The sequence below is a fragment of the Salmo salar genome, unplaced genomic scaffold, assembly GCF_905237065.1.
Source record: "Salmo salar unplaced genomic scaffold, Ssal_v3.1, whole genome shotgun sequence".
In the NCBI taxonomy this organism is placed as follows: Eukaryota; Metazoa; Chordata; class Actinopteri; order Salmoniformes; family Salmonidae; genus Salmo; species Salmo salar.
In genome coordinates this window covers 273,553-345,641 of record NW_025547587.1, presented here as the reverse complement: position 1 = coordinate 345,641, position 72,089 = coordinate 273,553, and the positions used below count along the sequence as shown (strand labels likewise).

The 72,089-nt window shown below is 44.9% G+C and overlaps 3 protein-coding genes across 6 annotated transcripts in view; 1 reads left to right on the top strand and 2 right to left on the bottom strand.

The window, feature by feature from the left end:
• The window catches only part of LOC106578202 (GRB2-associated-binding protein 1), a 60,766-nt gene extending 42,375 nt beyond the window's left edge, over positions 1 to 18,391 (top strand). The window contains 8 exon segments of the mRNA XM_045711370.1: positions 2,281 to 2,474; positions 2,476 to 2,714; positions 3,961 to 4,028; positions 4,271 to 4,391; positions 11,288 to 11,381; positions 13,013 to 13,151; positions 13,750 to 13,860; positions 18,116 to 18,391. Of these exon segments, the coding sequence (XP_045567326.1) occupies positions 2,281 to 2,474; positions 2,476 to 2,714; positions 3,961 to 4,028; positions 4,271 to 4,391; positions 11,288 to 11,381; positions 13,013 to 13,151; positions 13,750 to 13,860; positions 18,116 to 18,298 (1,149 nt within the window). The 3' untranslated portion in view covers positions 18,299 to 18,391.
• Positions 18,392 to 39,400: 21,009 nt separating this feature from the next.
• On the bottom strand, positions 39,401 to 51,127 carry LOC106578200 (uncharacterized). Its single transcript, XM_014156841.2, has 7 exons — positions 49,658 to 51,127; positions 48,782 to 49,141; positions 44,337 to 44,366; positions 43,864 to 43,943; positions 42,076 to 42,166; positions 39,900 to 40,016; positions 39,401 to 39,786 (listed from the first exon to the last, which is right to left on the bottom strand). The coding sequence occupies exons 1-7, from the start codon at positions 49,689 to 49,691 to the stop codon at positions 39,629 to 39,631; spliced, it is 870 nt and encodes a 289-aa protein (XP_014012316.1). The 5' UTR covers positions 49,692 to 51,127; the 3' UTR covers positions 39,401 to 39,628.
• A 3,170-nt stretch (positions 51,128 to 54,297) lies between these two features.
• On the bottom strand, positions 54,298 to 70,562 carry anapc10 (anaphase promoting complex subunit 10). Of its 4 annotated transcripts, none has more exons than XM_014156836.2 (6): positions 70,394 to 70,562; positions 65,819 to 65,934; positions 63,293 to 63,383; positions 62,244 to 62,364; positions 55,132 to 55,202; positions 54,298 to 55,038 (listed from the first exon to the last, which is right to left on the bottom strand). In XM_014156836.2, the coding sequence occupies exons 2-6, from the start codon at positions 65,931 to 65,933 to the stop codon at positions 54,879 to 54,881; spliced, it is 558 nt and encodes a 185-aa protein (XP_014012311.1). In that variant the 5' UTR covers position 65,934; positions 70,394 to 70,562; the 3' UTR covers positions 54,298 to 54,878. The 4 variants fall into 4 exon arrangements, with proteins under 4 accessions (XP_014012311.1, XP_014012313.1, XP_014012315.1 ...); XM_014156838.2 differs by having other exon boundaries at positions 65,819 to 65,962; positions 70,394 to 70,560; XM_014156840.2 differs by lacking the exon at positions 70,394 to 70,562 and adding an exon at positions 70,041 to 70,308.
• Between the last annotated feature and the right edge of the window lie 1,527 nt (positions 70,563 to 72,089).

Here is a 72,089-nt window from a genome sequence, read left to right as displayed (position 1 = left end):
ACTGCTCAAAAACATAAAGGGAACACTTAAACAACACAATGTAACTCCAAGTCAATCACACTTCTGTGAAATCAAACTGTCCACTTAGGAAGCAACACTGATTGACAATAAATTTCACATGCTGTTGTGCAACTGGAATAGACAACAGGTGGAAATTATAGGCAATTAGCAAGACACACCCAATAAAGGAGTGGTTCTGCAGGTGGTAACCACAGACCACTTCTCAGTTCCTATGCTTCCTGGCTGATGTTTTGGTCACTTTTGAATGCTGGCGGTGCTTTCACTCTAGTGGTAGCATGAGACGGAGTCTACAACCCACACAAGTGGCTCAGGTAGTGCAGCTCATCCAGGATGGCACATCAATGCGAGCTGTGGCAAGAAGGTTTGCTGTGTCTGTCAGCGTAGTGTCCAGAGCATGGAGGCGCTACCAGGAGACAGGCCAGTACATCAGGAGACGTGGAGGAGGCCGTAGGAGGGCAACAACCCAGCAGCAGGACCGCTACCTCCGCCTTTGTGCAAGGAGGAGCAGGAGAAGCACTGCCAGAGCCCTGCAAAATGACCTCCAGCAGGCCACAAATGTGCATGTGTCTGCTCAAACGGTCAGAAACAGACTCCATGAGGGTGGTATGAGGGCCCGACGTCCACAGGTGGGGGTTGTGCTTACAGCCCAACACCTTGCAGGACATTTGGCATTTGCCAGAGAACACCAAGATTGGCAAATTCGCCACTGGCGCCCTGTGCTCTTCACAGATGAAAGCAGGTTCACACTGAGCACATGTAACAGACGTGACAGTCTGGAGACGCCGTGGAGAACGTTCTGCTGCCTGCAACATCCTCCAGCATGACCGGTTTGGGGTGGGTCAGTCATGGTGTGGGGTGGCATTTCTTTGGGGGGCTCGCCAGAGGTAGCCTGACTGCTATTAGGTACCGAGATGAGATCCTCAGACCCCTTGTGAGACCATATGCTGGTGCGGTTGGCCCTGGGTTCCTCCTAATGCAAGACAATGCTAGACCTCATGTGGCTGGAGTGTGTCAGCAGTTCCTGCAAGAGGAAGGCATTGATGCTATGGACTGGCCCGCTCTTCCCCAGACCTGAATCCAATTGAGCACATGTGGGACATCATGTCTCGCTCCATCCACCAACACCACGTTGCACCACAGACTGTCCAGGAGTTGGCGGATGCTTTAGTCCAGGTCTGGGAGGAGATCCCTCAGGAGACCATCCGCCACCTCATCAGGAGCATGCCCAGGCGTTGTAGGGAGGTCATACAGGCACGTGGAGGCCACACACACTACTGAGCCTCATTTTGACTTGTTTTAAGGACATTACATCAAAGTTGGATCAGCCTTTTCCACTTTAATTTTGAGTGTGACTCCAAATCCAGACCTCCATGGGTTGATAAATTGGATTTCCATTGATTATTTTTGTGTGATTTTGTTGTCAGCACATTCAACTATGTAAAGAAAAAAGTATTTAATAAGATTATTTCATTCATTCAGCAGTGTATATATTATATACTACCGTTCAAAAGTTTGGGGTCACTTAGAAATTTCCTTGTTTTTGAAAGAAAAGCTAATTTTTGTCCATTAAAATAACATAAAATTGATCAGAAATACTGTGTAGACATTGTTAATGTTGTAAATGAATATTGTAGCTGGAAATTGCAGATTTTTTATGGAATATCTACATAGGCGTACAGAGGCCCATTATCAGCAACCATCACTCCTGTGTTCCAATGGCACGTTGTGTTAGCTAATCCAAGTTTATAATTTTAAAAGGCTAATTAATCATTAGAAAACCCTTTTGCAATTATGTTAGCACAGCTGAAAACTGTTGTTCTGATTAATGAAGCAATAAAACTGGCCTTCTTTAGACTAGTTGAGTATCTGGAGCATCAGCATTTGTGGGTTCGATTACAGGCTAAAAATGGCCAGAAACAAAGCATTTTCTTCTGAAACTCGTCAGTCTTTTCGTTCTGAGAAATGAAGGCTATTCCATGTGAGAAATGAAGGCTATTCCATGTGAGAAATGAAGGCTATTCCATGCGATAAATTGCCAAGAAATTGAAGATCTGGTACAAAACTCTGGAGCCCTAGGTATTGTGGTGCTGGAAAACCTTGGTAGAGCATGGGTGGAATAGGTATTGAATCTTCTTTATTTTTTCAGCTTCAGACCAATGCCCACTTCTCACTTAAAATAGTTCACCTTTCTCATCTGTCTCTCCCCCCTTTTCTCTCTCTGCCCACCCCAACCCCCTCTCTCTCTCACCCCCCCACCAGATGAATAAAGGCATGGTACCATTAGGTGGAACGTGTCCAGGAAAGGAAGATGTCGATGAGAACTATGTTCCCATGAACACTGCCGACGCCTCCCTCGTCTCCTTACCTCCCCCCTCCTACCCCGACCCCACCTCCCTCGTCTCCTTACCTCCCCCCCTCCTTCCCCGACCCCAACTCCCTCGTCTCCTTACCTCCCCCCTCCTTCCCCGACCCCAACTCCCAGGACCCCAACTACGTCATTATGACCCCATGCCCTGGAGAATTGCCTTCTCTGGGGAGACAGGTACCCCCGCCTGCACACCTGGGTTTCCGCTCCTCCTCCCACAACCCCCACACACGCCCATCTCGCAGACACACCACCGGGGGAGGAGGAGGGGGAGGAGCGGGAGACACCCAACCACCACCCATTCACCGCAACCTCAAACCCCGGAAAAGTAAGTGTTTACATATGGAAGTGTGTCCATGCTGCTATACCATCCACGTCTGCTTACGATCATGTGTTTATGTACAGCATATGCAGCAGCCAGTGGCTGTTAGTCTGCTCTGCTGTACAGGCTGTTAGTCTGCTGTACAGGCTGTTAGTCTGCTTTGCTGTACAGGCTGTTAGTCTGCTCTGCTGTACAGGCTGTTAGTCTGCTCTCCTGTACAGGCTGTTAGTCTGCTGTACAGGCTGTTAGTCTGCTCTGCTGTACAGGCTGTTAGTCTGCTGTACAGGCTGTTAGTCTGCTCTGCTGTACAGGCTGTTAGTCTGCTCTGCTGTACAGGCTGTTAGTCTGCTCTGCTGTACAGGCTGATAGTCTGCTGTACAGGCTGTTAGTCTGCTCTGCTGTACAGGCTGTTAGTCTGCTGTACAGGCTGTTAGTCTGCTCTGCTGTACAGGCTGTTAGTCTGCTCTGCTGTACAGGCTGTTAGTCTGCTCTGCTGTACAGGCTGTTTCTACGTTAGTCTGCTCTGCTGTACAGGCTGATAGTCTGCTGTACAGGCTGTTAGTCTGCTCTGCTGTACAGGCTGTTAGTCTGCTCTGCTGTACAGGCTGTTAGTCTGCTCTGCTGTACAGGCTGTTAGTCTGCTGTACAGGCTGTTAGTCTGCTCTGCTGTACAGGCTGTTAGTCTGCTGTACAGGCTGATAGTCTGCTGTACAGGCTGATAGTCTGCTGTACAGGCTGTTAGTCTGCTCTGCTGTACAGGCTGTTAGTCTGCTGTACAGGCTGTTAGTCTGCTCTGCTGTACAGGCTGTTAGTCTGCTCTGCTGTACAGGCTGTTAGTCTGCTCTGCTGTACAGGCTGTTAGTCTGCTCTGCTGTACAGGCTGTTAGTCTGCTCTGCTGTACAGGCTGTTAGTCTGCTCTGCTGTACAGGTTGTTAGTCTGCTCTGCTGTACAGGCTGTTAGTCTGCTGTACAGGCTGTTAGTCTGCTCTGCTGTACAGGCTGTTAGTCTGCTCTGCTGTACAGGCTGTTAGTCTCTGCTGTGCAGGCTGTTTGGACTTGTGTTGATTTGGTCGTTCTCCATTTTGCTTTAAAGGTGTTTACTGCTTTGGGGTTCCTTGGTGTTTTTGTGTTTGAATCAACGTTGCTTTTAGTGTGCTGCTTCACAGCTGTAACCTACCGTCATCTCATCTATCGGTCTTCCTCCTGGCTTTTGGTGGGAAGCCATGTGTTGTTGTCGCTGTTGTCATTCAGCAAGTCTGATCATGATGGTTGTAGTGCTCTGGGGTGATGTCATAGGGTCATACGTCATCTGTTCAGTGGTGTGGCGATGGTTGTAGTGCTCTGGGGTGATGTCATAGGGTGATGTCATAGGGTCATATGTCATCTGTTCAGTGGTGTGGCGATGGTTGTAGTGCTCTGGGGTGATGTCATAGGGTCATATGTCATCTGTTCAGTGGCGATGGGCTTCAACGGGCTGCTCTGTTATGTTGTGTTTGATCTGGATCTTATGTCTGATGGACACTGACGTACACTATACATGAGGTGAAATCTACACATCTAGACATTGTTTATGTTGAACAAATCAGGTTTCAGCCCCATCTCCCTCCACCCAAAACCCCTGGGCTTGGAGAGGACTGACTCACAGACTGTTGGAGAGTTCACACGGGCAAGGAGACTTAAGGGTATGTACCAGCCACACTACAGGGCTATTTAGTGACGTAGCAGTGACATGACATAAGGAAATGTCAATTCATACGTAGTGGTGTTGTTGTACAGTGTTTGTGGGGACTCGTGTGTGTGTGTGTGTGTGTGTGTGTGTGTGTGTGTGTGTGTGTGTGTGTGTGTGTGTGTGTGTGTGTGTGTGTGTGTGTGTGTGTGTGTGTGTGTGTGTGTGTGTGTGTGTGTGTGTGTGTGTGTGTGTATTGTTCCCAGGTGAAGAAACATATTGCTAGTCACTGTTGAATCATGACTCTGGTTTATTCTGAGGTCGATCTGTGTTCTGTCATCCATCATAATAGTATGTACTGAGTGCCTCTCCTTGGTCCTGCCTACACTACTGCTACCCTTCTTCCTCCTATCCTCTCTCACTTTCCTTCTCTCTCTCTCTCTCTTCCTCTCCCTCCCTTCCTCTCCCTCCCTCTCCCTCTCTCCCTACCTCTCCCTCTCCTTCTCTCCTTCCCTCTCTCTCTCCCTCTCTCCCTCCTTCTCCTTCCCTCCATCTCACCGTCTCTCCCTCTCCCTACCTCTCCCTCTCCTCTCCTTCCCTCCATACCTCTCTTCCTCCCTCTCTTTCCCTCCCTCCCTCCCTCCCTCCCTCCCTCTCTTCCTCCCTCCCTCCCTCCCTCCCTCCCTCCATCTCACCGTCTCTCCCTCTCTTCCTCCCTCTCCCTCTCCCTACCTCTCCCTCTCCTTCCCTCCATACCTCTCTTCCTCCCTCTCCTTCCCTCCCTCCCTCCTTCTCCTTCCCCCATCTCACCACTCTCTTCCTCCCTCTCCCTCTCCCTACCTCTCCCTCTCCTTCCCTCCATACCTCTCTTCCTCCCTCTCCTTCCTTCCTTCCTTCCTTCCCTCCCTCCCTCCCTCCCTCCCTCCCTCCCTCCCTCCCTCCCTCCCTCCCTCCTTCTCCTTCCCTCCATCTCACCGTCTCTCCCTCTCTTCCTCCCTCTCCCTACCTCTCCCTCTCCTTCCCTCCATACCTCTCTTCCTCCCTCTCCTTCCCTCTCCCTCCCTCCTTCTCCTTCCCTCCATCTCACCGTCTCTCCCTCTCTTCCTCCCTCTCCCTCTCCCTACCTCTCCCTCTCCTTCCCTCCATACCTCTCTTTCTCCCTCTCCTTCCCTCTCTCACTACCTCTCCCTCTCCTTCCCTCCATACCTATCTTCCTCCCTCTCCTTCCCTCCCACTACCACTTCTCTCTCTGTTACTCCCATCCTAGTATGATGTAGTGACTGGGTCTCCCTGGTCCATACTAGTGTTGAATAATGTAGCTAATGTAATGTTTCCCTGGTCCATACTAGTGTTGAATAATGTAGTTAATGTCCCTGAGTTAGCTAGCAGGACTAATGTCCCTGAGTTAGCTAGCAGGGCTAATGTCCCTGAGTTAGCTAGCAGGGCTAATGTCCCTGAGTTAGCTAGCAGGGCTAATGTCCCTGAGTTAGCTAGCAGGGCTAATGTCCCTGAGTTAGCTAGCAGGGCTAATGTCCCTGAGTTAGCTAGCAGGGCTAATGTCCCTGAGTTAGCTAGCAGGACTAATGTCCCTGAGTTAGCTAGCAGGGCTAATGTCCCTGAGTTAGCTAGCAGGGCTAATGTCCCTGAGTTAGCTAGCAGGGCTAATGTCCCTGAGTTAGCTAGCAGGACTAATGTCCCTGAGTTAGCTAGCAGGGCTAATGTCCCTGAGTTAGCTAGCAGGGCTAATGTCCCTGAGTTAGCTAGCAGGACTAATGTCCCTGAGTTAGCTAGCAGGACTACACTGTTGATAATGCCCCTGAGTTAGCTAGCAGGAATAATGCCCCTGAGTTAGCTAGCAGGACTAATGTTCCTGAGTTAGCTAGCAGGGCTAATGTTCCTGAGTTAGCTAGCAGGACTAATGTTCCTGAGTTAGCTAGCAGGACTAATGTTCCTGAGTTAGCTAGCAGGACTAACGTCCCTGAGTTAGCTAGCAGGACTAATGTCCCTGAGATAGCAAGCAGGACTAATGTTCCTGAGTTAGCTAGCAGGACTAACGTCCCTGAGTTAGCTAGCAGGACTAACGTCCCTGAGTTAGCTAGCAGGGCTAATGTCCCTGAGTTAGCTAGCAGGACTACACTGTTGATAATGTCCCTGAGTTAGCTAGCAGGGCTAATGTTCCTGAGTTAGCTAGCAGGACTAACGTCCCTGAGTTAGCTAGCAGGACTAATGTCCCTGAGTTAGCTAGCAGGGCTAATGTCCCTGAGTTAGCTAGCAGGACTAATATCCCTGAGTTAGCTAGCAGGACTAATGTTCCTGAGTTAGCTAGCAGGACTAATGTTCCTGAGTTAGCTAGCAGGACTAATGTTCCTGAGTTAGCTAGCAGGACTAATGTTCCTGAGTTAGCTAGCAGGACTAATGTCCCTGAGTTAGCTAGCAGGACTAATGTCCCTGAGTTAGCTAGCAGGACTAATGTTTCTGAGTTAGCTAGCAGGACTAATGTCCCTGAGTTAGCTAGCAGGACTGATGTTCCTGAGTTAGCTAGCAGGACTAATATCCCTGAGTTAGCTAGCAGGACTAATATCCCTGAGTTAGCTAGCAGGACTAATATCCCAGAGTTGGCTAGCAGGACTAATGTCCCTGAGTTAGCTAGCAGGACTAATGTCCCTGAGTTAGCTAGCAGGACTAATATCCCTGAGTTAGCTAGCAGGACTAATATCCCTGAGTTAGCTAGCAGGACTAATATCCCTGAGTTAGCTAGCAGGACTAATGTTCCTGAGTTAGCTAGCAGGACTAATGTTCCTGAGTTAGCTAGCAGGACTAATGTCCCTGAGTTAGCTAGCAGGACTAATGTCCCTGAGTTAGCTAGCAGGACTAATGTTCCTGAGTTAGCTAGCAGGACTAATGTTCCTGAGTTAGCTAGCAGGACTAATTTCCCTGAGTTAGCTAGCAGGACTAATGTCCCTGAGTTAGCTAGCAGGACTACACTGTTGATAATGCCCCTGAGTTAGCTAGCAGGACTAATGTCCCTGAGTTAGCTAGCAGGACTAATGTTCCTGAGTTAGCTAGCAGGACTAACGTCCCTGAGTTAGCTAGCAGGGCTAATGTCCCTGAGTTACCTAGCAGGACTAATGGTCCTGAGTTAGCTAGCAGGACTAATGTCCCTGAGTTAGCTAGCAGGACTAATGTCCCTGAGTTAGCTAGCAGGAATACACTGTTGATAATGCCCCTGAGTTAGCTAGCAGGACTAATGTCCCTGAGTTAGCTAGCAGGACTAATGTTCCTGAGTTAGCTAGCAGGACTAACGTCCCTGAGTTAGCTAGCAGGGCTAATGTCCCTGAGTTAGCTAGCAGGACTAATGTTCCTGAGTTCGCTAGCAGGACTAATGGTCCTGAGTTAGCTAGCAGGACTAATGTTCCTGAGTTAGCTAGCAGGACTAATGTTCCTGAGTTAGCTAGCAGGACTAATGGTCCTGAGTTAGCTAGCAGGACTAATGTTCCTGAGTTAGCTAGCAGGACTAATGTCCCTGAGTTAGCTAGCAGGACTAATATCCCTGAGTTAGCTAGCAGGACTAATGTTCCTGAGTTAGCTAGCAGGACTAATGTTCCTGAGTTAGCTAGCAGGACTAATGTTCCTGAGTTAGCTAGCAGGACTAATGTCCCTGAGTTAGCTAGCAGGACTAATGTCCCTGAGTTAGCTAGCAGGACTAATGTCCCTGAGTTAGCTAGCAGGACTAATGTCCCTGAGTTAGCTAGCAGGACTAATATCCCTGAGTTAGCTAGCAGGACTAATGTCCCTGAGTTAGCTCGGAGGACTAATGGTCCTGAGTTAGCTAGCAGGACTACACTGTTACTAATATATGTTACTACTACTATCTGTTACTACTACTACTACCTGTTACTACTACTACTACTACTACTACTACTATCTGCTACTACTATCTCTTACTACTACTTGTTACTACTATCACATGAAATCAAATTTTATTGGTCACATACTGAACACGTGGTTAGCAGATGTTATTGCGGGTGTAGTGAAATGTTTATGCTTCTAGACGAGACAGTGCAGCAGTATCTAACAGGTAATATCTAACAACTCCACATCCAAACCTAATACACACAGTCTAGTAAAGGAATGGGATGAGAATATATAAATATAAACTATATGGATGAGCAGTAACAGAGAGGCTAAGATACAATAGATAGTATAGAATAGATAGTGAAGGATACAGTATACAGTATATACATATGAGGTGAGTATTGCGAGATATGTAAACATTCTTAAAGTGGCATTATTAAAGTGACTAGTCTTCCGTTTATTAAAGTGGCCAATGATATCAAGTCTGTAGGTAGGCAGCCGCCTCTCTGTGTTAGTGATGGCTGTTTAACAGTCTGATGGCCTTGAGATAGAAGCTGTCAGTCTCTCGGTCCCAGTTTTGATGCACCTGTACTGACCTCGCCTTCTGAATGATAGCAGTGTGAACAGGCAGTGGCTCGGGTGGTAATTGTCTTTGATGATATTTTTGCCTTCCTGTGACATCGGGTGTTGTAGGTGTCCTGGAGGGCAGGTAGTTTGCTCCCGGTGATGCGTTGTGCAGACCTCACTACCCTCTGGAGAGCCTTGCGGTTGAGGGCGGAGCAGTTGCCGTACCAGGCGGTGATACAGCCAGACAGGATGCTCTCAATTGTGCATCTGTAAAAGTTAGTGAGTGTTTTTGGTGACAAGCCCAATTTTTTCAGCCTCCCGAGGTGGAGTTGGAGGCGTGCGTGGCCACGCAGTCGTGGGTAAACAGGGAGTACAGGAGAGGGCTGAGGACACACCCTTGTGGGGCCCCAGTGTTGAGAATCAGCGGAGTGGAGATGTTATTACCTACCTTCACCACCTGGGGGCGGCCCGTCAGGAAGTCCAGGACCCAGTTGCACAGGGTGGGGTTGAGACCCAGGGCCTCCAGCTTAATGATGAGTTTTGAAGGGTACTATGGTGTTAAATGCTGAGCTGTAGTCAATGAACAGCATTCTTACATAGGTATTCCTCTTGTCCAGATGGGGATAGGGCAGTGTGCAGTGTGATGGCGATGGCATCGTCTATGGACCTATTGGGGCGGTAAGCAAATTGGAGTGGGTCTAGGTTGACAGGTAGGGTGGAGGTGATATGATCCTTGACTAGTCTCTCAAAGCACTTCATGATGACAGAAGTGAGTGCTACGGGGCGATAGTCATTTAGTTCAGTTACCTTAGTTTTCTTGGGAACAGGAACAATGGTGTCCATCTTGAAGCATGTGGGGACAGCAGACTGGGATAAGGATTGATTGAATATGTCTGTAAACACACCAGCCAGCTGGTCTGCGCATTCTCTGAGGACGTGGCTAGGGATGCCGTCTGGGCTGGCAGCCTTGCGAGGGTTAACACGTTTAAATGTTTTACTCACGTTGGCCACGGAGAAGGAGAGCCCACAGTCTTTGGTAGCGGGCCGTGTCAGTGGCACTGTATTGTCCTCAAAGAAAAGAAATTGTTTAATTTGTCTGGGAGCAAGACGTCGATGTCCGCGACGGGGCTGGTTTTCTTTTTGTAGTCCGTGATTGTCTGTAGACCCTGCCACATACGTCGCGTGTTTGAGCCATTGAATTGCGACTTTATTTTGTATCTATACTGAATACCTTACGGAGGGAATAACTATACTGTTTGTATTCGGCCATGTTTCCAGTCACCTTACCATGATTAAATGCGGTGGTACATGCTTTCAGTTTTGCACGAATGCTGCCATCAATCCACAGTTTCTGGTTAGGGAAGGTTTTAATAGTAACAGTGGGTACAACATCTCCTATACACTTCCTTATAAACTCGCTCACCGAGTCAACATATACGTCAATGTTATTGTCTGAGGCTACCCAGGAACATATCCCAGTCCACGTGATCGAAGCAATCTTGAAGCGTGGAATCCGATTGGTCAGACCGGCATTGGATAGACCTAAGCACAGGCGTTTCCTGTTTTAGTTTCTGCCTATAGGAGAGGAGCAACAAGATGGAGTCATGGTCAGATTTGCCAAAAGGAGGGCGGGGGAGGGCCTTGTATGCATCGCGGAAGTTAGAGTAGCAATGGTTGAGTGTGTTAGTCACTCGGGTACTGCAATCGATATGCTGATAGAATTTAGTTAGCCTTGTTCTCAGATTAGCTTTGTTAAAATCCCCAGCTACAATAAATACCTCAGTTTGCATGAAGTCCAGTGAAGTTCCTACTATCTACTATCTGCTATTACTATCTGTTAGTACTATCTGTTACTATCCGTATATCTGACTCTATGCTCCCCCTTCCTCTCTCCTCCTTACTGTTACTACTACATGTATATCTGACTCTATACTCCCCCTTCCTCTCTCCTCCTTACTTCACTCCCACTTACCCGTGTTTCTCCTTGTACTCCAACTCTCAACTCTCCATCCATCCATCTCTCCATCTCTCCATCCATCTCTCCATCCATCTCTCCATCCATCTCTCCATCTCTCCATCCATCCATCTCTCCATCCATCCATCTCTCCATCCATTTCTCCATCCATCTCTCCATCCATCCATCTCTCCATCCATCCATCTCTCCATCTCTCCATCTCTCCATCCATTTCTCCATCCATCTCTCCATCCATCCATCCATCCATCCATCCATCTCTCCATCTCTCCATCCATCTCTCCATCTCTCCATCCATCTCTCTATCTCTCCATCCATTTCTCCATCCATCCATCTCTCCATCCATCCATCTCTCCATCTCTCCATCCATCTCTCCATCCATTTCTCCATCCATCTCTCCATCCATCTCTCCATCCATCTCTCCAACCATTTCTCCATCCATCTCTCCATCTCTCCATCCATCTCTCCATCCATCTCTCCATCCATTTCTCCATCCATCTCTCCATCTTCTCCTCTAGTTAAACCCACCCCTCTGGACATAACACCTGTGCAGGAGTGGGAGGAGATACCGCCACCTGTACGATCACCTGTCACCAGAACCTTCACCCGGGAGTAAGTGTGTGTCTCTGTGTGTCTCTGTGTGTGTGTGTGTGTGTGTGTGTGTGTCTGTGTGTGTGTGTGTGTGTGTGTGTGTGTGTGTGTGTGTGTCTCTGTGTGTGTGTCTCTGTGTGTGTGTGTGTGTGTGTGTACATGTGTTCTTGTGTGTGTTGGGTGTGTGTTGGGTGTGTGTGTGTGCGTGTGTGCGTGTGTGTGTGTGTGTGTTAGGTGTGTGTGTGTGTGTGTGTGTGTGTGTATGTGTGTGTGTGTGTTAGGTGTGTGTGTGTGTACATGTGTTTGTGTGTGTGTGTGTCTCTGTGTGTGTGTGTGTGTGTGTGTGTGTTAGGTGTGTGTGTGTGTGTTAGGTGTGTGTGTGTGTGTGTGTGTGTGTGTTCATGTGTTCTTGTGTGTGTGTTGGGTGTGTGTGTGTGTGTTCATGTGTTCTTGTGTGTGTGTGTGTGTGTGTGTGTGTGTGTGTGTGTGTGTGTGAGTGTGTCTGTGTGTTCATGTGTTCTTGTGTGTGTGTTGTGTGTGTGTGTGTGTGTGTGTGTGTGTGTGTGTGTGTGTGTGTGTGTTGTGTGTGGTGTGTGTGAGTGTGTTCATGTGTTCTTGTGTGTGTGTTGTGTGTGTGTGTGTGTGTGTGTGTGTGTGTGTGTGTGTGTGTGTGTGTGTGTGTTTGTGCATGCTGCAGGCATAGAGCCACTCAGGCGGAGTGTAACAGCACTGGTCAGAAGTGCTGTGTCAGTAGAACATAGTGTGTTAAATATTTAATATCTGATTTCATCTTAGTTTGATGGCCGTAGGTCATACTTCCCATTGATGTGTACTGTACTGCCCCCTCTGCTGGCCATCCACCGGCACTACAAGTCAATGCAAATTAAAGCCCCGCCCTAGTCACTCATCGTGGTTCAGTTTTGCATTTTTCTCAGTAACGGTTGAGGTTAGATTGGATTGGTGGAGGGGAAGCTGATCCTAGATCTGTACGTAGGGATTAACAACGCCCCGGAGGGGTCTGCGCACAACAACAAAAAATGTAGGGTGTTCACCCATAACATGTGTCTTTCGTTAAATGGTTTATAAAATAAAGAATTGCATCAGAGAATGTCTCTACCATACACGGTTCAAAAGTTTACAAACGACTGTGAGAATTTAGAGTGATTAGAATATCATTACGGTCAAAAAGTGGTCGCTGCTCAATAGAACTCTGTCATTGTTCTGCGGGAAGAACGGCGCTGACAAGCATCTCTCTCTCTCTCTCTCTCTCTCTCTCTCTCTCTCTCTCTCTCTCTCTCTCTCTCTCTCTCTCTCTCTATATATATATATATATATAACACTTCAAAATATAGAAGAGATACAATAATGTTCACAACAAAATAAGACTCCTATTTCATCAATACTGTTAAGTACAAGCATATTAAGGTTATAATATTGTAGAATCTAATCATTTGTATGTGAAATGAAATGGGGCAAAGAAAACATTGGTTTTGACATTCATTTAGTATCACTGTCTTGAATTGGCACGTTTTTTCCCCCTGCATTCTCGAGCAGTGAGGGAACACCCTATACCCAATTGTGTATGTCTGTTTTCAAAATAAAAGTCAGTGTTTCAGAATAAAAGTCCTAAACCTTTTGTTTATGTGTGTCAGTCCATCCAGCTGCTACACGTGTCCGTCCGATAGACCCTCTACCTGCCAAAGCTCCACCTCCAGCTCAGACTCGGACGACCCAGACGACAACTACGTTGCCATGACAACATCCAACATCGCCCTCGCCGCCGTCGTGTCGGTATGTTAGATTCACACACGCACACATAACGTACACACACACACAGTCTTGTATAACTAACCTTGACACACAATTCAGTCTCATTCAAAATCTTATTTTCCCTAACCCCTAACCCTAACCCTAAACCTAGCTCCTAACCCTAAAATTAACCCTAGCTCCTAACCCTAGCTCCTAGCCCTAGCTCCTAACCCTAGCTCCTAACCCTAAAATTAACCCTAGCTCCTAACCCTAGCTCCTAACCCTAGCTCCTAACCCTAGCTCCTAGCCCTAGCTCCTAACCCTAGCTCCTAACCCTAAAATTAACCCTAGCTCCTAACCCTAGCTCCTAACCCTAGCTCCTAACCCTAGCTCCTAACCCTAAAACTAACCCTAGCTCCTAACCCTAGCTCCTAACCCTAAAACTAACCCTAGCTCCTAATCCTAACCATAAACCTAATTCTAACCCTAAAACTAAGTCTAGCCTTAACACTAAACCCCCTAGAAATAGCATTTGACCTTGTGGGGACTAACAAAAATGTCCCCAGTTGGTCAAAATGTTTGTTTGTTCCACTATTCTTGTGTGGATTTCTGGACTTCTGTGTGTGTGTGTGTGTTCCAGACCCTGCGTGGGGACAGCCCCATGGTCTTACGGAGGCCTAGAGGGGACAAACAGGTTGAGTACCTGGATCTGGACCTACACACTGGTAGAGTGGCCACACCCCCACGACAGGTAAGACAATCTACCGACGCGAGTGCTACGGTGGCGGTACTCATTTAAATCAAATCAAATCATTTATTTGTCACGTGCTCCGAATACAACAGGTGTAGTAGACCTTACAGTGAAATGCTGAATACAACAGGTGTAGTAGACCTTACAGTGAAATGCTGAATACAACAGGTGTAGTAGACCTCACAGTGAAATGCTGAATACAACAGGTGTAGTAGACCTCACAGTGAAATGCTGAATACAACAGGTGTAGTAGACCTTACAGTGAAATGCTGAATACAACAGGTGTAGTAGACCTCACAGTGAAATGCTGAATACAACAGGTGTAGTAGACCTCACAGTGAAATGCTGAATACAACAGGTGTAGTAGACCTCACAGTGAAATGCTGAATACAACAGGTGTAGTAGACCTCACAGTGAAATACTGAATACAACAGGTGTAGTAGACCTCACAGTGAAATGCTGAATACAACAGGTGTAGTAGACCTCACAGTGAAATGCTGAATACAACAGGTGTAGTAGACCTTACAGTGAAATGCTGAATACAACAGGTGTAGTAGACCTTACAGTGAAATGCTGAATACAACAGGTGTAGTAGACCTCACAGTGAAATGCTGAATACAACAGGTGTAGTAGACCTCACAGTGAAATGCTGAATACAACAGGTGTAGTAGACCTCACAGTGAAATGCTGAATACAACAGGTGTAGTAGACCTTACAGTGAAATGCTGAATACAACAGGTGTAGTAGACCTCACAGTGAAATGCTGAATACAACAGGTGTAGTAGACCTCACAGTGAAATGCTGAATACAACAGGTGTAGTAGACCTCACAGTGAAATGCTGAATACAACAGATGTAGACCTCACAGTGAAATGCTGAATACAACAGGTGTAGTAGACCTTACAGTGAGATGCTGAATACAACAGGTATAGTAGACCTTACAGTGAAATGTTTACTTACAGGCTCTAACCAATAGTGCAAAAAAGGTGTTAGGTGAACAATAGGTAGGTAAAGAAATAAAACAACAGTAAAAAGACAGGCTATATACATTAGCGAGGCTATAAAAGTAGTGAGGCTACATACAGACACCGGTTAGTCAGGCTGATTAAGGTAGTATGTACATGTGGGTATGGTTAAAGTGACTATACATATATGATGAACAGAGAGTAGCAGTAGCGTAAAAAGAGGGGTTGGCGGGTGGTGGGACACCATGCAGATAGCCCGGTTAGCCAATGTGCGGGAGCACTGGTTGGTCGGCCCAATTGAGGTAGTATATACATGTAGGTATGTTAAAGTGACTATGCATATATGATAAACAGAGAGTAGCAGCAGCGTCAAAAGAGGGTTGGGGGGGGGTGGGCACACAATGCAAATAGTCCGGGTAGCCATTTGATTACCTGTTCAGGAGTCTTATGGCTTGGGGGTAAAAACTGTTAAGAAGCCTTTTTGTCCTAGACTTGGCACTCGGGTACAGCTTGCCATGCGGTAGTAGAGAGAACAGTCTATGACTGGGGTGGCTAGGGTTTTCGACAATTTTTAGGGCCTTCCTCTTACACCGCCTGGTGTAGAGGTCCTGGATGGCAGGCAGCTTAGCCCCAGTAATGTACTGGGCCGTACGCACTACCCTCTGTAGTGCCTTGCGGTCAGAGGCCGAGCAATTGCCGTACCAGGCAGTGATGCAACCATTCAGGATGCAACCATTCAGGATGCTCTCGATGTTGCAGCTGTAGAACCTTTTGAGGATCTCAGGACCCATGCCAAAATTTTTTAGTTTTCTGAGGGGGAATAGGCTTTGTCATGCCCTCTTCACGACTGTCTTGGTGTGTTTGGACCATTCTAGTTTGTTGTTGATGTGGACACCGAGGAACTTAAAGCTCTCAACCTGCTCCACTACAGCCCCGTCGATGAGAATGGGGGTGTGCTCGGTCCTCCTTTTCCTGTAGTCCACAATCATCTCCTTAGTCTTGGTTACGTTGAGGGATAGGTTGTTATTCTGGCACTACACGGCCAGGTATCTGACCTCCTCCCTATAGGCTGTCTCATCGTTGTCTGTGATCAGGCCACTGTTGTGTCGTCTGCAAATTTAATGATGGTGTTGGAGTCGTGCCTGGCCATGCAGTCGTGGGTGAACAGGGAGTACAGGAGGGGACTGAGCACACACCCCTCTGGAGCTCCAGTGTTGAGGATCAGCGTGGCGGATGTGTTGCTACCTACCCTCACCACCTGGGGGCGGCCCGTCAGGAAGTCCAGGATTCAGTTGCAGAGGGAGGTGTTTAGTCCCAGAGTCCTTAGCTTAGTGATGAGCTTTGAGGGCACTATGGTGTTGAACGCTGAGCTGTAGTCAATGAATAGCATTCTCACATAAGTGTTCCTTTTGTCCAGGTGGGAAAGGGCAGTGTGGAGTGCAATAGAGATTGCATCATCTGTGGATCTGTTTGGGCGGTATGCAAATTGGAGTGGGTCTAGGCAGGTTACCTTCGCTTTCTTGGGCACAGGGGCTATGGTGGTCTGCTTGAAACATGTTGGTATTACAGACTCAGTCAGGGAGAGGTTGAAAATGAGACTTACCAGTTGGTCAGCGCATGCTTTGAGTACACGTCCTGGTGATCCATCTGGCCCTGTGGCCTAGTGAATGTTGACCTGTTTAAAGGTCTTGCTCACATCGGCTATGGAGAGCGTGATCACATAGTCGTCCGGAACAGCTGGGGCTCTCATGCATGCTTCAGTGTTGCTTGCCTCAAAGCGATCATAAAAGCATTTAGCTCGTCTGGTAGGCTCGTGTCACTGGGCAGCTCGCGGCTGGGTTTCCCTTGGTAGTCCATAATAGTTTGCAAGCCCTGCCACATCCGACGAGCATCAGAGCCGGTGCATAAGGATTCAATCTTAGTCCTGTATTGATGCTTTGCATGTTTGATGGTTCATCTGAGGGCATAGCGGGATTTCTTATAAGCGTCCGGATTAGTGTCCCGCTACTTTAAAGCTGCAGCTCTAGCCTTTAGCTCGGTCCGAATGCTGCATGTAATCCGTGGCTTCTAGAATTATGGTCAGATTTGCCAATTGGAGGGAGAGCTTTGTATGCGTCTCTGTGTGTGGAGTGAAGGTGGTCTAGAGTTTTTTTCTTCCTCTGGTTGCATATGTGACATGCAGGTAAAACGGATTGAAGTTTGCCTGCATTAAAGTCCCCGGCCACTAGGAGCACTGCCTCTGGATGAGCATTTCTTACTTGCTTATGGCCCTATATCGCTTGTTGAGTGCGGTCTTAGTGCCAGCATCGGTCTGTGGTGGTAAATAGACGGCTATGAAAAATCTAGATGAGAACTCTCTTGGTAGATAGTGTGGTCTACAGCTTATCATGAGGTACTCTACCTCTTGGTAGATAGTGTGGTCTACAGCTTATCATGAGGTACTCTACCTCAGGCGAGCAAAACCTCGAGACTTCCTTAATATTAGACATTGTGCACCAGCTATTATTGACAAATAGACACACACCTCTACCCCTCGTCTTACCAGATGTAGCTGTTCTGTCCTGCCGATGTACGGAAAACCCAGCCAACTGTATATTATCTGTGTCATCGTTCAGCCACGACTCTGTGAAATATAAGATATTACAGTTTTTAATGTCCCGTTGGTAGGATAGTCGCGAGGGGAGATCATCCTATTTATTCTCCATTGATTGCGCGTTGGCCAATAGAATGGATGGTAGAGGCGGGTTACCCACTAGTAATGAATTCCCACAAGGCACCCCGATCTCCGTCTTTTCTTCTCGCGAATGACGGGGATTTGGGCCTGGTCTTGGACAATCAGTATATCCTTCGCGTCAGACTCATCAAAGAAATAATCTTCTTCCAGTTTGCGGTGACTGTTCTGATATCCAGAAGCTCTATTTTGTCATAAGAGACGGTAGCAGCAACATTATGTACAAAATAAGTTACAAACGCAAAAAAACACAAAGTAGCACAATTGGTTAGGAGCCCGTAAAACGTCAGCGGGTTAGTTAATTAACCAGGTTAGTTCATTTACCAGGTTAGTTCATTTACCAGGTTAGTTCATTTACCAGGTTAGTTAATTTACCAGGTTAGCTCATTAGGAATATGGGTCTGAGCTAGACATTTCTATGATAAAGCTCTGTATATCTGTTTCAAAATAAGAATACACACAAAAAAAACACTTGTTTCAGAATAAAAGTCCCACTTTTGTGTTTCAAAATAAAAGTCTCTGTTTTAGAATAAAAGTCCATCCTGTCTTTTTGTTTTCAGAAAAAGAGTGTGTTGGGTGGCTCGATGGGCTCGAGCGAAGGTGAGCGTGCACGTGAGCGTGAAGGTGAGCGTGCACGTGAGCGTGTGGACTATGTGGTCGTTGATCCTGAGAGAACCAGAGCTCTGAAAAGTACCAGGGAGGCGTGGCACGACGGGAGACAGTCTACTGAGAAGGACAAATAACACACACACACACACTGAACAGACACACACACACACACACACACTGAACAGATACACACACACACATTGAACAGTCACACACACACACACACACACACCTGAACAGATACACACACACACACTGAACAGACACACACTGGACACACACACACACACTGGACACACACACACACTGAACAGACACACACACACTGAACAGATACACACACTGGACACACACACACACTGAACAGACACACACACACTGAACAGATACACACACTGGACACAGACACACTGAACAGACACACACACACTGAACAGACACACACACACACTGAACAGACACACACACACTGAACAGATACACACTGGACACACACACACACTGAACAGACACACACACACTGAACAGACACACACACACACACTGAACAGACACACACACACACTGAACAGACACACACACACTGAACAGACACACGCACACACACTGAACAGACACACACACACACTGAACAGAACACACACACACACACACACTGAACAGACACACGTACACTGAACATACACACACACACACACACTGAACAGATACACACTGGGCACACACACACACTGAACAGACACACACACACTGAACATACACACACACACACACACACACACACACTGAACAGACACACACACACGGCAAACTACAGAGTGAGACACCCACTAATTGACCCAAATGACCACTATATACACTCACAGCTTTGCCAACACACACACACACACACACACACACACCTCTCCAAGTGGACCCTGCTCCACGAGGGGGTAAAAGGGGGGGGCTCAGCCCCCTCAGTTTTAGTTGTATGTCCTTTATATAAAATAGTAAGAAAGTTCAAATGATTGATTGACAGGTTGGCACAAAATCTGTCATCTGTAATCAGTCATCTGTCATCTGTTTCAGTCTGTCATTCAGATATAATGTCCATACAGTCCTCCTCCTCTGGGACTCACTTTACAAGTTCTTTAAAAAAAAAACAACCGTGACTTCCCTGTACAGAAACATTGAATAGAGTACTGGAAGTTCCCCTTCCCGACATCGAATGCACGCGTTCGTACAACACAGAAGTAAGAATCGAGGCTGCAGGGCTGCTGAAGGCGGTGATAGACCCCTGGCTTTTAAGTTTATGGTGCACAGAATCCTCAATCTTCTCCATCCTCCAAAACAAATGACTCCAAGCAAAAGCAACAGATCTTTACACTGGAGTCAGTGGTCCTCAATGTGTTGGAGTGTGGTGGTCCTCAATGAGTTGGAGTGTGGTGGTCCTCAATGTGTTGGAGTGCGGTGGTCCTCAATGTATTGGAGTGTGGTGGTCCTCAATGTGTTGGAGTGTGGTGGTCCTCAATGTGTTGGAGTGTGGCGGTCCTCAATGAGTTGGAGTGTGGTGGTCCTCAATGTGTTGGAGTGCGGTGGTCCTCAATGTATTGGAGTGTGGTGGTCCTCAATGTGTTGGAGTGCGGTGGTCCTCAATGAGTTGGAGTGTGGTGGTCCTCAATGTGTTGGAGTGTGGCGGTCCTCAATGAGTTGGAGTGTGGCGGTCCTCAATGTGTTGGAGTGTGGCGGTCCTCAATGTGTTGGAGTGCGGTGGTCCTCAATGTGTTGGAGTGTGGTGGTCCTCAATGAGTTGGAGTGTGGCGGTCCTCAATGTGTTGGAGTGTGGTGGTCCTCAATGAGTTGGAGTGTGTTGGTCCTCAATGTGTTGGAGTGTGTTGGTCCTCAATGTGTTGGAGTGTGGTGGTCCTCAATGTGTTGGAGTGTGGCGGTCCTCAATGTGTTGGAGTGTGGTGGTCCTCAATGTGTTGGAGTGTGGCGGTCCTCAATGAGTTGGAGTGTGGTGGTCCTCAATGTGTTGGAGTGCGGTGGTCCTCAATGTGTTGGAGTGTGATGGTCCTCAATGAGTTGGAGTGTGGCGGTCCTCAATGAGTTGGAGTGTGGTGGTCCTCAATGTGTTGGAGTGTGATGGTCCTCAATGAGTTGGAGTGTGGCGGTCCTCAATGAGTTGGAGTGTGGTGGTCCTCAATGTGTTGGAGTGTGGTGGTCCTCAATGTGTTGGAGTGTGGTGGTCCTCAATGAGTTGGAGTGTGGTGGTCCTCAATGTATTGGAGTGTGGTGGTCCTCAATGTGTTGGAGTGTGGTGGTCCTCAATGTGTTGGAGTGTGGCGGTCCTCAATGAGTTGGAGTGTGGCGGTCCTCAATGAGTTGGAGTGTGGCGGTCCTCAATGTGTTGGAGTGTGGTGGTCCTCAATGTGTTGGAGTGTGGTGGTCCTCAATGTGTTGGAGTGTGGTGGTCCTCAATGTGTTGGAGTGTGGTGGTCCTCAATGTGTTGGAGTGTGGCGGTCCTCAATGTGTTGGAGTGTGGTGGTCCTCAATGTGTTGGAGTGTGGCGGTCCTCAATGTGTTGGAGTGTGGTGGTCCTCAATGAGTTGGAGTGTGGTGGTCCTCAATGAGTTGGAGTGTGGTGGTCCTCAATGTGTTAGAGTGTGGTGGTCCTCAATGTGTTGGAGTGCGGTGGTCCTCAATGAGTTGGAGTGTGGTGGTCCTCAATGAGTGGGAACGTTATGTAAGTACAAATCTCCAGCAGTACGTGCGTGGTGGACAGTACAGTAGACCAGCAGGACAGAGGAGAAGAGACTGAGTGTATAAAGACTGTTCTTCAGCACGTTGGATGCTGTTATTGTTGAATTGTCAGAACGATTCAGCGAAACTCAACAGGACCTGTGTGTCCTGGACCCAGAGAGCCATGACTTTCTAGATGTAGAGATGGATCCGAGCAAAACCGATGTAGTGGAAGCTGACTTCAGTGTTGCTCGGCAGTTTTTTGGCAGACTGAAATCGAGCCAATGAGGACGCTTTTGAGGTGTCTATATCTACATATATCTACATACATACAAAACTCATTTTCCACTTTGACAAATGTGTTCAGTCAGCACAGGAGAAGCATGCTAGACCCGAGGAAAGGTCAACTAATCCAACTGCCATTTTGAGGGGGATTTTACAATAATATTTCCTGGGGAGAATGGAATGATCGATTTACTCAGGAAGTTCCACAGAGCATCAAGGAGGCTGCAACTCTTCTGAAAAGATGGAAGAAAAAAAAAAATCTAGCTGGTTGAAAACCAGTGGCGTCATTTACAGCAAAAACATTGTCACATGGAATGACGCTGGAGAGACGAAGCAGGTACGTCGAGTCAAACATTTCATATAGAACGGACATGGAACGAGACAGGGACAGCGTCAGCAAACGAGTAACACAGACAAAAAACAATTAATGCAGCAGAGCTGGGGAACAGAGCTGGGGAACTGACAAATATAAGGGGAGGTAATAAACAGGTGATGGGTGAGTCCAGGTGAGTCCAATAACGCTGATGCGCGTGACGAGGGAAAGCAGGTGTGCTTAATGGATGATAGGAGTGAGTGATGCAGGGCAGCCTGGCGCCCTCAAGCGCCGGGGGAGCGGGAGCGGGAGCAGACGTGACAAACCTAGGATATGGAATGACAAAATGACTTCCTTAGCCAGCCTATGTTTTTAACGGCCTTACTTTAGTGTGTATGTTTATGGTGATGACAGAGCGCTGCGGAGATTTCGTGCCAACCTGTCACTTCAAGCATTTCAACTTTTATTGTTTATTGTGGTTTAGCGTGATATGAGCAGAATTCAATATAACTCCAACCCAAATGATCCTCCGTTGGGTATACCTACATATCAGTATGTTTCATCATAGAGATAGATAGTCTACATTATGTTATGGTTGTCTTGGTAACCTATTGGTTTCCGTGGTTGTAAATGGAGCTGGTATGTTTTGGAAATGAGTTTATGGTAGGATGGCATTGCTCAATTGATTATGACATATCACAGCGTGTTGCTGAACTCGTGAGTGAGAGGCATGATTTTCCATGTTTGAAGGCGAGTCTATAGGCCTATTTGTTTATCAAGACAGCTGTGCATGGCTGCATCTCACTGTAGTAGGCTGCATCTCACTGTAGTAGACTGCATCTCACTGTAGTAGGCCTACAGGCTGCATCTCACTGTAGTAGGCTGCATCTCACTGTAGTAGGCTGCATCTCACTGTAGTAGACTGCATCTCACTGTAGTAGGCTGCATCTCACTGTAGTAGGCTGCATCTCACTGTAGTAGGCCTACAGGCTGCATCTCACTGTAGTAGGCTGCATCTCACTGTAGTAGACTGTATCTCACTGTAGTAGGCTGTAGGCTATATCTCACTGTAGTAGGCTGCATCTCACTGTAGTAGGCTGCATCTCACTGTAGTAGGCTGCATCTCACTGTAGTAGGCTGCATCTCACTGTAGTAGGCTGTTGGCTGCATCTCACTGTAGTAGACTGTAGGCTGCATCTCACTGTAGTAGGCTGCATCTCACTGTAGTAGGCTGTTGGCTGCATCTCACTGTAGTAGACAGTAGGCAGTATCTCACTGTAGTAGGCTGTAGGCTGCATCTCACTGTAGAAGACTGTAGACTGCATCTCACTGTTGTAGACTGTAGGCTGCAACTCACTGTAGTAGGCTGCATCTCACTGTAGTAGGCTGTAGGCTGCATCTCACTGTAGTAGGCTGCATCTCACTGTAGTAGACTGTAGGCTGCATCTCACTGTAGTAGACTGTAGGCTGCATCTCACTGTAGTAGACTGTAGGCTGCATCTCACTGTAGTAGCCTGTAGACTGCATCTCATTGTAGTAGGCTGTAAGCTGCATCTCATTGTAGTAGCCTGTAGACTGCATCTCATTGTAGTAGGCTGTAGGCTGTAGGCTGCATCTCACTGTAGTAGACTGTAGGCTGTAGGCTGCATCTCACTGTAGTAGGCCGTAGGCTGCATCTCACTGTAGTAGACTGCATCTCACTGTAGTAGACTGTAGGCTGCATCTCACTGTAGTAGACTGTAGGCTGCATCTCACTGTAGTAGACTGTAGGCTGCATCTCACTGTAGTAGCCTGTAGACTGCATCTCATTGTAGTAGGCTGTAAGCTGCATCTCATTGTAGTAGGCTGTAGACTGCATCTCACTGTAATAGGCTGCATCTCACTGTAGTAGGCCGTAGGCTGCATCTCATTGTAGTAGGCTGTAGGCTGCATCTCACTTTAGTAGGCTGTAGGCTGCATCTCACTGTAGTAGGCTGCATCTCACTGTAGTAGGCTGCATCTCACTGTAGTAGGCTGTATCTCACTGTAGTAGGCTGTAGACTGCATCTCACTATAGTAGGCTGTAGACTGCATCTCACTGTAATAGGCTGCATCTCATTGTAGTAGGCTGTTGGCTGCATCTCACTGTAGTAGGCTGCATCTCACTGTAGTAGGCTGCATCTCACTGTAGTAGGCTGTATCTCACTGTAGTAGGCTGTAGGCTGCATTTCACTGTAGTAGGCTGTAGGCTGCATCTCACTGTAGTAGGCTGTAGGCTGCATCTCATTGTAGTAGGCTGCATCTCACTGTAGTAGGCTGCATCTCACTGTAGTAGGCTGTAGGCTGCATCTCACTGTAGTAGGCTGTAGGCTGCATCTCACTGTAGTAGGCTGCATCTCACTGTAGTAGGCTGTAGGCTGCATCTCACTGTAGTAGGCCGTAGGCTGCATCTCATTGTAGTAGGCTGTAGGCTGCATCTCACTGTAGTAGGCTGTAGGCTGCATCTCACTGTAGTAGGCTGTAGGCTGCATCTCACTGTAGTAGGCTGTAGACTGCATCTCACTGTAGTAGGCTGCATCTCACTGTAGTAGGCCGTAGGCTGCATCTCACTGTAGTAGGCTGTAGGCTGCATCTCACAGTAGTAGTCTGCATCTCACTGTAGTAGACTGTAGGCTGCATCTCACTGTAGTAGGCTGTAGTCTGTATCTCACTGTAGTAGGCTGTAGTCTGTATCTCACTGTGGTAGGCTGCATCTCACTGTAGTAGGCTGCATCTCACTGTAGTAGGCTGCATCTCACTGTAGTAGGCTGTAGGCTGCATCTCACTGTAGTAGACTGTATCTCACTGTAGTAGGCTGCATCTCACTGTAGTAGGCTGCATCTCACTGTAGTAGGCTGCATCTCACTGTAGTAGGCTGTAGGCTGCATCTCACTGTAGTAGGCTGCATCTCACTGTAGTAGGCTGTAGGCTGCATCTCACTGTAGTAGGCTGCATCTCACTGTAGTAGGGCGTATCACTGTAGTAGGCTGTAGGCTGCATCTCACTGTAGTAGGCTGCATCTCACTGTAGTAGGGCGTATCACTGTAGTAGGCTGTAGGCTGCATCTCACTGTAGTAGGCTGTATCTCACTGTAGTAGGCTGTATCTCACTGTAGTAGGCTGCATCTCACTGTAGTAGGCTGTATCTCACTGTAGTAGGCTGCATCTCACTGTAGTAGGGCGTATCTCACTGTAGTAGGCTGCATCTCACTGTTGTAGTAGGCTGTAGACTGTATCTCACTGTATTAAGCTGCATACTACAGTTACATACATGTTAAATACCACTACAGTTACATACATGATGTTACATACTACTACAGTTACATACATGATGTTACATACATGATGTGATGTTACATACTACTACAGTTACATACATGATGTGATGTTACATACTACTGCAGTTACATACATGATCTGATGTTACATTATACTACAGTTACATAGATGGTACATACATGATGTTACATAAATGATGTTACATACTACTACAGTTACATACATGTTACATACTACTACAGTTACATACATGTTACATACTACTACAGTTACATACATGTTACATTCTACTACAGTTACATACATGATGTGATGTAACATACTACTACAGTTACATACATGATGTTGCATACTACTACAGTTACATACATGATGTTACATACTATTACAGTTACATACATGATGTTACATACAACTACAGTTACATACATGATGTTACATTCATGATGTTACATTCTACTACAGTTACATACATGTTACATTCTACTACAGTTACATACATGATGTTACATACATGATGTTACATACTGCTACATTTACATACATGTTAAATACTGCTACAGTTACATAGATGTTACATACATGATGTTACATACTGCTACATTTACATACATGTTAAATACTGCTACAGTTACATACATAATGTTACATCTACTACAGTTACATACATGATGTTACATACTACCAATACATTTACATAATTGATGTTACATACTATTACAGTTACATACATGATGTGGTGTTACATACTTCTACAGTTACACACATGATGTGATATTACATACTACTACAGTTACATACATGATGTTACATACTACTACAGTTACATACATGATGTGATGTTTCATACTACTACAGTTACATACATGATGTGAAGTTACATACTACTACAGTTACATACATGATGTGAAGTTACATACTACTACAGTTACATACATGATCTGATGTTACATACTACTACAGTTACATACATGATGTGATGTTACATACATGATGTTACATACATGATGTGATGTAACATACTACTACAGTTACATACATGAATTTACATACTGCTACAGTTACATACATGTTATATACTACTACAGTTACATACATGATGTGATGTTACATACTACTGCAGTTACATACATTATCTGATGTTACATATTACTACAGTTACATAGATGGTACATACATGATGTTACATAAATGATGTTACATACTACTACAGTTACATGCATGATGTGGTGTTACATACTACTACAGTTACATGCATGATGTGGTGTGACATACTACTACAGTTACATACATGATGTTGCATACTACTACAGTTACATACATGATGTTACATACTATTACAGTTACATACATGATGTTACATACGACTACAGTTACATACATGATGTTATATTCATTATGTCACATTCTACTACAGTTACATACATGTTACATACTACTACAGTTACATACATGATGTTACATACATGATGTTACATACTGCTACATTTACATACATGTTAAATACTGCTACAGTTTCATAGATGTTACATACATGATGTTACATACTGCTACATTTACATACATGTTAAATACTGCTACAGTTACATACATAATGTTACATCTACTACAGTTACATACATGATGTTACATACTACCAATACATTTACATAATTGATGTTACATACTATTACAGTTACATACATGATGTGATGTTACATACTGCTACTGTTACATAAATGATGTGATGTTACATACTACTACAGTTACATACATGATCTGATGTTACATACATGATGTTACATACTGCTACAGTTACATACATGATGTTACATACTACTACAGTTACATACATGTTACATACTACTACATTTACATAATTGATGTTACATACCATTACAGTTACATACATGATGTGGTGTTACATACTTCTACAGTTACATACATGATGTGATGTTACATACTACTACAGTTACATACATGATGTTACATACTACTACAGTTACATACATGATGTGATGTTTCATACTACTACAGTTACATACATGATGTGAAGTTACATACTACTACAGTTACATACATGATGTGAAGTTACATACTACTACAGTTACATACATGATCTGATGTTACATACTACTACAGTTACATACATGATGTGATGTTACATACATGATGTTACATACATGATGTGATGTAACATACTACTACAGTTACATACATGAATTTACATACTGCTACAGTTACATACATGTTATATACTACTACAGTTACATACATAATGTGATGTTACATACTACTACAGTTACGTACATGATGTGATGTTACATACTACTACAGTTACATACATGATCTGATGTCACATACTACTACAGTTACATACATGATCGGATGTTACATACTACTACAGTCACACACATGATGTTGCATACTATTACAGTTACATACATGTTACATACATGATGTTACATACTACTACAGTTACATACATGTTACATGCTACTTCAGGTACATACATGATGTTACATACTACTACAGTTACATACATGATGTTACATACATAATGTTACATACATAATGTTACATACATGATGTTACATGCTACTACAGTTACATAGATGTTACATACTACTACAGTTACATACATGTTACATACTATTACATGTACATAGTTGATGTTACATACTACTACAGTTACATACATACATGATGTTACATACTACTACAGTTACATACATGATGTGTAACGGCTGTCGGTAGAGAGAGAGTAGACCAAGGTGCAGCAGAGTTAGTGTTCATCATTGAATTTAATTTAATAGAAAGAACACAATATACGAAACAAAACAAGAAAACCGAACAGCCAAACAGTCCCGTCAGGTGCAAAACACTAAACAGAAACAATTACCCACCAAAAACCCCAACGGAAAAACATGCTCCTTATGTGTGACTCCCAATCAGCAACAACGAACTTCAGCTGTGCCTGATTGGGAGCCACACACGGCCCAAAACAAAGAACTACAAACACATAGAAACAGAACGTAGAACGCCCACCCAATGTAACACCCTGGCCTAACCAAAATAAAGAACAAAAAACCCCTCTCTATGGCCAGGCCGTTACATGATGTTACATACATGATGTGATGTTACATACTACTACAGTTACATACATGATGTTACATACATGATGTGATGTTACATACTACTACAGTTACATACATGATGTTACATACTGCTACAGTTAGATAGATACATGATGTGATGTTACATACTACTTCAGTTACATACATGATGTTACATACCACTTCAGTTACATACATGATGTTACATACTATTACAGTTACATACATGATGTTACATACTACTACAGTTACATACATGATGTTACATACCACTACAGTTACATACATGATGTGATGTTACATACCACTACAGTTACATACATGATGTGATGTTACATACTACTACAGTTAGATAGATAGATAGATAGATAGATACATGATGTGATGTTACATGTAGGAAACCAAAGTTGTCAATGAATTAAAAAAATATTTGTATTGTTTATCTGGTGTCTCTCTTTTTAGTGGCCAAGAAGGATATTAGCAGATTACTGCACTGAGTGTAAAACATTATCTTCCACACATCTATGTGGCCGGGTATGGTGGGTGTGGAACCAGAGACAGCAATGGGGTCAAACTGTAGAATCCAGTTCTCTACGTTTGAATATAAAAAAGTATTTTTCCAAACAAAACTACACTACATTTTATCTCTGGGACCCTCAGGATGACAAAATCAAGAGCAAGATTACTGAAAATGTATAAATTGACCAATTCGGCACATTTGGGCAAACTCCTGGCAGACTTGATACCAAATATTGTATCAGTCTGAAGCTTTACACTGCTGCCATCTTGTGGACAACGTCTAAATTACACCTAGAATCCGACATCACTGCCTGGCCTTTCTCTTGCATTTCCAAGATGGTGCAAAAAATTATAATTGAAAACGAATGTTTTTTGGTTTGTATTACCTTCTACCAAATCTAATGTGTTATATTCTCCTACATTAATTTCCCATTTCCACAAACTTCAAAGAATTTCCTTTCAAATGGTATCAATAATATGCATAATATGCTTCAGGTCCTGAGCTGCGGGTAAGTTAGATTTGGGTATGTCATTTTTGGCTGAAATTGAAAAAAAGGGTCCGATCCTTATTAAGCTGTCTCCTCCCCTTCGGTCTTGTCTTGATTTAGCTGGAGGAAGTTGTGATCCATTCAAGTATTTAAATCACTAATACAGTCTAATAAGTTTTTAGTGGCGCTAAAATCCTCTGGTGACAGAAATCACGTGGCGTTCCGCAAAGGTTCAATTTTGGGTGCGATACTGTTCAGTTTATATACAGCACCAGTCAAAAGTTTGGACACACCTACTCATTCAAGGGTTTTTCTTTATTTGTACTATTTTCTACATTGTAGAATAATAGTGAAGACATCAAAACTATGAAATAACATATCATGTAGTAACCAAAAAAGTGTTAAACAAATCAAAATGTATTTTATATTTGAGATTCTTCAAAGTAGCCTTGATGACAGTTTTGCACACTCTTGGTATTCTCTCAACCAGCTTCATGAGGTAGTCACCTGGAATGCATTTCAATTAACAGGTGTGCCTTGTTAAAAGTTAATTTGTGGAATTTCTTTCCTTCTTAATGCGTTTAAGCCAATCAGTTGTGTTGTGACAAGGTACAGGTGGTATACAGAAGATAGCCTTATTTGGTAAAAGACTAAGTCCATATTATGGCAAGAACAGCTCAAATAAGCAAAGAGAAAGGTCAGTCAATCCGGAACATTTCAAGAACTTGCTGCAAAGAAACCACTACTAAAGGACACCAATAAGAAGAAGAGACTTGATTGGGCCAAGAAACACGAGCAATGGACATTAGACCGGTGGAAATCTGTCCTTTGGTCAGGTGAGTCCAATTTGAGATTTTTGGTTCCAACCACCGTGTCTTTGTGAGACGTAGAGTAGGTGAACGGATGATCTTCGCATGTGTGGTTCCCACCGTGAAGCATGGAGGAGGAGGTGTGATGGTGCTTTGCTGGTGACACTGTCAGTGACGTATTTAGAATTCAAGGCACACTTAACCATCATGGCTACAACAGCATTCTGCAGCGATACGCCATTCCATCCGATTTGCGCTTAGTGGGACTATAATTTGTTTTTCAACAGGACAATGACCCAACACACCTCCAGGCTGTGTAAGGGCTATTTGACCAAGGAGGAGAGTGATGGAGTGCTGCATCAGATGACCTGGCCTCCACAATCACCTGACCTCAACCAAAATGAGATGGTTTGGGATGAGTTGGACCGCAGAGTGAAGGAAAAGCAGCCAACAAGTCCTCATCATATGTGGGAACTCCTTCAAGACTGTTGGAAAAGCATTCCAGGTGAAGCTGGTTGAGAGAATGTCAAGAGTGTGCAGAGCTGTCATCAAGGCAAAGGGTGGCTACTTTAAATAATCTCAAATATAAAATATATTTTGATTTGTTTAACACGTTTCTGGTACTACATGATTCCATATGTGTTATTTCATAGTTTTAATGTGTTCACTATTAATCTACAACATAGAAAAAAGTAAAAATTAAGAAAAAGCCTTGAATGAGTAGGTGTGTCCAAACGTTTGACTGGTACTGTATATACATACATACATACATACATACATACATACATACATACATACATACATACATACATACATACATACATACATACATACATACATACATACATACATAGTACGCATGAGATCTTTTTACACCCATCAATCACTCTCTTTCTCAATTCCTCTTTTCCAAACACACTCCTCACATTCCATTCTCATTTCAGACAGCCCTTCCACCCCTCTCTCTCTCTAACCCTTGTCCTTCCACCCCTCTCTCTCTAAACCCTGTCCTTCCACCCCTCTCTCTCTAAACCCTGTCCTTCCACCCCTCTCTCTCTCTCTAAACCCTTTCCTTCCACCCCTCCCTCTCTCTCTCTAAACCCTTCCACCCCTCCCCCTCCTTCTCTCTAAACCCTGTCCTTGCAGTCCTCCCTCTCTCTCTCTAAACCCTGTCCTTGCAGTCCTCCCTCCTTCTCTCTAAACCCTTCCACCCCTCTCTCTCTCTCTCTCTCTAAACCCTGTCCTTGCAGTCCTCTCTCTCTAAACCCTTCCACCCCTCCCCCTCTCTCTCTAAACCCTTCCACCCCTCTCTCTCTCTCTCTAAACCCTGTCCTTGCAGTCCTCCCTCTCTCTAAACCCTTTCCTTGCAGTCCTCCCTCTCTCTAAACCCTTTCCTTGCAGTCCTCCCTCTCTCTAAACCCTGTCCTTGCAGTCCTCTCTCTCTCTAAACCCTGTCCTTGCAGTCCTCCCTCTCTCTAAACCCTTTCCTTGCAGTCCTCCCTCTCTCTAAACCCTTTCCTTGCAGTCCTCCCTCTCTCTCTAAACCCTGTCCTTGCAGTCCTCTCTCTCTAAACCCTTTCCTTGCAGTCCTCTCTCTCCCTCTCTCTCTAAACCCTTTCCTTGCAGTCCTCCCTCTCTCTCTAAACCCTGTCCTTGCAGTCCTTCCTCTCTAAACCCTTTCCTTGCAGTCCTTCCTCTCTAAACCCTGTCCTTGCAGTCCTCCCTCTCTCTCTCTCTCTAAACCCTTCCACCCCTCCCTCCCTCTCTCTAAACCCTGTCCTTGCAGTCCTCTCTCTCTCTAAACCCTGTCCTTGCAGTCCTCTCTCTCTCTCTAAACCCTGTCCTTACAGTCCTCCCTCTCTAAACCCTGTCCTTGCAGTCCTCCCTCTCTCTAAACCCTGTCCTTGCAGTCCTCCCTCTCTCTAAACCCTGTCCTTGCAGTCCTCCCTCTCTCTAAACCCTGTCCTTGCAGTCCTCCCTCCCTCTCTAAACCCTGTCCTTGCAGTCCTCCCTCTCTCTAAACCCTGTCCTTGCAGTCCTCCCTCTCTCTCTAAACCCTGTCCTTGCAGTCCTCCCTCTCTCTAAACCCTGTCCTTGCAGTCCTCCCTCTCTCTAAACCCCTTTCCTTGCAGTCCTCCCTCTCTCTCTAAACCCTGTCCTTGCAGTCCTCCCTCTCTCTAAACCCTGTCCTTGCAGTCCTCCCTCTCTCTCTCTAAACCCTGTCCTTGCAGTCCTCCCTCTCTCTAAACCCTGTCCTTGCAGTCCTCCCTCTCTCTCTAAACCCTTTCCTTGCAGTCCTCCCTCTCTCTAAACCCTGTCCTTGCAGTCCTCCCTCTCTCTCTAAACCCTGTCCTTGCAGTCCTCCCTCTCTCTAAACCCTGTCCTTGCAGTCCTCCCTCTCTCTAAACCCTGTCCTTGCAGTCCTCCCTCTCTCTCTAAACCCTGTCCTTGCAGTCCTCCCTCTCTCTCTAAACCCTGTCCTTGCAGTCCTCCCTCTCTCTAAACCCTGTCCTTGCAGTCCTCCCTCTCTCTCTAAACCCTGTCCTTGCAGTCCTCCCTCTCTCTCTAAACCCTGTCCTTGCAGTCCTCCCTCTCTCTAAACCCTGTCCTTGCAGTCCTCCCTCTCTCTAAACCATGTCCTTGCAGTCCTCCCTCTCGTCACAACTTGCAGACTTGTTTACGCTGCTGTGCGTTTTTGTTGCCGATCTTACTTTGATACCTGACGGTTTTTTACTTTTTCATTACCGTATATTTTTACTTTTTCCCTCACTCAACTTTTTTCATTCAACTTTTTCACCCCGGAGGTTTTATCTGGACATGGTTCGTCAGGACTTCAAACAGCCGAAGCTAAGTAACATTAACATGATGCCTTCTAATTGCAGTCGTTGTACTTATAATATACAGGAGAACGATCGCCTTACGGCAAGGATAGCTGTGCTGCAAGCCCAGCTTCAGACGCAATCGTTAGGCAAGGGTAATTTCAGTGTAGGAAAGGATGAAACAGCGTCTGTGCCACCAGTAAGTACAGATAGTAACGTTAGTATAAACCCCCTCGCACGGTCCCCGCAGCCGGACAACTTTCTCATGGCTTCTGGAGGGAAACGCTGTAGGAATGCTCAACCGGTGTCGCTTATTCAGCCGACAGAAACTTTCAACCGGTTCTCCCCATTAAGCGAGTCGGAGTCGGAGGCCGAGACTTCTCTGGTCTCTACTCCTCCCGTTGTGGGGTCTGAGACGCCGACGGCTCCCACCATTAGCTCTGACAAATTGAAAACCCTAGTCATTGGCGACTCCATTACCCGCAGTATTAGACTTAAAACTAATCATCCAGCGATCATACACTGTTTACCAGGGGGCAGGGCTACCGACGTTAAGGATAATCTAAAGACGGTGCTGGCTAAAGCTAAAACTGGCGAGTGTAGAGAGTATAGAGATATTGTTATCCACGTCGGCACCAACGATGTTAGGATGAAACAGTCAGAGGTCACCAAGCGCAACATAGCTTCAGCGTGTAAATCAGCTAGAAAGATGTGTCGGCATCGATTAATTGTCTCTGGCCCCCTCCCAGTTAGGGGGAGTGATGAGCTCTACAGCAGAGTCTCACAACTCAATCGCTGGTTGAAAACTGTTTTCTGCCCCTCCCAAAAGATAGAATTTGTAGATAATTGGCCCTCTTTCTGGGACTCACCCACAAACAGGACCAAGCCTGGCCTGTTGAGGAGTGACGGACTCCATCCTAGCTGGAGGGGTGCTCTCATCTTATCTACGAACATAGACAGGGCTCTAACTCCTCTAGCTCCACAATGAAATAGGGTGCAGGCCAGGCAGCAGGCTGTTAGCCAGCCTGCCAGCTTAGTGGAGTCTGCCACTAGCACAGTCAGTGTAGTCAGCTCAGCTTTCCCCATTGAGACCGTGTCTGTGCCTCGATCTAGGTTGGGCAAAATTAAAAATGGCGGTGTTCGCTTTAGCAATCTCACTAGTATAAAGACCTCCTCCATTCCTGCCATTATTGAAAGAGATTGTGATACCTCACATCTCAAAATTGGGTTACTTAATGTTAGATCCCTCACTTCCAAGGCAGTTATAGTCAATGAACTAATCACTGATAATAATCTTGATGTGATTGGCCTGACTGAAACATGGCTTAAGCCTGATGAATTTACTGTGTTAAATGAGGCCTCACCCCCAGGTTACATTAGTGACCATACCCCCGTGCATCCGGCAAAGGCGGAGGTGTTGCTAACATTTACGATAGCAAATTTCAATTTACAAAAAAAAAAAACAACAATGACGTTTTCGTCTTTTGAGCTTCTAGTCATGAAATCTATGCAGCTACTCACTCACTTTTTATAGCTACTGTTTATAGGCCTCCTGGGCCATATGCAGTGTTCCTCACTGAGTTCCCTGAATTCCTATCGGATCTTGTAGTCATAGCAGATAATATTCTAATTTTTGGTGACTTTAACATTCACATGGAAAAGTCCACAGACCCACTCCAAAAGGCTTTCGGAGCCATCATCGACTCAGTGGGTTTTGTCCAACATGTCTCTGGACCTACTCACTGCCACAGTCATACTCTGGACCTAGTTTTGTCCCATGGAATAAATGTTGTGGATCTAAATGTTTTTCCTCATAATCCTGGACTATCGGACCACCATTTTATTACGTTTGCAATTGCAACAAATAATCTGCTCAGACCCCAACCAAGGAGCATTAAAAGTCGTGCTATAAATTCTCAGACAACCCAAAGATTCCTTGATGCCCTTCCAGACTGCCTCTGCCTACCCAAGGACGTCAGAGGACAAAAATCAGTTAACCACCTAACCGAGGAACTCAATTTAACCTTGCGCAATACCCTAGATGCAGTTGCACCCCTAAAAACTAAAAACATCTGTCATAAGAAACTAGCTCCCTGGTATACAGAAAATACACGAGCTCTGAAGCAAGCTTCCAGAAAATTGGAACGGAAATGGCGCCACACCAAACTGGAAGTCTTCCGACTAGCTTGGAAAGACAGTACCGTGCAGTATCGAAGAGCCCTTACTGCTGCGCGATCATCCTATTTTTCCAACTTAATTGAGGAAAATAAGAACAATCCGAAATTTCTTTTTGATACTGTCGCAAAGCTAACTAAAAAGCAGCCTTCGCAAATGGAGGATGGCTTTCACTTCAGCAGTAATAAATTTATGAACTTCTTTGAGGAAAAGATCATGATCATTAGAAAGCAAATTACAGACTCCTCTTTAAATCTGGGTATTCCTCCAAAGCTCCATTGTCCTGAGTCTGCACAACTCTGCCAGGACCTAGGATCAAGGGAGATACTAAAGTGTTTTAGTACTATATCTCTTGACGCAATGATGAAAATAATCATGGCCTCCAAACCCTCAAGCTGCATACTGGACCCTATTCCAACTAAACTACTGAAAGAGCTGCTTCCTGTGCTTGGCCCTCCTATGTTGAACATAATAAACGGCTCTCTATCCACCGGATGTGTACCAAGCTCACTAAAAGTGGCAGTAATAAAGCCTCTCTTGAAAAAGCCGAATCTTGATCCAGAAATTATAAAAAACTATCGGCCTATATCGAATCTTCCATTCCTCTCCAAAATTTTAGAAAAAGCTGTTGCACAGCAACTGACTGCCTTCCTGAAGACAAACAATGTATACGAAACGCTTCAGTCTGGTTTTAGACCCCATCATAGCACTGAGACTGCACTTGTGAAGGTGGTAAATGACCTTTTAATGACGTCAGACCGAGGCTCTGCATCTGTCCTCGTGCTCCTAGATCTTAGTGCCGCTTTTGATACCATCGATCACCACATTCTTTTGGAGAGATTGGAAACCCAAATTGGTCTACATGGACAAGTTCTGGCCTGGTTTAGATCTTATCTGTCGGAAAGATATCAGTTTGTCTCTGTGAATGGTTTGTCCTCTGACAAATCAATTGTAAATTTCGGTGTTCCTCAAGGTTCCGTTTTAGGACCACTATTGTTTTCACTATATATTTTACCTCTTGGGGATGTCATTCGAAAACATAATGTTAAATTTCACTGCTATGCAGACGACACACAGCTGTACATTTCAATGAAACATGGTGAAGCCCCAAAATTGCCCTCGCTAGAAGCCTGTGTTTCAGACATAAAGAAGTGGATGGCTGCAAACTTTCTACTTTTAAACTCGGACAAAACACAGATGCTTGTTCTAGGTCCCAAGAAACAAAGAGATCTTCTGTTGAATCTGACAATTAATCTGGATGGTTGTACAGTCGTCTCAAATAAAACTGTGAAGGACCTCGGCGTTACTCTGGACCCTGATCTCTCTTTTGAAGAACATATCAAGACTGTTTCAAGGACAGCTTTTTTCCATCTACGTAACATTGCAAAAATCAGAAATTTTCTGTCCAAAAATGACGCAGAAAAATTAATCCATGCTTTTGTTACTTCTAGGCTGGACTACTGCAATGCTCTACTTTCCGGCTACCCGGATAAAGCACTAAATAAACTTCAGTTAGTGCTAAATACGGCTGCTAGAATCCTGACTAGAACCAAAAAATTTGATCATATTACTCCAGTGTTAGCCTCCCTACACTGGCTTCCTGTTAAGGCAAGGGCTGATTTCAAGGTTTTACTGCTAACCTACAAAGCATTACATGGGCTTGCTCCTACCTATCTTTCCGATTTGGTCCTGCCGTACATACCTACACGTACGCTACGGTCACAAGACGCAGGCCTCCTAATTGTCCCTAGAATTTCTAAGCAAACGGCTGGAGGTAGGGCTTTCTCCTATAGAGCTCCATTTTTATGGAATGGTCTGCCTACCAATGTGAGAGACGCAGACTCAGTCTCAACCTTTAAGTCTTTACTGAAGACTTATCTCTTCAGTAGGTCCTATGATTAAGTATAGTCTGGCCCAGGAGTGTGAAGGTGAACGGAAAGGCTGGAGCAACGAACCGCCCTTGCTGTCTCTGCCTTGCCGGTTCCCCTCTTTCCACTGGGATTCTCTGCCTCTAACCCTTTTACAGAGGCTGAGTCACTGGCCTACTGGTGTTCTTCCATGCCGTCCATGGGAGGGGTGCGTCACTTGAGTGGGTTGAGTCACTGACGTGGTCTTCCTGTCTGGGTTGGCGCCCCCCCTTGGGTTGTGCCATGGCGGAGATCGTTGTGGGCTATACTCGGCCTTGTCTTAGGACGGTAAGTTGGTGGTTGGAGACATCCCTCTAGTGGTGTGGGGGCTGTGCTTTGGCAAAGTGGGTGGGGTTATATCCTGCCTGTTTGGCCCTGTCCGGGGTATCATCGGATGGGGCCACAGTGTCTTCTGATCCCTCCTGTCTCAGCCTCCAGTATTTATGCTGCAGTAGTTTATGTGTCGGGGGGCTAGGGTCAGTCTGTTACATCTGGAGTATTTCTCTTGTCTTATCCGGTGTCCTGTGTGTATTTAAATATGCTCTCTCTAATTCTCTCTTTCTCTCTTTCTGTCTTTCTCTCGGAGGACCTGAGCCCTAGGACCATGCCTCAGGACTACCTGGTATGATGACTCCTTGCTGTCCCCAGTCCACCTGGCCGTGCTGCTGCTCCAGTTTCAACTGTTCTGCCTGCGGCTATGGAACCCTGACCTGTTCACCGGACGTGCTTGTTGCACCCTCGACAACTACTATGATTATTATTATTTGACCATGCTGGTCATTTATGAACATTTTAACATTTTAACATTTTGACCATGTTCTGTTATAATATCCACCCTGCACAGCCAGAAGAGGACTGGCCACCCCTCATAGCCTGGTTCCTCTCTAGGTTTCTTCCTAGGTTTTTGGCCTTTCTAGGGAGTTTTTCCTAGGGAGTTTTTCCTAGCCACCGTGCTTCTTTCACATGCTTTGCTTGCTGTTTGGGGTTTTAGGCTGGGTTTCTGTACAGCACTTTGAGAATATCAGCTGATGTACGAAGGGCTATATAAAAATAAATGTGATTTGATTTGATTTGATTTGATTGACAAAGAGAGGGAGGGACTAAGTAATTCCCACCAAACTGAGTAAAACCCCTTCTGAACATATACCTCTCCACACATTACCCAAACAAATACATTACCTCTCCACACATTACCCAAACACACACATTACCTCTCCACACATTACCTCTCCACACATGACCTCTCCACACATTACCTCTCCACACACATTACCTCTCTAAATAAAATATTATTGGTCACATACACATGTTTAGTAGATGTTATTGCGGGTGTAATGAAATGCTTGTGTTCCTAGCTCCAACAGTGCAGTAATATCTAACAATTCACACATACAAAGTATAAAATAATGAATTTAAGAAATATATAAATATTAGGACGAGCAGTGTCAAAGTGGCATTGAGTAAAATACAGTAGAATATAATAGAGTATGTGTACATGTGGATGGGAGGGTGCTCCCTCTGCTGTTTCCTGAAGTCTCCGCTCAGGTCCTTCGTTTTGTTGATGCTGAGTGGGAGGTTATTTTCCTGGCACCGGTCCGCCATTGGCCCTCACCTCCTCCCTGTAGGCTGTTGTTACGGATACAGGTATCCTGAGTGTGTATCCTGTGTGTGTGTGTATTTCTTTTCTCTCCTTCTCCCCTCACAGGTGACAATCATCAGTCACCAATCAGAAGACACCTGCTCCTTTTCCATTACCCAATCACAGCCCCTTTCCCTTGGTTTAAAAACCCAGTCAGTTGTTTTCTCTGGAGCTCGATCTTTCTGTTTCAATCTCTCCGTTATTCAATCTTTCTCTTTCTAGAGCTCTCTTTTGTTTTGAACTTACATGTCACATTTGCCCGGTTATCCTGTGAGTATTGTTTTGTTAAAGTGTTGACTGTTTGTTTGATGGTGGGAAAAGGGGGTAACCAAGACAAGTCGCCCATGGGCATACGTTACCCGTAGGAATACTGTGTCTATGTACCCTAGTTAGAACTGGGCGGACCACCCCACTGTATTTTTGGTTAGTTAGTTAGCTGTTTTTAATGCAGGCTAGTCTAGCTTAGGGGTGATTTTGGATTGTTTCTTTCCCTGGGTCCAGCTCAGCCCCTCTTCCCACACCCCTTTACCGTGTGTTTTAACAATAAACCCTGAGTGTTTGACGGTAGATTGTAGTTGTCTGTGGTTTTTGTTCTCACTGTTCCTTTTCACTGTTATAATTTGCATTTGAGTTATGTTTACGGGTCTCGTTTCCTGCAGGGCCAAAGGGATTCATAACAGCTGTCTCGTCATTGTTGGTAATCAGGCCTACCACTGTAGTGTCGTCTGCAATCTTGATGATTTGAGTTGGAGGCGTGCGTGGCCACGCAGTCATTAGTGAACAGGGAGTACAGGAGGTGGCTGAGGATCAGCAGAGTGGAGGTGTTGTTTCCTACCTTCACCACCTGGGGGCGTCCCGTCAGGAAGTCCAGGACTCAAGTTGCACAGGGCGGGTTTCAGACACCAGGGCCCCGAGCTTAACAATGAGCTTGGAGAGTACTATGGTGTTGAATGCTGAGCTATAGTCAATGAACAGCATTCTTATGTAGGTATTCCTCTTGTCCAGATTGGACAGCGGTAAGCAAATTGAAGTGGGTCTAGGGTGTCAGGTAAGGTGGAGGTTATATGATCCTTGACTAGTCTCTCAAAGCATTTCATGATGACGGAAGTGAGTGCAACGGGGCGATAGTCATTTAGTTCCAGACGTTACCCCAAACATTACGCCAAGTCCTCTGTGAAGTATATTTTTATTCTAAAACCACATGACATCTCTCTCTTGGTATTGTCACGCTCAAAACATTATTAAAATGAATAACAAAAAATGTATAATCAAGAACTTAACGGTATCGGAAAGTAAAAACTTATTTGGAGCGGTTTACATTCGGACATTTTACAGATCAAATAAAGGTGCTTTATACGTCCTGATCTTAGTGAAGACTTCATCTGGACATACAGGGGTCAAAGGTCAGGGCTGGAGCCGAGTAACATCTTGTCACTCAAGTCCAGGTCCAGGCTAAAGCCCACCCTTTCTATGGGCGGAGTCAGAGTGACATCAGTGGCACAGAAGTTGTTGAAGCTGTCTCCATCACTATCACCATGAGCCTGCTTCTCTCCTTCTGTTAGACAGAGACAGAGAGAGAGAGACAGATGGAGATATCAGTGTTTCTCAGTATGTTTTTCACGTATTCCTGACACCAGGGGACTACAGACTTAGTAAGAGTTTCCTTACCGTTCTCCCCTGTAGACCTAGTCTCTCCAGCACCCATAGCTGAGCCGTTAGCTACAGGGCTCATAGCATGGGGCTCCTCATCACCACACTCTCTCTCAGACTCCCGGATCTCCTGATCTAAAATACAACATATAATATATCTAGGTACCTGGATATCACAGAGCATTCAGAAAGTATTCAGACCCCTTGACTTTTTTGTCCCCCTCATCAATCTACACACAATACCCCATAATGACATCACAATACCCCATAATGACATCACAATACCCCATAATGACATCACAATACCCCATAATGACATCACAATACCCCATAATGATATCACAATACCCCATAATGATATCACAATACCCCATATTGATATCACAATACCCCATATTGACATCACAATACCCCATAATGACATCACAATACCCCATAATGACATCACAATACCCCATAATGATATCACAATACCCCATAATGATATCACAATACCCCATATTGACATCACAATACCCCATAATGACATCACAATACCCCATAATGATATCACAATACCCCATAATGACATCACAATACCCCATAATGACATCACAATACCCCATAATGACATCACAATACCCCATAATGACATCACAATATCCCATTAGGACGAAACAAAAACAGGTTTAGACATTTTAGCAAAAAAAATTTTTTAAAATACGGAAATATCACATTTGCATAAATATTCAGACCATTTACTCAGTACTTTGTTAAAGCACCTTTGGCAGCGATTACAGCCTTGAGTCTTCTTGGGTATGATGCTACAAACTTGGCACACCTGTATTTGGGGAGTTTCTCCCATTCTTCTCTGCAGATCCTCTCTGTCAGGTTGGAGGGGGAGAGTTTTAGCTCTGACATGCCCTGTCAACTGTGGGACCTTATATAGACAGGTGTTTGCCTTTCCAAATCATGTCCAATCAATTGAATTTACCACAGGTGGACTCCAATCAAGTTGTAGAAACATCTCAAGGATGATCAATGGAAACAGGATGCACCTGAGCTCAATTTGTAGTCTCATAGCAAAGGATCTGAATTTTTTATACATTACTAAAAACCTGTTTGTTCTTATGGGATATTGTGATGTCATTATGGGGTATTGTGATGTCATTATGGGGTATTGTGTGTAGATTGATGAGGGGAAAAAATGTATTGTATCAATTTTATAATAAGGCTGTAACGTAACAAAATGTGGAAAAAGTAAAGGGGTCTGAATACTTTCAGAATGCACACTGTATATATAAACAAAACATATTCCACATCTCCCCAGGTGATGTACAGACAGACAGACGGGCGTAACAGACAGACAGACAAATAGTAATGCCACCATGGTTACCAAATAGTAATGCCACCATGGTTACCAAATAGCAACGTTCCCATGGTTACCAAATAGTAATGTTACCAAATAGTAATGTTACCATGGTTACCAAATAGTAATACCACCATGGTTACCAAACAGTAATGCCACCATGGTTACCAAACAGTAATGCCACCATGGTTACCAAACAGTAATGCCACCATGGTTACCAAATAGTAATGTCACCATGGTTACCAAATAGTAATGTTACCAAATAGTAATACCACCATGGTTACCAAATAGCAATGTTACCATGGTTACCAAATAGTAATGTTACCAAATAGTAATACCACCATGGTTACCAAATAGTAATGCCTACATGGTTACCAAATAGTAATGTTACCATGGTTACCAAATAGTAATACCACCATGTTACCAAATAGTAATGTTACCATGGTTACCAAATAGTAATACCACCATGTTACCAAATAGTAATGCCACCATGGTTACCAAACAGTAATACCACCATGGTTACCAAACAGTAATACCACCATGGTTACCAAACAGTAATACCATCATGGTTACCAAATATCAATGTTACCATGGTTATCAAATAGTAATGTTACCATGGTTACCAAATAGTAATGTTACCAAATAGTAATACCACCATGGTTACCAAATAGCAATGTTACCATGGTTACCAAATAGTAATGTTACCAAATAGTAATGTCACCATGGTTACCAAATAGTAATGTCACCATGGTTACCAAATAGTAATGTTACCAAATAGTAATACCACCATGGTTACCAAATAGTAATGTCACCATGGTTACCAAACAGTAATACCACCATGGTTACCGTTGTTGAGTTCGAAGGTTCCGGGTTGTTCCACGCAGGTGAGTGGGGTGTCGTGGTCATAACCTGGATGCTGCAGGTCAAACGAGTACCTCTGAAGAGAAACAACAACATCAGCATAATAATCAGACTGATCTGAGGACGGACGGTTCCAAACGCCTGTATGGGATGGGACTCTATGACCCACCTAGAGCCTGTATGGGATGGGACTCTATGACCCACCTAGAGCCTGTATGGGATGGGACTCTGTGACCCACCTAGAGCCTGTATGGGATGGGACTCTATGACCCACCTAGAGCCTGTATGGGATGGGACTCTATGACCCACCTAGAGCCTGTATGGGATGGGACTCTGTGACCAACCTAGAGCCTGTATGGGATGGGACTCTGTGACCCACCTAGAGCCTGTATGGGATGGGACTCTGTGACCCACCTAGAGCCTGTATGGGATGGGACTCTGTGACCCACCTAGAGCCTGTATGGGATGGGACTCTGTGACCCACCTAGAGCCTGTATGGGATGGGACTCTATGACCCACCTAGAGCCTGTATGGGATGGGACTCTATGACCCACCTAGAGCCTGTATGGGATGGGACTCTATGACCCACCTAGAGCCTGTATGGGATGGGACTCTATGACCCACCTAGAGCCTGTATGGGATGGGACTCTATGACCCACCTAGAGCCTGTATGGGATGGGACTCTATGACCCACCTAGAGCCTGTATGGGATGGGACTCTATGACCCACCTAGAGCCTGTATGGGATGGGACTCTATGACCCACCTAGAGCCTGTATGGGATGGGACTCTATGACCCACCTAGAGCCTGTATGGGATGGGACTCTATGACCCACCTAGAGCCTGTATGGGATGGGACTCTATGACCCACCTAGAGCCTGTATGGGATGGGACTCTATGACCCACCTAGAGCCTGTATGGGATGGGACTCTATGACCCACCTAGAGCCTGTATGGGATGGGACTCTATGACCCACCTAGAGCCTGTATGGGATGGGGCTCTATGACCCACCTAGAGCCTGTATGGGATGGGACTCTATGACCCACCTAGAGCCTGTATGGGATGGGACTCTATGACCCACCTAGAGCCTGTATGGGATGGGACTCTGTGACCCACCTAGAGCCTGTATGGGATGGGACTCTATGACCCACCTAGAGCCTGTATGGGATGGGACTCTGTGACCCACCTAGAGCCTGTATGGGATGGGACTCTATGACCCACCTAGAGCCTGTATGGGATGGGACTCTATGACCCACCTAGAGCCTGTATGGGATGGGACTCTATGACCCACCTAGAGCCTGTATGGGATGGGACTCTATGACCCACCTAGAGCCTGTATGGGATGGGGCTCTATGACCCACCTAGAGCCTGTATGGGATGGGACTCTATGACCCACCTAGAGCCTGTATGGGATGGGACTCTATGACCAACCTAGAGCCTGTATGGGATGGGACTCTATGACCAACCTAGAGCCTGTATGGGATGGGACTCTATGACCCACCTAGAGCCTGTATGGGATGGGACTCTATGACCCACCTAGAGCCTGTATGGGATGGGACTCTGTGACTGGGTGACCCACCTAGAGCCTTTCAGAAATTCATATTTTCTCATACCTCTCCAGGTAAACAATATTGTTTTTTCCCCCCCTTCTCTTTTACCAAAGCCTTGGAGGAACAGACTGCAAAACATATCCTTCACAACAAGTAAAGCCCTGAGTCTTCCTTGACTATGTAATACAGTAACGGGATAGTGTTTTAAAGCCCTGGATGTCTCACCCTGGACTTCTTCCTCAGGATATAGAGAATCACCACCAGACACACAACAGCCAACAATATGAGGAACAGGATTACATAGCCTACAGGAGAGAGAGAGGGAGGAGAGAGAGAGAGAGAGAGAGAGAGAGAGAGAGAGAGAGAGAGAGAGAGAGAGAGAGAGAGAGAGAGAGAGAGAGAGAGAGAGAGAGAGAGAGAGAGAGAGAGAGAGAGAGAGAGAGAGAGAGAGAGAGAGAGAGAGAGAGAAAGAGAGAGAGGAGAGAGAGAGAGAAGAGAGAGAGAGGAGAGAGAGGAGAGAGAGAGAGAGAAGGAGAGAGAAGAGAGAGAGAGAGAGAGAGAGAGAAAGAAAGGGTGGAGGGGGTAGAGAGAGACAATGTTGTGAATAGGGTTGCAGTTCATCCATAAACATTTGTAAAACAAATGAGTAAAAAGAAGAAAAAAAAAAAAAATGAGTCAAATTCCTATTGGTCATATACCTGCAATGTCACTTCCTCTGTAGGCTGAAACTGGAACAAACACAGAAACAATGTCATCAATATGTCATCATCTATATATTATATACACAGACCAGAGAGACTCAACCAAATGGTATCATTTATATATTATATACACAGACCAGAGAGACTCAACCAAATGGTATCATTTATATATTATATACACAGACCAGAGAGACTCAACCAAATGGTATCATCTATATATTATATACACAGACCAGAGAGACTCAACCAAATGGTATCATTTATAAAGCACAGACCGGGGTGTGTGTGTGTGTGTGTGTGTGTGTGTGTGTGTGTGTGTGTGTGTGTGTGTGTGACTGTGTGTGTGAGATAGCTGTGGTTAGAGAGACAGGAAGACAGAAAGCAGTGAACTAGCTTCAGGCTTGCGGCTACCGTACAACGCTGTGTTCTACTCACACCGACGGGTAGAGCACAGCGGAGGAAGGGGAGGACCATCTGTCGCAGTCAATTTAATACAAATAACAAATGTGAAACTTTGTTTTAAAAAGTTACCTTTTTTTTTTTAGATAAAACTATACTAAATATATTCACATCACCAAATAATTGATTCAAACACACTGTTTTGCGATGAAGGTCTACAGTAGCCTCAACAGCACTATGTAGTGTAGCACCATGGTGTAGCCGGAGGACAGCTAGCTTCCGTCCTCCTCTGGGTACATTGACTTCAATACAAAACCTGGGAGGCTCATGGTTCTCAACCTCTTCTATAGACTTACACAGTGATTATGACATCTTCAAGAAGACGTCCTCCAACCTATCAGAGCTCTTGCAGCAGGAACTGACATGTTGTCCATCCAATCAAAGGATCAGAGAATGAATCTAGTACTGAAAGAATAAGCTACAGCTAGCTAGCACTGCAGTGCATAACATGTGGTGAATAGTTGACTCAAAGAGAGAGAAAGACAATGGTTGAACAGTTTTGAACAAATGAATTTCCCCCAAAATTAAGCAGAAGCAAGAGAAAGAGCTATATTTGGCTTTATTTATTTTTTCAACTTTAGCTGTGAAAGTGAATGCAGCTGGCTAGTTTGGTTACTGAAAACACCCGGCTCAAACAAAGAGAGATGCCAATAGAGAGAAAGGGCTGCTTTTTTTTCTTGCAGTTTCACTTATCTAACAAATACAGCTAGCTAGTTTAGCGTACTCAAACACCCGGCTCAAACAGAGGGATGCTATGTTAGCTAGCTGGCTATGACTATCTAACACAACACTGGAACTCTTCTAAGGTAAAGCTTTTGATTTTACAACTGCATTGCCACTGGGGCCCGCCAGTGTAACTGCTAAACTGCTTGCTGACTGTACTGCATGATTGTAGCGGGTTTACTAACGCGTTAGTTCTAGTAGCTATGTTGACCATGACGTGACAACGATGTAGGCTGTGTGTAACTTTTTTTTAAATGTTACCTTTATTTTAACTAGGCAAGTCAGTTAAGAACAAATTCTTATTTTCAACGACAGCCTAGGAACAGTGGGGTTTAACTGCCTTGTTCAGGGGCAGAACGACAGATTTTTACCTTGTCAGCTTGGGGGATTCGATCTTGCAACCTTTCGGTTACTAGTCCAACGCTCTAACCACTAGGCTACCCTACCTGATGGTATGAAGGTTTGGCTTGGAAAGGTTTTTTCGTCTGGTCACAGACAGCTGTTGTGCTGTTGCATTTAAGTCCACAAGAAAAAAAGGTGAAAGGAGAAGGACAGATAGATGTAGATGGAATTATACAACAATCAAAGGGATCATGCTGTTTGTATGTGGCTGATATGAAAGGGATCATGCTGTTTGTATGTGGCTGATATGAAAGGGATCATGCTGTTTGTATGTGGCTGCTATGACAGTGATCATGCTGTTTGTATGTGGCTGATATGAAAGGGATCATGCTGTTTGTATGTGGCTGATATGAAAGGGATCATGCTGTTTGTATGTGGCTGCTATGAAAGGGATCATGCTGTTTGTATGTGGCTGCTATGACAGTGATCATGCTGTTTGTATGTGGCTGCAATGAAAGGGATCATGCTGTTTGTATGTGGCTGCTATGACAGTGATCATGCTGTTTGTATGTGGCTGCTATGACAGTGATCATGCTGTTTGTATGTGGCTGCTATGACAGTGATCATGCTGTTTGTATGTGGCTGCTATGAAAGGGATCATGCTGTTTGTATGTGGCTGCTATGACAGTGATCATGCTGTTTGTATGTGGCTGCTATGAAAGGGATCATGCTGTTTGTATGTGGCTGCTATGACAGTGATCATGCTGTTTGTATGTGGCTGCAATGACAGTGATCATGCTGTTTGTATGTGGCTGCTATGGAAGGGATCATGCTGTTTGTATGTGGCTGCTATGAAAGGGATCATGCTGTTTGTATGTGGCTGCTATGAAAGGGATCATGCTGTTTGTATGTGGCTGATATGAAAGGGATCATGCTGTTTGTATGTGGCTGATATGAAAGGGATCATGCTGTTTGTATGTGGCTGCTATGACAGTGATCATGCTGTTTGTATGTGGCTGCAATGACAGTGATCATGCTGTTTGTATGTGGCTGCAATGACAGTGATCATGCTGTTTGTATGTGGCTGCTATGAAAGGGATCATGCTGTTTGTATGTGGCTGCTATGACAGTGATCATGCTGTTTGTATGTGGCTGCTATGACAGTGATCATGCTGTTTGTATGTGGCTGCTATGACAGTGATCATGCTGTTTGTATGTGGCTGCTATGACAGTGATCATGCTGTTTGTATGTGGCTGCTATGACAGTGATCATGCTGTTTGTATGTGGCTGCTATGAAAGGGATCATGCTGTTTGTATGTGGCTGCTATGACAGGGATCATGCTGTTTGTATGTGGCTGCTATGAAAGGGATCATGCTGTTTGTATGTGGCTGCTATGAAAGGGATCATGCAGTTTGTATGTGGCTGCAATGACAGTGATCATGCTGTTTGTATGTGGCTGCTATGGAAGGGATCATGCTGTTTGTATGTGGCTGCTATGAAAGGGATCATGCTGTTTGTATGTGGCTGCTATGAAAGGGATCATGCTGTTTGTATGTGGCTGCTATGAAAGTGAACTGTGTTTGTGTGTAATCAGGGGTGTATTCATTCCACCGATTCTGTTGAAAAATATTTTTTCAACGGAAGCAAACGGAACGGACATCAACATACCTGAATTTGTCTAATAGAAATAAGGCCATGATGATAGAAAAAAGAACCGTCCTCCCTCATCTTAAACGGCACTGACCGCCACTGGTGGAATACAAGCTAGCTACAGGGCTGGGGCTACCATATACCGCTCTGTTACAAACAAACACCGAGAGAGCAGGGACTGAAGACAGACAGACAGAGAGAGAGAGCAGGGACTGAAGACAGACAGAGAGAGCAGGGACTGAAGACAGACAGAGAGAGAGAGAGCAGGGACTGAAGACAGACAGAGAGAGCAGGGACTGAAGACAGACAGAGAGAGCAGGGACTGAAGACAGACAGAGAGAGCAGGGACTGAAGACAGACAGAGAGAGAGAGAGCAGGGACTGAAGACAGACAGAGAGAGAGAGAGCAGGGACTGAAGACAGACAGAGAGAGAGAGAGCAGGGACTGAAGACAGACAGAGAGAGAGAGAGCAGGGACTGAAGACAGACAGAGAGAGAGAGAGCAGGGACTGAAGACAGACAGAGAGAGAGAGAGAGAGCAGGGACTGAAGACAGACAGAGAGAGAGAGAGAGAGAGCAGGGACTGAAGACAGACAGAGAGAGAGAGAGAGAGAGCAGGGACTGAAGACAGACAGAGAGAGAGAGAGAGAGAGCAGGGACTGAAGACAGAGAGAGAGAGCAGGGACTGAAGACAGACAGAGAGAGAGAGAGAGCAGGGACTGAAGACAGACAGAGAGAGAGAGAGAGCAGGGACTGAAGACAGACAGAGAGAGAGAGAGAGCAGGGACTGAAGACAGACAGACAGAGAGAGAGAGAGAGAGCAGGGACTGAAGACAGACAGACAGAGAGAGAGAGAGAGAGCAGGGACTGAAGACAGACAGACAGAGAGAGAGAGAGAGCAGGGACTGAAGACAGACAGACAGAGAGAGAGAGAGAGCAGGGACTGAAGACAGACAGACAGAGAGAGAGAGAGAGCAGGGACTGAAGACAGACAGACAGACAGAGAGAGAGAGAGCAGGGACTGAAGACAGACAGAGAGAGAGAGAGAGAGAGCAGGGACTGAAGACAGACAGAGAGAGAGAGAGAGCAGGGACTGAAGACAGACAGAGAGAGAGAGAGAGCAGGGACTGAAGACAGACAGAGAGAGAGAGAGAGAGCAGGGACTGAAGACAGACAGAGAGAGAGAGAGAGAGAGCAGGGACTGAAGACAGAGAGACAGAGAGAGAGAGAGAGCAGGGACTGAAGACAGACACAAGTTGTCCGTTACCTGGTAATGATGTTGTGGTTTCCGTGGTCGTAGTGGTCTCCCTGCCCTGTGATTGGCTGAGGGCTGTCACCCCTGATGACGTAGTCTGGGCGGTCTGGTTGGCTGTAGAGGGGGTCAGGCTGGCTGTAGAGGGGGTCAGGCTGGCTGTAGAGGGGGTCAGGCTGGCTGTAGAGGGGGTCAGGCTGGCTGTAGAGGGGGTCTGGTTGGCTGTAGAGGGGGTCAGGCTGGCTGTAGAGGGGGTCAGGCTGGCTGTAGAGGGGGTCAGGCTGGCTGTAGAGGGGGTATCAGTAGGGGTGGAGGTGAGGTTGATGTATATGCTGCTTTCTCCAACAGCTCTGGACCCCATGAGCACCAGGAGGCCTGGAGGACAGGAGAAAGAGAGAAAACAACTCATTCAGACTCATCCGACACATGCTGACTGTGATAGGGAGGGAATGGATGGAAAGAAGAGAGTGATAAGAGAGAGAGATGACAGAGATAAAAGAGAGATAACAGAGAGAGAACAGAGATAGAGATAACAGAGAGAGATAACAGAGAGAGAACAGAGATAGAGATAACACAGAGAGAGAACAGAGAGATAGAGAGAGAACAGAGATAGAGATAACACAGAGATAGAGAGAACAGAGAGATAGAGAGAAAGAACAGAGATAGAAAGAACAGAGAGATAGAAAGAGAGAACAGAGAACAGAGATAACAGAGAGAGAGAACAGAGATAGAGAGAACAGAGAACAGAGAGAGATAACAGAGAGAGAACAGAGAACAGAGAGAACAGAGAGATAACAGAGAGAGAGAACAGAGAGATAACAGAGAGAGAACAGAGAGAGATAATTGAGAGAGGAAATGTGTTGTAGAACAATAAACAATTGATAAACTCACCCAGGACATAGCGCTGAATGCAGATCGATGGCATATTGATGATTTATCACAATGTTTGGACAGTACCAAGTCTGTCACACGTGTAGAGACGAAAGTCAAGTATTTTTCTCCTCAGCGTCTCTCTCTGACAGGAATTGAGTCACAGACCACAAACCCCTAGCTGGGCTGGGCTGTCTCTTAGTAGACTACAGTGACTTCTCCTCTACTCTCCTCTTCTCTGTACTGTATCCTCATATTAGATTAAACCAATATACTGTAGGTACTGAACTCTGACCCTACCAACTCCAGTTTTCTCTTCTACCTGATTACTAATATAACCCAGGTCTAAATCAGGCCCCGATTAGAGGGAAATCACCCACCTGGTGTCCCAGGTCTAAATCAGTCCCTGATTAGAGGGGAATCACCCACCTGGTGTCCCAGGTCTAAATCAGTCCCTGATTAGAGGGGAAATCACCCACCTGGTGTCCCAGGTCTAAATCAGGCCCCTGATTAGAGTTGAGTCTGAGAGCTGTAGTGGATGGATGCTGACAAAGTTCTGTTTTCATCTGTTCAGTTGATTGATGAAGGAGAGACAGACGAGGGAGAGAAAGCTGCTTAAGACTATTGAAACACAACCCTGGCCCTCCCCTCTGACAGGATGCTCACTCTCTCTCTCTCTCTCTCTGTGGTTCTCTCTCAATTTGAATTTTAATTCAAAGTGCTTTATTGCCATGGGAAACATATGTTTACATTGCCAAAGCAAGTGAAATAGATAAACAAAAAATGAACAGTAAACATTACCCTCACAACAGTTCCGAAAGAATAGAAACATTTCAAATGTGATATGTCTATATACAGTGTTGTAATGATGTGCAAATAGTTAAAAGTACAGAAGGGAAAATAAATATAATTATGGGTTGTATTGACAATGGTGTTTGTTCTTCACTGGTTGACCTTTTCTTGTGGCAACAGGTCACACATATTGCTGCTGTGACGACACACTGTGGTATTTCACCCAGTAGATATGGGAGTTTATCAAGGTTGGATTTGCTTTTCATATTCTTTGTAGGTCTGCGTAATCTGAGGGAAATATATGTCAGGAGGTCAGGAAGTGCAGCTCAGTTTCCACCTCATTTTGTGGGCAGTGTGCACATAGTCTGCCTACGGCGGCCTTTCTCAATAGCAAGGCTACGCTCACTGGAGTCAGTACATAGTCATTGTGCTTCTCTCGGTCTGTCAGGAAGTAGACTTTAAAAAAAGGACGTTGTGTAGACTTTCAGGTTGTTTCCAGGCAGAATTCATCCTCGTCACCTTTACAGAGGCATATACAGACCACTGACAACTCAAATGCAGTACCAGAATGCTGCCTTCAAATGCTCCCTGGAATCTCTTATTTCCCAGTTGTGAGGTCATAAATATATATACACAGTACCAGTCAAAAAGTTTTAGAACACACCTACTCATTCAAGGGTTTAGCTATTTAAAATATATATATATATATATATATATATATATATATATTCTACATTGTAGAATAATAGTGAAGACATCAACACTATGAAATAACACATATGGAATCATGTAATAACCCCCAAAAAAAGTGTTAAACAAATCTAAATATGTTTTATATTTGAGATTCTTGAAAGTAGCCACCCTTTGCCTTGATGACAGTTTTGCACACTCTTGGCATTCTCTCAACCAGCTTCATGAGGTAGTCACCTGGAATGGATTTCAATTAACAGGTGACTTTTGTTAAAAGTACATTTGTGGAATTTCTTTCCTTCCTAATATGTTTAAGCCAATCAGTTGTGTTGTGACAAGGTAGGGGTGGTATACAGAAGATAGCCCTATTTGGTAAAAGACCAAGTCCATATTTTGGCAAGAACAGCTCAAATAAGCAAAGAGAAATGACAGTCCATCATTACTTTAAGAAATGAAGGTCATTCAATCGGGAAAATTTCAAAAATGTTGAAAGTTCTTTCAAGTGCAGTCACAAAAACCATCAAGCACTATGATGAAACTGGCTCTCATGAGGACCACCACAGGAAAGGAAGACCCAGAGTTACCTCTGCTGCAGAGGATAAGTTCATTAGATTTACAAGCCTCAGAAATTGGAGCCCAAATAAACGCTTCAGAGTTCAAGTAACAGACACATCTCAACATCAACTGTTCAGAGGAGACTGCGTGAATCAGGCCTTCATGGTCGAATTGCTGCAAAGAAACCACTACTAAAGGACACCAATAATAAGAAGAGACTTGCTTGGGCCAAGAAACACGAGCAATGGACATTAGACCGGTGGAAATCTGTTCTTTGGTCTGATGAGTCCAAATTTGAGATTTTTGGTTTCAACCGCCGTGTCTTTGTGAGATGCAGAGTAGGTGAACGGATGATCTCTGCATGTGTGGTTCCCATCGTGAAGCATGGAGGAGGAGGTGTGATGGTGCTTTGCTGGTGACACTGTCAGTGATTTATTTAGAATTCAAGGCACACTTAACCAGCATGGCTACCACAGCATTCTGCAGCGATACGCCAACCCATCTGGTTTGCACTTAGTGGGACTATCATTTGTTTTTCAACAGGACAATGACCCAACCCCACCTCCAGGCTGTGTAAGGGCTATTTGACCAAGGAGGAGAGTGATGGAGTGCTGCATCAGATGACCTGGCCCCCACAATCAACCGACCTCAACTCAATTGAGATGGTTTGGGATAAGTTGGATCACAGAGTGAAGGAAAAGCAGCCAACAAGTCCTCAGCATATGTGGGAACTCCTTCAAGACTGTTGGAAAAGCATTCCTCATGAAGCTGGTTGAGAGAATGCCAAGAGTGTGAAAATATATTTTGATTTATTAACCTGTTATGGCTAGGGGGCAGTATTTTCACGGCTGGATAAAAAAACGTACCCGATTTAATCTGGTTACTACTCCTGCCCAGTAACTAGAATATGCATATAATTATTGGCTTTGGATAGAAAACACCCTAAAGTTTCTAAAACTGTTTGAATGGTGTCTGTGAGTATAACAGAACTCATATGGCAGGCCAAAATCTGAGAACATTTCATGCAGGAAGTGGCCTGTCTGACAAGGTGTCGTTCTTCTTGTCTCTGTTTATTGAAGAGTGAGGATCTTAGCTGTCCCGTGACACTTCCTACGGCTGCCATAGGTTCTCAGAAGGCGGCAAAAAGCAGAATCGTGGCTTTGCAGGCTCTGGCTGAAAAAAAGTAGCGCGTTTGGGTAGTGGCTGGTTACAGTACTGTGAGACTCAGGCTCGTGCCCGCGTCGACCGAAAGGTTTGTTTTCATTCCTCTGTTTAGCTAAATGGACATTCCCGGTCGGAATATTATCGCTTTTTTACGAGAAAAATGGCATAAAAATTGATTTTAAACAGCGGTTGACATGCTTCGAAGTACGGTAATGGAATATTTAGATTTTTTTTGTCACGATTTGCACCATGCGTGCGACCCTTCTTTACCATTCGGATAGTGTCTGGGACGCACGAACAAAACGCCGCTATTCGGATATAACGATGGATTATTTTGGACCAAACCAACATTTGTTATTGAAGTAGCAGTCCTGGGAGTGCATTCTGACGAAGACAACAAAAGGTAATCAAACTTTTAGAATAGTAAATCTGATATTGGTGAGTGCTAAACTTGCCGGGTGTCTAAATAGCTAGCCCGTGATGGCTGGGCTATGTACTTAGAATATTGCAAAATGTGCTTTCACCAAAAAGCTATTTTAAAATCGGACATATCGAGTGAATAGAGGAGTTATGTATCTATAATTCTTAAAATAATTGTTATGCTTTTTGTGAACGTTTATCGTGAGTAATTTAGTAAATTGTTAGCAAATTCCCCGGAAGTTTGCGGGGGGTATGCTAGTTCTGAACGTCACATGCTAATGTAAAAAGCTGTTTTTTGATATAAATATGAACTTGATTGAACAAAACATGCATGTATTGTATAACATAATGTCCTAGGTGTGTCATCTGATGAAGATCATCAAAGGTTAGTGCTGCATTTAGCTGTCTTCTGGGTTTTTGTGACATTATATGCTAGCTTGAAAAATGGGTGTCTGATTATTTCTGGCTGGGTACTCTGCTGACATAATCTAATGTTTTGCTTTCGCTGTAAAGCCTTTTTGAAATCGGACAGTGTGGTTAGATAAAGGAGAGTCTTGTCTTTAAAATGGTGTAAAATAGTCATATGTTTGAAAAATGGAAGTTTTTGTATTTTTGAGGAATTTGTAATTCGCGCCACGCCCATCATTGGATATTGGAGCAGGTGTTCCGCTAGCGGAACGTCTAGATGTAAGAGGTTAAACACTTTTTTGGTTACTACATGATTCCATATGTGTTATTTCATAGTTTTGACGTCTTCACTATTATTCTACAATGTAGAAAATAGTAAAAAATAAAGAAAAACCCTTGAATGAGTAGGTTTTGACTGGTACTGTATATAAAAACAGCAAATGTCAAAAAGTACCTCCTTTAAAACCCTTATCCCACCCCCTGCATGCTATCCATCCAATAACGCCTCATATCCTGTCCTGTAGCACCAGATCCTCCCTCCAGAGGGGAGACAGTGCCTCCTGCTGGTTAAACTGTGGTATAACACTGATTAGGCTTGGACCTATAGCTAGTAAAAGCAGACCTACGGGGGCTCAAACTCAAAAACACATTTAATTCGACAACAGACAGAGAGATACATACATTCCCAGTCAGTACAGACAAGCAGGTCTAGTCACACAGGTAGTAAACGTGTGTGTTTTTTGGGGTCTCGACAACTGCCCTTACATGGTCTCATTGAAGTCTTCAATCATCTTTACATCAGACACCAACCGAAAGAGTGACAAATCAGACTAACATGGAATTAACAACATCAACAACACAGAGAGATTGCTGCCCACACGGCACCCTATTCCCTATATTAGTGCGCTACTTTTGACAAGGGTCCATAGGAACACACGTATGGGGGGGGTCCGGTCAAAAGTAGTGCACTATATAGGGAATAGGGTGCCATTTGGGACGCAAGCCAGAGACCGTAATACGTCGAGGGGCTCCATGTAATCTAAATGAAAAGCATTTCAGGTTAACTTGAAATTAGAATAATATTTCAATTTTAAAAAACGTAACATTCCAATTCCCTTATTCGTCGACACCGTACACTTAAAGGGTTCCACCCCGGAACTCTGGAAAGTTCTAGTCGGAACCCTGAGAGGTTCCACCCGGAACCCCCGGAGTGTCACCTGATGGTGCGGTACATCATGAAGTCGACCGTGGTGCATCTTGGGAACTTGCCGATGGAGCTCTCCTCGACCGGGGTGTACACCTTGATCTGTCTCATGTGCGTGTCTCTGCCGTTCTGGTGGTTGGCTAACACCGCTATCTGGATCATGAACGTCCTGAGATATACAATACATTACAAATACATAGGACATAGAATATCATTGGTCGAAAAGCGATGTCACCTTTGAGAACAACACATATACATCTACCTGATGGGGTTGTTGACGGTGTCCAGAAGAGGGATGTGTATCCAACCACTAGGCTCTACCATCTCTAACTGCTGCAGTGGGGGAAGGAGGAGGAAGAAGAAGAGTGAGGAGGAGGAAGAGTGAAGAGATAGCATTTCTTACTTGTATCTCTGTAATAACTTGGGGGTGTTCACCAAACCCATGGTTTGGTACGTATTGCGGTTCGGTTATGGTACAGCAGAAGAAAAATTAAATTCAAACAGTGACTCTAGTTCATTTTTGGTTTATTTGGCTAAATACGCTAAACTAAAAACACACCCTATTTGTGACCCAAATCTAGTTTATGTGACGTCTTCCGTTATGTTCCCAGCGTTGTCTGTCTGTAGCGACGGGGACCGTTATGTTCCCAGCGTTGTCTGTCTGTCGCGACGGGGATCGTTATGTTCCCAGCGTTGTCTGTCTGTAGCGACGGGGATCGTTACGTTCCCAGCGTTGTCTGTCTGTCGCGACGGGGATCGTTATGTTCCCAGCGTTGTCTGTCTGTAGCGACGGGGATCGTTATGTTCCCAGCGTTGTCTGTCTGTAGCGACGGGGATCGTTATGTTCCCAGCGTTGTCTGTCTGTAGCGACGGGGATCGTTATGTTCCCAGCGTTGTCTGTCTGTCGCGACGGGGATCGTTATGTACCCAGCGTTGTCTGTCTGTCGCGACAGGGATCGTTATGTTCCCAGCGTTGTCTGTTAGCGACGGGGATCGTTACGTTCCCAGCGTTGTCTGTCTGTTGCGACGGGGATCGTTATGTTCCCAGCGTTGTCTGTCTGTTGCGACGGGGATCGTTATGTTCCCAGCGTTGTCTGTCTGTAGCGACGGGGATCGTTATGTTCCCAGCGTTGTCTGTCTGTAGCGACGGGGATCGTTATGTTCCCAGCGTTGTCTGTCTGTAGCGACGGGGATCGTTATGTTCCCAGCGTTGTCTGTCTGTTGCGACGGGGATCGTTATGTTCCCAGCGTTGTCTGTCTGTAGCGACGGGGATCATTACGTTCCCAGCGTTGTCTGTCTGTAGCGACGGGGATCGTTACGTTCCCAGCGTTGTCTGTCTGTAGCGACGGGGATCATTACGTTCCCAGCGTTGTCTGTCTGTAGCGACAGGGATCGTTACGTTCCCAGCGTTGTCTGTAGCGACAGGGATCGTTATGTTCCCAGCGTTGTCTGTCTGTAGCGACAGGGATCATTATGTTCCCAGCGTTGTCTGTCTGTAGCGACGGGGATCGTTACGTTCCCAGCGTTGATCCGACTGGTTAATGGATCCCACCATCTATAGAGGATCCTACTGGTTAATGGATCCCACCATCAACCATCTATAGAGGATCCTACTGGTTAATGGATCGCACCATCTATAGACGATCCTACTGGTTAATGGATCCCACCATCTATAGAGGATCCTACTGGTTAATGGATCCCACCATCTATAGAGGCTCCTACTGGTTAATGGATCCCACCATCTATAGAGGCTCCTACTGGTTAATGGATCCCACCATCTATAGAGGATCCTACTGGTTAATGAATCCCACCATCTATAGAGGATCCTACTGGTTAATGAATCCCACCATCTATAGAGGATCCTACTGGTTAATGAATCCCACCATCTATAGAGGATCCTACTGGTTAATGGATCCCACCATCTATAGAGGATCCTACTGGTTAATGGATCCCACCATCTATAGAGGATCCTACTGGTTAATGGATCCCACCATCTATAGAGGATCCTACTGGTTAATGGATCCCACCATCTATAGAGGATCCTACTGGTTAATGGATCCCACCATCTATAGAGGATCCTACTGGTTAATGAATCCCACCATCTATAGAGGATCCTACTGGTTAATGGATCCCACCATCTATAGAGGATCCTACTGGTTAATGGATCCCACCATCTATATAGGATCCTACTGGTTAATGGATCCCACTCACCATCTATAGAGGATCCTACTGGTTAATGGATCCCACCATCTATAGAGGATCCTACTGGTTAATGGATCCCACCATCTATAGAGGATCCTACTGGTTAATGGATCCCACCATCTATAGAGGATCCTACTGGTTAATGGATCCCACCATCTATAGAGGATCCTACTGGTTAATGGATCCCACCATCTATAGAGGATCCTACTGGTTAATGGATCCCACCATCTATAGAGGATCCTACTGGTTAATGAATCCCACCATCTATAGAGGATCCTACTGGTTAATGGATCCCACCATCTATAGAGGATCCTACTGGTTAATGGATCCCACCATCTATAGAGGATCCTACTGGTTAATGGATCCCACCATCTATAGAGGATCCTACTGGTTAATGGATCCCACCATCACTATAGAGGATCCTACTGGATAATGGATACAACCATCTATAGAGGATCCTACTGGTTAATGGATCCCACCATCTATAGAGGATCCTACTGGTTAATGGATCCCACCATCTATAGAGGATCCTACTGGTTAATGGATCCCACCATCTATAGAGGATCCTACTGGTTAATGGATCCCACCATCTATAGAGGATCCTACTGGTTAATGGATCCCACCATCAACCATCTATAGAGGATCCTACTGGTTAATGAATCCCACCATCTATAGAGGATCCTACTGGTTAATGGATCCCACCATCTATAGAGGATCCTACTGGTTAATGGATCCCACCATCTATAGAGGATCCTACTGGTTAATGGATCCCACCATCTATAGAGGATCCTACTGGTTAATGGATCCCACCATCTATAGAGGATCCTACTGGTTAATGGATCCCACCATCTATAGAGGATCCTACTGGTTAATGGATCCCACCATCTATAGAGGATCCTACTGGTTAATGGATCCCACCATCTATAGAGGATCCTACTGGTTAATGGATCCCACCATCAGCCATCTATAGAGGATCCTACTGGTTAATGAATCCCACCATCTATAGAGGATCCTACTGGTTAATGGATCCCACCATCAACCATCTATAGAGGATCCTACTGGTTAATGGATCCCACCATCAACCATCTATAGAGGATCCTACTGGTTAATGGATCCCACCATCTATAGAGGATCCTACTGGTTAATGGATCCCACCATCTATAGAGGATCCTACTGGTTAATGGATCCCACCATCTATAGAGGATCCTACTGGTTAATGGATCCCACCATCACCATCTATAGAGGATCCTACTGGTTAATGGATCCCACCATCAGCCATCTATAGAGGATCCTACTGGTTAATGGATCCCACCATCAGCCATCTATAGAGGATCCTACTGGTTAATGGATCCCACCATCAGCCATCTATAGAGGATCCTACTGGTTAATGGATCCTACCATCACCTATAGAGGATCCTACTGGTTAATGGATCCCACCATCATCTATAGAGGATCCTACTGGTTAATGGATCCCACCATCTATAGAGGATCCTACTGGTTAATGGATCCCACCATCCTATAGAGGATCCTACTGGTTAATGGATCCCACCATCTATAGAGGATCCTACTGGTTAATGGATCCCACCATCTATAGAGGATCCTACTGGTTAATGGATCCCACCATCTATAGAGGATCCTACTGGTTAATGGATCCCACCATCTATAGAGGATCCTACTGGTTAATGGATCCCACCATCTATAGAGGATCCTACTGGTTAATGGATCCCACCATCAACCATCTATAGAGGATCCTACTGGTTAATGAATCCCACCATCTATAGAGGATCCTACTGGTTAATGGATCCCACCATCTATAGAGGATCCTACTGGTTAATGGATCCCACCATCTATAGAGGATCCTACTGGTTAATGGATCCCACCATCTATAGAGGATCCTACTGGTTAATGGATCCCACCATCTATAGAGGATCCTACTGGTTAATGGATCCCACCATCTATAGAGGCTCCTACTGGTTAATGAATCCCACCATCTATAGAGGCTCCTACTGGTTAATGAATCCCACCATCTATAGAGGATCCTACTGGTTAATGGATCCCACCATCTATAGAGGATCCTACTGGTTAATGGATCCCACCATCTATAGAGGATCCTACTGGTTAATGGATCCCACCATCAGCCATCTATAGAGGATCCTACTGGTTAATGAATCCCACCATCTATAGAGGATCCTACTGGTTAATGGATCCCACCATCAACCATCTATAGAGGATCCTACTGGTTAATGGATCCCACCATCTATAGAGGATCCTACTGGTTAATGAATCCCACCATCTATAGAGGATCCTACTGGTTAATGGATCCCACCATCTATAGAGGATCCTACTGGTTAATGGATCCCACCATCAGCCATCTATAGAGGATCCTACTGGTTAATGGATCCCACCATCAGCCATCTATAGAGGATCCTACTGGTTAATGGATCCCACCATCGCCTATAGAGGATCCTACTGGTTAATGGATCCTACCATCTATAGAGGATCCTACTGGTTAATGGATCCCACCATCTAAGTCCTACTGTTTACCATCTATAGAGGATCCTACTGGTTAATGAATCCCACCATCAGCCATCTATAGAGGATCCTACTGGTTAATGGATCCCACCATCAGCCATCTATAGAGGATCCTACTGGTTAATGGATCCCACCATCAGCCATCTATAGAGGATCCTACTGGTTAATGGATCCCACCATCAGCCATCTATAGAGGATCCTACTGGTTAATGGATCCTACCATCTATAGAGGATCCTACTGGTTAATGGATCCCACCATCTATAGAGGATCCTACTGGTTAATGGATCCCACCATCTATAGAGGATCCTACTGGTTAATGGATCCCACCATCTATAGAGGATCCTACTGGTTAATGGATCCCACCATCTATAGAGGATCCTACTGGTTAATGGATCCCACCATCAGCCATCTATAGAGGATCCTACTGGTTAATGGATCCTACCATCTATAGAGGATCCTACTGGTTAATGGATCCCACCATCTATAGAGGATCCTACTGGTTAATGGATCCTACCATCTATAGAGGATCCTACTGGTTAATGGATCCCACCATCAGCCATCTATAGAGGATCCTACTGGTTAATGGATCCCACCATCAGCCATCTATAGAGGATCCTACTGGTTAATGGATCCCACCATCAGCCATTATAGAGGGTCCTACTGGTTAATGGATCCCACCATCAGCCATCTCTAGACTTCCCGGCTGCGCCTCACAAAAGGATAGTTTGAAATCTCCGCCAGTTAAGATCAGAATGTTGACTACAACGTGCCCAAACACACAGACTACAATGCCCCCCAACTCTGCTTTACTCACGAGGAGATGGTATACAGCGCAGCGTAGGCATAGCCTTTAGACCGACCTAGTGCTTCTATTTAAACAATGTAATATTGGGGTTCATAGTGCCGAGGTCCCGTATCGTTAAAGCCTTAGTAATAACATCACATAACAGTTATAACATCACATAACAGTTATAACATGTACACACTGATACATATAACATGTACACACGAACAGTTATAACATGTACACACTGATACATATCACAGTTATAACATGTACACACTGATACATATCACAGTTACAACATGTACACACTGATACATATAACAGTTATAACATGTACACACTGATACATATCACAGTTATAACATGTACACACTGATACATATAACATCACATAACAGTTATAGCATCACATAAGTTATAACATGTACACACTGATACATATAACATCACAGAACAGTTATAAAATGTACACACTGATACATATCACAGTTATAACATCACAGAACAGTTATAACATGTAGACACTGATACATATAACAGTTATAACATCACAGAACAGTTATAACATGTAGACACTGATACATATCACAGTTATAACATCACAGAACAGTTATAACATGTACACACTGATACATATCACAGTTATAACATCACAGAACAGTTATAACATGTACACACTGATACATATCACAGTTATAACATCACAGAACAGTTATAACATGTACACACTGATACATATCACAGTTACAACATGTACACACTGATACATATCACAGTTACAACATGTACACACTGATACATATCACAGTTACAACATGTACACACTGATACATATAACAGTTATAACATCACAGAACAGTTATAACATGTAGACACTGATACATATCACAGTTATAACATCACAGAACAGTTATAACATGTACACACTGATACATATCACAGTTACAACATCACAGAACAGTTATAACATGTACACACTGATACATATAACAGTTATAACATCACAGAACAGTTATAACATGTACACACTGATACATATCACAGTTACAACATGTACACACTGATACATATCACAGTTATAACATGTACACACTGATACATATCACAGTTACAACATGTACACACTGATACATATCACAGTTACAACATGTACACACTGATACATATCACAGTTATAACATGTACACACTGATACATATCACAGTTATAACATGTACACACTGATACATATCACAGTTATAACATGTACACACTGATACATATCACAGTTATAACATCACAGAACAGTTATAACATGTAGACACTGATACATATAACAGTTATAACATCACAGAACAGTTATAACATGTAGACACTGATACATATAACAGTTATAACATCACAGAACAGTTACAACATGTACACACTGATACATATCACAGTTATAACATGTACACACTGATACATATAACAGTTATAACATCACAGAACAGTTATAACATGTACACACTGATACATATCACAGTTATAACATGTACACACTGATACATATCACAGTTATAACATCACAGAATTACACACACTGATACATATAACAGTTATAACATCACAGACAGTTATAACATGTACACACTGATACATATAACAGTTATAACATCACAGAACAGTTATAACATGTACACACTGATACATATCACAGTTATAACATGTACACACTGATACATATCACAGTTACAACATGTACACACTGATACATATCACAGTTACAACATGTACACACTGATACATATCACAGTTATAACATGTACACACTGATACATATCACAGTTATAACATGTACACACTGATACATATCACAGTTGAAGTTCTTACTCTGATCTCCTGCAGGTTGTGGAAGTTGTTTCCTACTCTGACAGAGATCTTACTGGGGGTGTAGCTCTCGTCTGACTTGTAGTCTGCATACATACACAGCATCTTCACTGTGGTCTTTCTCCTGGGGAGAGAAGACAGGAAGGAAGAGATGAATGAGGTCTTTCTCCTGGGGAGAGAAGACGGGAAGGAAGAGATGAATGAGGTCTTCCTCCTGGGGAGAGAAGACGGGAAGGAAGAGATGAATGAGGTCTTTCTCCTGGGGAGGGAAAACAGGAAGGAAGAGATGAATGAGGTCTTTCTCCTGGGGAGGGAAAACAGGAAGGAAGAGATGAATGAGGTCTTTCTCCTGGGGAGAGAAGACAGGAAGGAAGAGATGAATGAGGTCTTTCTCCTGGGGAGAGAAGACAGGAAGGAAGAGATGAATGAGGTCTTTCTCCTGGGGAGAGAAGACAGGAAGGAAGAGATGAATGAGGTCTTTCTCCTGGGGAGAGAAGACAGGAAGGAAGAGATGAATGAGGTCTTTCTCCTGGGGAGAGAAGACAGGAAGGAAGAGATGAATGAGGTCTTTCTCCTGGGGAGAGAAGACAGGAAGGAAGAGATGAATGATGTATGTTGGAGATGTCTTCATTGAGATCCTGATTGACTAATTCAGTCACAGGCAGGCAGACAGGCAGGCAGACAGGCAGGGAGAAAGGGATACAGACAGGCAGGCAGACAGGCAGGGAGAAAGGGATACAGACAGGCAGGGAGACAGACAGGCAGGCAGACAGGCAGGGAGAAAGGGATACAGACAGGCAGGGAGACAGACAGACAGGCAGGGAGACAGACAGGCAGGCAAGGAGACAGGCAGGCAGGCAAGGAGACAGGCAGGCAGACAGGGAGACAGACAAACAGGCAGACAGGCTGGCAGACAGACAGACAGGCAGACAGACAGACAGGCAGACAGACAGGCAGGGAGACAGACAGGCAGGGAGACAGACAGGCAGGGAGACAGACAGGCAGGGAGACAGACAGGCAGGGAGACAGACAGGCAGGGAGACAGACTGTACCTGAACTGGATGTTGACTAGGTGTGGCTGGGATCCATCAGACTGCCAGTATGTCTCCAAGTTATCATCTCTCAGCTGGTCCACACCAAAACCTAGACAGGGAGGGGAACAGAGCCAGTGGAGGAGTTCACCAGTCAGCTGACTAGAGGAGCAGAGAAATAACGCCAGGGTTGAGTTCATCAGAGAGGAAGGAGAACACCAGGGTTGAGTTCATCAGAGAGGAAGGAGAACGCCAGGGTTGAGTTCATCAGAGAGGAGGGAGAACACCAGGGTTGAGTTCATCAGAGAGGAGGGAGAACGCCAGGGTTGAGTTCATCAGAGAGGAAGGAGAACACCAGGGTTGAGTTCATCAGAGAGGAGGGAGAACGCCAGGGTTGAGTTCATCAGAGAGGAAGGAGAACGCCAGGGTTGAGTTCATCAGAGAGGAAGGAGAACGCCAGGGTTGAGTTCATCAGAGAGGAAGGAGAACGCCAGGGTTGAGTTCATCAGAGAGGAAGGAGAACACCAGGGTTGAGTTCATCAGAGAGGAGAACGCCAGGGTTGAGTTCATCAGAGAGGAAGGAGAACGCCAGGGTTGAGTTCATCAGAGAGGAGGGAGAACGCCAGGGTTGAGTTCATCAGAGAGGAGAACGCCAGGGTTGAGTTCATCAGAGAGGAGAACGCCAGGGTTGAGTTCATCAGAGAGGAGAACACCAGGGTTGAGTTCATCAGAGAGGAGAACACCAGGGTTGAGTTCATCAGAGAGGAAGGAGAACGCCAGGGTTGAGTTCATCAGAGAGGAAGGAGAACACCAGGGTTGAGTTCATCAGAGAGGAAGGAGAACACCAGGGTTGAGTTCATCAGAGAGGAAGGAGAACGCCAGGGTTGAGTTCATCAGAGAGGAAGGAGAACGCCAGGGTTGAGTTCATCAGAGAGGAAGGAGAACACCAGGGTTGAGTTCATCAGAGAGGAAGGAGAACACCAGGGTTGAGTTCATCAGAGAGGAAGGAGAACACCAGGGTTGAGTTCATCAGAGAGGAAGGAGAACACCAGGGTTGAGTTCATCAGAGAGGAGGGAGAACGCCAGGGTTGAGTTCATCAGAGAGGAGGGAGAACGCCAGGGTTGAGTTCATCAGAGAGGAGAACGCCAGGGTTGAGTTCATCAGAGAGGAGGGAGAACGCCAGGGTTGAGTTCATCAGAGAGGAAGGAGAACACCAGGGTTGAGTTCATCAGAGAGGAAGGAGAACACCAGGGTTGAGTTCATCAGAGAGGAGGGAGAACACCAGGGTTGAGTTCATCAGAGAGGAAGGAGAACACCAGGGTTGAGTTCATCAGAGAGGAAGGAGAACGCCAGGGTTGAGTTCATCAGAGAGGAGGGAGAACACCAGGGTTGAGTTCATCAGAGAGGAAGGAGAACTCCAGGGTTGAGTTCATCAGAGAGGAGGGAGAACGCCAGGGTTGAGTTCATCAGAGAGGAAGGAGAACACCAGGGTTGAGTTCATCAGAGAGGAGGGAGAACGCCAGGGTTGAGTTCATCAGAGAGGAAGGAGAACACCAGGGTTGAGTTCATCAGAGAGGAAGGAGAACACCAGGGTTGAGTTCATCAGAGAGGAGGGAGAACGCCAGGGTTGAGTTCATCAGAGAGGAAGGAGAACACCAGGGTTGAGTTCATCAGAGAGGAGGGAGAACGCCAGGGTTGAGTTCATCAGAGAGGAAGGAGAACACCAGGGTTGAGTTCATCAGAGAGGAGGGAGAACGCCAGGGTTGAGTTCATCAGAGAGGAAGGAGAACGCCAGGGTTGAGTTCATCAGAGAGGAGAACGCCAGGGTTGAGTTCATCAGAGAGGAAGGAGAACGCCAGGGTTGAGTTCATCAGAGAGGAAGGAGAACACCAGGGTTGAGTTCATCAGAGAGGAAGGAGAACGCCAGGGTTGAGTTCATCAGAGAGGAGAACGCCAGGGTTGAGTTCATCAGAGAGGAGAACGCCAGGGTTGAGTTCATCAGAGAGGAGAACACCAGGGTTGAGTTCATCAGAGAGGAAGGAGAACGCCAGGGTTGAGTTCATCAGAGAGGAAGGAGAACGCCAGGGTTGAGTTCATCAGAGAGGAAGGAACACCAGGGTTGAGTTCATCAGAGAGGAGAACACCAGGGTTGAGTTCATCAGAGAGAGGAGAACACCAGGGTTGAGTTCATCAGAGAGGAAGGAGAACACCAGGGTTGAGTTCATCAGAGAGGAGGGAGAACGCCAGGGTTGAGTTCATCAGAGAGGAGGGAGAACGCCAGGGTTGAGTTCATCAGAGAGGAGAACGCCAGGGTTGAGTTCATCAGAGAGGAGGGAGAACGCCAGGGTTGAGTTCATCAGAGAGGAGAACGCCAGGGTTGAGTTCATCAGAGAGGAAGGAGAACGCCAGGGTTGAGTTCATCAGACAACAAACAGACTGAAACCGGGAGAGACTGTCCTGAATTGTCCAATAACTCGTTTTCATGACCTTTTGCGTAACATTTTTGCTACAGTGTGCACTAATGAATAGAACCCAACTGAACTCACCTGGTTTACAGGAAGACAGAGACCACACCGCCTGAGAGCCGATCTCCCGGACTGTCCCGGTCCTCTCCAGCTGCTTGGGGTCAGAACCTGGTGGGGTCTTACTGGGGGTCGCCATGCTACACAACACAGGAAGGAACAAAACCACTGAAAATAGAATGAATTACATCAGAGGTTGCAGCCCCAATCGCTGTTGTCTGATCGGGTCGATGGTGGCGGCGCTGACAGCTCCTGCTAGACTGCTTCACGGTGTTAAATAGTACCTTGTTTCATCACTTCCTACGACTTATTAAAAATACTTATTATGTCGGTATTCTTATCTTGTATTAGTTATTATTAGCTGTATGGATCTAGACCTGTAAGTGTAGTTTAGTAGGATGGAGGCAGCCATAGCTGTATGGATCTGAGACCGTAAGTGTAGTTTAGTAGCATGGAGGCAGCCATGGCTGTATGGATCTAGACCTGTAAGTGTAGTTTAGTAGGATGGAGGCAGCCATAGCTGTATGGATCTGAAACAGTAAGTGTAGTTTAGTAGGATGGAGGCATCCATAGCTGTATGGATCTGAAACAGTAAGTGTAGTTTAGTAGGATGAGGCAGCCATAGCTGTATGGATCTGAAACCGTAAGTGTAGTTTAGTAGCATGGAGGCAGCCATAGCTGCATGGATCTGAAACAGAAAGTGTAGTTTAGTAGGATGGAAGCAGCCATAGCTGTATGGATCTAGACCTGTAAGTGTAGTTTAGTAGGATGGAGGTAGCATAGCTGTATGGATCTGAAACAGTAAGTGTAGTTTAGTAGGATGGAAGCAGCCATAGCTGTATGGATCTAGACCTGTAAGTGTAGTTTAGTAGGATGGAGGCAGCTATAGCTGTAAGGATCTGAAACAGTAAGTGTAGTTTAGTAGCATGGAGGCAGCCATAGCTGTATGGATCTAGACCTGTAAGTGTAGTTTAGTAGGATAGAGGCAGCCATAGCTGTATGGATCTGAAACCGTAAGTGTAGTTTAGTAGCATGGAAGCAGCCATAGCTGTATGGATCTGAAACAGTAAGTGTAGTTTAGTAGGATGGAAGCAGCCATAGCTGCATGGATCTAGAACTGTAAGTGTAGTTTAGTAGGATGGAGGCAGCCATAGCTGTATGGATCTGAAACAGTAAGTGTAGTTTAGTAGCATGGAGGCAGCCATAGCTGTATGGATCTAGACCTGTAAGTGTAGTTTAGTAGGATAGAGGCAGCCATAGCTGTATGGATCTGAAACCGTAAGTGTAGTTTAGTAGCATGGAAGCAGCCATAGCTGTATGGATCTGAAACAGTAAGTGTAGTTTAGTAGGATGGAAGCAGCCATAGCTGCATGGATCTAGAACTGTAAGTGTAGTTTAGTAGGATGGAGGCAGCCATAGCTGTATGGATCTGAAACAGTAAGTGTAGTTTAGTAGCATGGAGGTAGAATAGCTGTATGGATCTGAAACAGTAAGTGTAGTTTAGTAGGATGGAGGCAGCCATAGCTGTATGGATCTAGAACTGTAAGTATGTTTTGTTATTTTTGATTGAAGTATTCTTTCTCGCTGATGAAAGGGTCCATATGTTTTGAAAGCCGTGTCGCAAGTGATGATTTACGTTCCTAAAAATGTTTTGATTGTAGTTCACGAGGCAGTCATGGGTGAACCGCCAGGGAGACGGCAGAATGTCCCACAACCGCCAGGGAGACGGCAGAATGTCCCACAACCGCCAGGGAGACGGCAGAATGTCCCACAACCGCCAGGGAGACGGCAGAATGTCCCACAACCGCCGGGAGACGGCGGAATAGGCGCCTAGAGTTTTCAAGCGCTAGACAAAAACCCAGATCATCAACAGCAGAGGTGCATAAATTCAAAATGTACCACACTGCTCAACACAGGATCACCAAACAGATCTAGATGATCATGGTAGGCTTTGATCATATTGGGCTCAGTCATGTAGCTACAGCAGAGGTACGGAGGTAAAATCATTGACGTAATGATTTGAGCTTGTAGAATAGAGAACGACAAGGACAAAGATGGCTGCCAGTTTCTACCGGATTAAGTCTTTGTGGATCTTGGGACAGTGATGTGTTGTATCTCGTATTTATGTACATCAAAGCCACAGAATGGCGCCAGAAAGAGATGATGTTTTAAGGGCTCCTAACCAATTTTGCAACTTTGTGTGTTTTTTTTCACGTTGTTTGTAACTTATTTCGTACATAATGTTGCCGCCTTCTCTTGTGAGAACTTGTGAGAATTTGTCGGCGAGTGGGTAACCCGTCTCAACCATCCGACTTACTGGCCAACGTGCAATCACTGGAGAATAAACTGGATCAGCTCCATTCGACACTGTCCTACCAACGGTACATTAAAAACTGTAATATCCTATGTTTCAACGAGTCGTGGCTGAACAAGGACATGGATAATATACAGTTAGCTGGGTTTTCCGCGCATCAGCAAGAAAGAACAGCAGCCTCCGATAAGATCAGTGGGGAGGTGTGTGTCTCTTTGTCAACAACAGCTGGTGCGCGATCTCTAATATGAAGGAGATCTCGAGGTTCTGCTCACCTGAGGTAGAATACCTCATGATAAACTGTAGACCACACTATCTACCAAGAGAGTTTTCAACTATATTTTTCATAGCCGTCTATTTACCACCACAAATCGATGCTGGTACTAAGACCACACTCAACAAGCTGTATAAGGCCATAAGCAAACAAGAAATGGTCATCCAGAGGCGGTGCTCCTAGAGGCGGTGCTCTGAAAGCAGGAAAACTGAAATCCGTTTTATCTACCAACATGTCACGTGCAACCAGAAGAGGGGGGACGGGGGACGACGACGACAACTCTAGACCACCTTTACCCTGTACTCCACACAGACTCAAAGCTCTCCCTCGCCCTCCATTTGGCAAATCTGACCATAACTCTATCCTCCTGATTCCTGCTTACAAGCAAAAACGCAAACAGGAAGTGCAAGTGACGCATTCAACAAGGGAGTGGTCCAATGAAGCGGATACTAAACTACAGGACTGTTTTGCACAGACTGGAATATGTTCCGGGATTGATCCGATGGCATTAATGAGTATACCGCATCAGTATGAACTGATCACGCCTTCACGTCCCCCAGGGCATCGTGGAGCTGACAGCAGGCCTGAACAGACCCTGTCTAACTGGGAGTGTATTGCAGCCTGGAGGAGGGGGGGGAACAATTGTAAATGGTTTAGATAAGGAATTACGTGAATCAAGGGCTATAGCTACAGATTCACAGAATGCAGCCAATGTCAAAGCTAAATAAATGATTTCCTACCTTCAGTCGTGCTTCTACTAAAACTCCAGATCTAACTGGGTGATCAATAAATCTTGGGATTTACCTCAGTTGTTAGGTGTTAACAGGTGAATGATTACTTTTCCAATGATTTTGCTAGCTAGCCATGGCTCCACACAGAATCTAGCTTAAAAATAGTTAGCAAAATAACTTCACCAAATTGATTTCGGTAGCTAGCATCAAAACTACAACGTTAGAGTTACAAACTTAATAACAATGACTTTGACAAAAGCTTCCAAAAACGTATTACAAAGAAGAAAAAAACCTTGTTGCCATTAAAGAAAGACATTTAAACGTACCCGCCGTGACAGCTGAGCTTCTTTGGTGGACATTGCGCAAGTGGTAACCTGGTAACCCACGTCGTTACGTGATTGACAGGTGATTCCACCGCCCATGTGAGCTGTCACCAACCAACCAGTGTAGAGTATACTGGTATATGAAAATCTCATCTGATTGGTTAGAAGAAGCTGGTCCCGTCCCACCTCCAAGGGCTCCTTCTCAGTGCTTGAACGTCTACAAAGCTTTTTGTATCGGTAGGCCGCTAAAGCACTGACACAAGCCTGATCATGCGAAATTAACATGAACAGATGAACAGATGCAATTATTGCTCACAAATATTAAGTTACAAGTTTGTGAATGCGATTACAACTACAAATTCGTATTTTTCATATTCACAACTTATCAGTTACATGTTTGGGAATGTGTTTAAAAGTAGAAATATATTCAACAAAACTCAAATCATTATGTCAATGATTTTCCTCCATATTAATGTGCCACACTATTTTGAGATTATTGTGGGTCCGAAATATTTCGATCTGTTAATATTTGTGCTGCCTTGTTAACTCGTCATTGTCACGCCAAACAACATGTGACAATTATAGTTCTGAGTTATCGTTTACCTACCTTATTCATTTTTTTTTTTTTAAATGGCTTGACATTGCAATGCCGTGACCTGGATTCGAACCGATGTCCGTGCGGTCCCAACGAGAATTACTGACCACTACATGATCACGGCAAGCTACCAAGGCTTGTGGCTTACAAGTGGAGAAAGCAGAGGGCTTTTCATTGAAACCTGAAGTGACATGCGCTAGTAGTACGCAACATACAGTATCGATTACCAATGAGAGTTGGCAACATAACAATAACAAGTATCACGTCGATGACCCTTTACGCATCTCTGTCAAGTTAGCTAGCTAGCTATGTTAACAGTCACGCAAAACCATTTGTGCCAGAAAACAATAACTTTGTTATATTACCTTACTCCTATGTCGTGGTTTTTGCTTTTCGTCTTTAACTAATCGTAGATGGCATTTTGTTTAAATGAAATATTAAATTACTGCTGCTTGTTTTTGCTACTTCGAATCTCCCACTTCTCGCTCCAGGTTTTGGTCGCATGTTGATGACGACACAGGAAGTGGAGACACTTCTGTCGCACAACAATGCCTTTCTCGCGCGACCTTTTCCTTTCCGACTTCTCTCCGAGATAGAACGAAAGAGCATTTATTGATGTACTCTTTTTTCTCTTTCTGTCTCTCCCTAGTAATGAAGCTGTAAAGTTAGACCTAGACACTGATCTTGGGACAGTTATTCTCCCCTGTGGTGAGGGTTAGGGCGTGGGGTTAAACTGATCCTAGACCTGTGCTTAAGGGCAGTTTTCTCAAATGTCTTGTTATGCATCTTACATACATTGTCCATCTGTGGTACCCGTATGAGGGGTGATAAAGGCCATAAATGAACCGAAGGGGACACTGAACGCATTACAAACTCCTTGTTGAACGTGTGAACACCCAAAAAAAATTCGGATGTTTTTTTTGTCACACTTTCAGAGGTTTTATATATAAATTATAATTTTTTTAATACATTGATTGAAAAACATTCTAGACACAGGCTAGAACTTTATTTTTCATTTATTTAACTAGGCATGTCAGTTAAGAACAAATTCTTATTTACAATGATGGCCTACCGGGGAACAGTGGGTTAACTGCATTATTCAGTAATTGTAAGTCGCTCTGGATAAGAGCGTCTGCTAAATGACTTAAATGTAAATGTATTCAGGGGAGAAAGACAGATTTTTACCTCGTCAGCTCGGGGATTCGATCCAGCAACCTACCTGCCGCCCCATATCCCTTTCTATTTGTGTAACTTCCCAGCTCAGTGGGACTATTGAACTTATGTCTAATGCCTGCATGACCCGTGAAAGTCTGATTCATTTCGTTCGGTTTACTCGAGGGGCCTGCGCAGTCCCCAGACCTCAACGCAATAGAGGATCTTTGTAATGATGATGTAACGGGGTTGTTCGCAGAAATGAATGTACCGGTGTCCAATCCGCAGCAACTACGTGATGCCATCGTGTCAGCATGGACCAACATCCCTGTGGAACGGTTCCGACACCTTGTTGAATTCCTCGAAGAATTCCGGCTGTTCTGGAGGCAAAGGGGGGGTCCGACCCGGGTACTAGATGGGTGTACCTAATAAACTGTCCACTGACTGTGTGGCATACTGGTCTGCAATATACAATACAATATCACAATACAATACAATGATATTTTCCTGTTTATAAAAGAATTCCACAACGTAACTAATTAGAACTCTACTACAGAACAGCTTTTGAAACATGACTATGTTGCTAAGGAAATTCAGTCTTCACTCCAAGACTTACTGTAATAGTGAGACAAGGAAGGCTGGAACCCAAACTGACACCCTTCATAACACGGGTCAGGCTAGAGACCTTTTTCAAACCAACTAGCCAAAATCTAAAACACAACCTTACCTTAATCAAACCTTTTAACTTAATTTGAATAAATTCTGATATTAAGTATCGGTTTGCACATCAGAAAAGTCACTTGAGTCTCTCCTTCATAACACCGCATATACTACTAATAATAATAATCTCTTACATTTCTATAGCTTTTCATAGAACCTCAAGAGTTCTAGAATGCTTCAAGAGTAAAA

Coding starts and splice junctions, on each gene's coding strand:
- anapc10 (XM_014156836.2), bottom strand. CDS start 65,933: ATGGCGACCCCCAGTAAGACCCCACCAGGTTCTGACCCCAAGCAGCTG. Junction 63,384..65,818: donor TCTGTCTTCCTGTAAACCAG/GTGAGTTCAGTT, acceptor CTCCCTGTCTAG/GTTTTGGTGTGGACCAGCTG. Junction 55,039..55,131: donor ACCGTCAACAACCCCATCAG/GTAGATGTATAT, acceptor TGTATATCTCAG/GACGTTCATGATCCAGATAG.
- LOC106578200 (XM_014156841.2), bottom strand. CDS start 49,691: ATGCCATCGATCTGCATTCAGCGCTATGTCCTGG. Junction 42,167..43,863: donor TCCTGAGGAAGAAGTCCAGG/GTGAGACATCCA, acceptor GTTTCTCTTCAG/AGGTACTCGTTTGACCTGCA. Junction 39,787..39,899: donor TAGGTCTACAGGGGAGAACG/GTAAGGAAACTC, acceptor TCTGTCTAACAG/AAGGAGAGAAGCAGGCTCAT.